We start from the raw sequence: 72,089 nt of genomic DNA on the forward strand, positions 1-72,089 counted from the left end.
GTACAATTCTAAGGTCTTGTCATTTAAGATGGAAGTAGCCAAATACATGTTCTAGAGGAATAAAGGTGTAAAGGAGTTGATATTTTTTTATTTTTGAATTGTTAATTCACTGTAGTATTTTATTTGTTTGCAAATTTATTTAACACTACCTCTTAATTGGGACAGCTGCTTATCTAAGGGACTGTGTGCTCCATAAAAATGGCCCGCTGTCAACAACTGTTGTCAGCATTCTTGGCTGTCCCTCAGCTGCAGTTAAAAATAATTTGCCTGCTAGTGTATGCAGGACAAAACCTTAACCCATCTTGATCCCCATTAGAGGAAGTCTGACTGAGAATGGATGGAATGCGGTGCAATCTGAATACTTCTGGATAGAGTTAGGTTGAGTCAATATTTGCATGGGGAGAAACTTTCTAAAGCAAAACAAAGATTTTCAAGATGTGGCATGGGTGATACAGTAGATGGTACTATAGAATGACCTAGATTGAACCATGCCCAGGATACTGCTAGGGGCCACAGCACTATTTTAGCTATTGTGTTTGGGGATAAGACATAAAATGGATTTTGGGTGTTTAGAGATTGAATAGTTTTTAATTACAAGTGCAGTGGTATTAGCCACAGTGTGCTGGCCTAATTCATCATGGATAATTATATTCTGTCTGCATAATTGTTTTTATTTAATTGCATTAAAAAGAGGTTCCCAAACCGGGGTCCATAGTGGGCAGCGGAGTACCCTACTGGTGGTCTGTGGCGAACTGGCTGCTGGCTCCTCCTCTTCTTAGTGTCCAGATGCTAAATTGCATTAAAGGCAGCTAAAATATATATTTTTCTATTATTTTTCCATGTCAGCATATCACTGATCACAAATGGGAACGAAGGTGGTCCATGAGACAACCTCTTTAGATATGGCCCGGGCTATGAAAAAAGCATGAGACTCTCCAAGATAAGGAAATTTCACTTTATTATTCCTTGCTTCTTGCTTTAAACTATTGTGCAGTGTTGCTGTTGTTATGGCTGCTTCATGTCACCCAGAGACAGCTGTATCTTGAGTATTCAGTGAAATGAATATGATATACATTGCCTCTATATTAGTATGTGATTCTGAAAAACAGTTTGATGCTTGCTGAAGGTAGGAACTGGGAATGCAGACCCGAACTCCACCTCTTCATTTATGTATGTGCTCTGTCTTTCTCCTTTAAATACTCCAGATGACTAGTTATGCTCTGCCTGAGGGGCCTGAACACCCTGGGCAGCACTGGTAACTGGTTTTGTGGGGGAGGAGGGGAAGGTATCTCCTTACTCGTGTAGTTATAGAAGTTCTGCAGACTGAACCATGTGAAGTGAACAATCTTTTTCCTCCTACTTTCTTAAAACAATGAACTATAAAGTGATAATTTTGTTGTTATCCTGGTGTCTGCTAGAGGTATGAGATTGGTGGGGGGGAAGTTGAGCCAAGCCTGCATTTATCCTTCATGCTCTCAAGCCAGTCCTGCCTGGTTCGGGAAGGTGAAAGACAGAGAAGAATCAGTTTGCTCCTTCTAATTTAGTCATGCCATAGGGACTACCATCTCGGCAGTACCTTGCTGCACATATGTGAGCCACCTGGATACTTTTGAAATTCCCACAGGGGCACCCGACAATGTCACAACACCCCAGAACCAGACCTTTGGCTGGGTCATCCTCTGGGCACACAGAGCCATTGCTCTAGACCTCTGACAATGTTCTGTGTAGCCAAATTAGCTTCAAAGTGCCTTTTAGATACACAATTAGCCAAGGTCACACATGCAAGCTTTCGAAAATTCTGCTTTTCATAACCAAGAGTCAGGACCTCAGTTTTATGTCTCATTCGACTAGAGAGGTGTAAGAGCCAAAGGAATTAAAAGAACAGGCTCGTGTTCACCTTTTTCCTTGTTGATAATATTGTTTTTTAACTAAGAAGTGTGAAAGTGACTTACATTTCTGACTGTATTTATAAAGCTACTCAGCATGCAGAAAAGGCCACAGAGATTGGGGCACCATCATGATTATATGACCACATTTTTTCAGTTTAAATGAGCCAAGAGTTTACCAGCTTCCAAGTTGTAATTATAAATATAGACAGAACACTTCAATGATTTAAATACATTATGTACCTGTCTAAAAGAATCTTCAGACAAATAGTTTCACTAGTCATTCATGTCAGCTAAAGAAAAGCTTAATAGTTTATCTCCCATCCATATAGGTAAAATTGGAAAATTTTGTAAATATACATTTAAAATTTTTGGTTCTCCAAGTAATGATTTTTTTTTTAAAATCCTTTAATTAAAAGAGTTTAAAGTGACTTGCTATGCTGTATTATACATAGTTAATAAAAAAAAAGAAAACATTTGCAATAACATCCTGGAAGCGGAAATGTACACAATGACTTTGCAAAACTGGGTGACTAAAGTTAGGCTGCTGAGGTCGATGTTTTAGGCACTTAAATGCTAAGCACTTTAGAAATTCCAGTGTTACCAACTCTTACAATTTTGTCATGAGTCTAATGATGATTATTGTTTTCCTTAAAGCCCCAGCTCCTGGAACCAAGTGAATATGTGATTATTTCAGCCTTCATTCTTAAAGAAAAAGTATATTTCTAGCCCTCATGGCTAGAGGAGAAATGTAACCCCAGTGCACCCAATGGCTCAAAAAGCAGAAGGCAAATAAAAAGAACACCAAATGTATTATCTTTATATAATCTCATGATTTTAAAGCCAATCTAATGATTTTTGGTGAGCCTGACACATGATTTTTGAACATTTGGCATTGGCAATACTGAATTCAGGCCATTTATTAGTGGGTTTAGGAGCCTAATTTTTGAGCTTAGTTGTCAAACTTTGCCACCCCCACTCCACCCATTGGGTTTCTGTGCATCCCAGCCCCAGTCAGTCATGCTTGTGTGGCCCTTGCCCCGATGGATCAAGTTCGTATGTACTTCCGACAATCAGGTTTGTGTGCACAGTGAGTGAACTTTGTTATAGTGTGATTGACGGCTATAAATGTCTAAATATTGTCTGTTGCACAAGTTCTCCTGGGGGTCCACCACTCTAGAAACGTTTTGTACCTAGACAATATTTTTTAAATAGATATCAGTCAATGAAAAGTAGGGCTGCCAAGGAATAAATATAGTCAGATCTTAAATTTAAAGACTCCCGGTCTTTAAAACATTATTAAGAGAAACCAAACAAAAATTACATAGACAATCCAAAGCGTGTAAAAACTGAGGCTATGGGAGTTTTCACAGCAATTGGCCACCTACTTTTTGAGAATAACAGGAATTTATGCCCCATGTTAAATCCATTTTAGAATGCAACCCTAATTATAGAATCAGTACCAGGCATCTCCATAATATAGACCTTAGCTTGCAACAGCTTTGATACTTTTTGATTTCCACAGTCTTTTAATGACAAAGCTAATTCAGCCCTCCTTTGCTCTGTCAAAGTGCTAAACTAGTGGCTTCTTCTAGACCTATAATAAAAATAATAAAGGTATCATTTTTAATTATTTACTTTTTGAAACAATTAAATTCATGGAGAAAGATACTACTCACTATGACTAAGGGTATGAGCATCCGCCCTAAAATATTACTACAAATCACTGTATTTTCTCTTCAAATTTGACAGAAGCCATTGCATAAATTTTCCTCAGTCACAGAGTTCCTGATACCAATGAATCGATAAATTATGATCCAAGGGTAAACATTTGAAGCCTCTTTCTCATCTCATTTACCTGTGAAAATCAGGAATAACTCCAGAGGTGTAAAATTGAGTTCTGCCAGTGTAAGATCAAAATTAGACCCTTCATATTTGTTTCTTTTGAGGGACAAAAATAAATTTCATTCACATTTAGGGCCAAATTCTGCCCTAGATACACATCAGTGAGTAATTCATATTGTTTTGACATTTTGCTACTCTGTGTAAGATGTGGCTGGGAACAAATAGGCCACCTTTAAAATTCTTTCTCCATAGCTATAGCTGAATAAAGTACCATCACAATGGAAGAAAATGAATTAGGGGATTTTGATAGAATTAATTGGGGATTTTATGTAATATCCTGAGGAGTCCACGTGCAGTGTGGACATGGATGTCATTGACAATAATAACATTCCCCTTTTGTTCATCTTGTATTTGTACATATTCATTAGTAACTACGGTAATTCTGAGTGTGTTTAGAATATTATAGCAAGCAATTTTTGAACAGCTTCAGTATTACAGTAAATATTACCTGGTTATCTGTTACTGTGATCGTGCAAGCAAGGTATTGGATTAGATTTTATTGATTTTGATACACAGTTTGCACTGGTTGAGCAGAAGTGCCAACAACATAATTGCAAGGAATAGCAATAAAGAAACCTTTCAATACATCCCCATATATTGTAAGGGAATGCTGGGTCCTGAGCAGCAGAGACATATTAGAAATGCAAACCGTCAGCCTGACTGCACAGTCCTGAGTGAGAATGCTCAGCACTTCTCAGGAGGAATTCAGCACCTCACAGGATCATACTGTCTGGGTTAGACAAGGAAAGCAATATAAAACTTTTTTGAATATAAACCACAGTGCTGGATATCTATGTTTCATCCTCATAATTACAGACAGAGACAGGAATGTGGCAAATAGGAAAATTGCCCATGAACAGGCATAATGAAATTAGTGATTATGAACAAATCTGGTAAACTTTTACTGGCGCTACAGTAGTTACAGATTAAATATTTGGAAATACTTAATTTAGTTTTGGGTTTGGTTTGAGTTCTAGGCAAAAATTCAGGCAATTTAAAAAAAACAATTGGACCTCAGAGGATGATTTTGCACACTTTGTCTAAGAAAGCTTTGTTCCTGAAATGTAAGCACACTGCGGGCACTGCTAAAAAATAAATAATAATATAATAAATGGGGGGGCGCACACTTCATTGCTTGTGTGGGGTGAGCTGTAGACCCAGCCAGCCCCATGTCTTCACTCGACCTGGACCCACTCATCTGGGTCCTTTGCCCCCCACTCCAGCCCGGGCTTTCACGCACCGACTCTGGCCAGCCCCTCAGCCAAGCCCCTCCAGCCCTCTCATGCTGGTTTCCATTTTCACTTAAAACACTGGAAAACACAGAGAGCCCTGCATGAGCAGTGAAGTACGCTACTGAACGTGGCCTGTAATTTGCAATTAACTTTAGGGGTCTGTGTTAATGAAAGTGACTCTACGCTACAGAGCCAGAGCTCCAGGCTGAGCCACACTTCAGAGAGCTGTCTACACAGTTATTATTAGAGCCCTAGCATGAGCTCTGCTAACTCAAGTTTCTCGATCTGGGCTGGAAGGCTTGCTGCCCCGGACTGTGTTGTAGACGTACTCTGAAGAGCACAAATCCCATTGATATACATCAGGAAAAAGTGTGTTCCTAACCTGAGTTAGCTAACATGAGGTAAAATCCTAGTGAAGACAAGGCAGTTCAAAGTTTTCATGTGAGTTTGCTGGTAAAAGTAAACCTGAGGTTCCCTCACAGTCTTTAACTTGACCTGATAACTCATAGGAAAGTTACAAGCTCCCTTGTCTTCACTAGGATTTTCCTCACATTAGCTAACTTGATTTAACTAACTTAAATTAAGAACACCCCCACTTGTTTTTAAATTAACGAAGATAAGGCTTTTGATTGTAGGATCAGCCCCTAGATAACTAAAAATTCTACTACAGTTTGTGAGATTATACTGCCCATATTCCTGTCTCCAGTGGGGTCAGTTGAAAACTGAGTGTCCAAATTGTTAGTAAGCGGTTGAATCAAACATGATTTTGGTGTATTGTGTTATATCAGATACATTAAACAGAAGCACATACACATCATCATTTACACAATCCCTTCATATTTCTTTATAATTTTTCAATGATCTAAAACAGTGTTTCTCAAACTGGGGTCACCGCTTGTTTAGAGAGAGCCCCTGGCGGGCCGGGCCGGTTTGTTTACCTGCCCTGTTCACAGGTCCGCCGATCGCGGCTCCCACTGGCCGCGGTTCGCTGCTCCAGGCCAATGGGAGCTGCTGGAAGAGGTGCGGGCCAAGGGACTTACTGGCCACCGCTTCCAGCAGCTCCCATTGGCCTGCAGCAGTGAACCACAGCCAGTGGGAGCTGCGATCGGCCAGACCTGTGGACGGGGCAGGTAAACAAACTGGCCCAGTCCGCCAGGGGCTTTCCCTACACAAGCGGTGACCCCAGTTTGAGAAACACTGATCTAAAATATATATTTTGAATTATGCAATATTTTAGAGAATTAATTAAAATATCCTGCAGTTATACTTTCCATTATGCTCTTTCTAACTTTATGGTGGGACAATTTGACACTGATTGATCACTCTGGAAGACTTGTTCCTGTGTGGGTTGTTCAGATTTTCTTTTGTTGTGCTAATCTTGTTGAGCTATAGGTGTTCCCAGCGATAGGAGGTGTAAAGTTTTGATGAGTGACTTTTTTTGTGCCACTTCCTTCCTGGGTTTTTCATGATGAATGGTGCTTCTAAAATACATTTTCTTTCTGTCACTGACAGATGTATTGTAACAGTTTTTGATTTCCGTGACTTATTTGCCTATTATTTCCCCCTTATTTGAAGGAGGAGCTTCTGTCTTAACGAGCTAATGTCTCTTTGAAAAAGGTGTTTCCTCTTGTTACGGTTCAGTACTTGGCTTTTCCTTCTCTTATTTCTTGCAGTTCGGCTGACTGCAGTATTTTACAATTACAAATTATTTTATATAGCTTCCTCCATGCAGCATATCACAAAATGTTTTACAATCATTTACACAAAAAGGGATTATTAATTCGGGGAACGGTCACAGTTTTTGCACACCAATTTCATTTTTTTTTCTTTTGGAACAGCACACCAGAATTCTGCAATATGAATGTAACTAGTAGGGAATTTGTCTTTATACTGAAATTCAAAGCACTCACATTTTGGGGAACTACAAATTGGGGATCAAGATGTAAGTTCAAGGGAATGTGCAGAGGATACTGAAGATTAGGGTGGCAGGAGTTGTATGTAATAATAACTTCTGGATTTAAGGTAATAGTTGTTAGAGGAAAGAGAGATTTTTAGCATAACTATGTGAAATATTCAAGTGTAGGACCCTGCTCCCATTGGTCTTTTTCTGTGTCCATCTTGTTCCTGACCAGCTTGGGTTGAAACCATGCTGCTGTCCAGCTGCACTTGGAACCTACACGCCCTCAAAGGGCTTGTCTACGCTTAAAATCCTACAGCAGCACCACTGCAGCGCTTCTATCAACCTAGTGCTGTCTACATGGGAATTTGGGTCAGCTTAACTGCACCACTCAGGGAATTTTCACACCCCTCAACAACATAGTTATGTCAACCCAATTTTCTAGTGTAGGCTAGGTTGATGAGTCCCAGTGTGAAATTGTAGCTCATATCAAGCTCATGCTGAGTCCCTGGAGGTCTTCATATCCAGAGATCAGGTGGTTTTCCTAAACATGAAGCTATCATTGGAAACAGTGGCATCAGCAAGTGGATTGCCCTGGAGGTTGTTGCCTACATGCAGGTGCTCAGATTTGTGGTTCCAGTCGCAGGCAGAGAAGGTGAGAAGTCTAGTGGAATGGAAATGTGAAAGGACAACCCTGGAAAGGTTGGGAAATTTGGTTTGTCTGTACCACAAAAATGTGACACCCCACCCCCACCCCCACCCCCGAAACCTCTTCACTTCCAGTATAATATTCCATGAAATTACTTTCCCCACCTACAGGTGACGTACCTGCTTTTGAACTTTTACCACACATAAAAGATTATTTCTAGAATTACTGCTAGATATTCTATCCACAGTATTCTATCTGGAGCTCCCAGAAAATGTACTTGTAGAGGAAAATTCCAAGGAATCATTCCCACAGGGACTGTAATGTAGCAGTGTAGAAAAATTCCTGCCCTATTTGTGTGCATATGGATACATCCATTTTGAAAGGCAGTGTGTCTTCTTAGAGTCCACTCCTAGAAAGATTTATGTATATGCTTGATTTTATGCCCACGAGTAGTCCCACTGAAGTCAACAGGACTATTAATGGACAAAAAGTTAAGCATGTGTGCAAGTGGCAGGATCCAGGCCTTAGGTTGCTACCAAGTTTCCTTTCTTAAAGCTCTTTTCACCACTCTATCATTAGCTGATAAGTGCAGAGACAGAAATGCAAAATGACAACAGATTTTTCTGAGCATTACTTTTTCTGACGAGAAGATATGAGAGATGTTCTAACAACAATTTAAAAAACCCCTATTGAATGCCTGTGAGATTCTTATCAATTGACTTGATAAAATAAATAAAATAAAATCTAGATGCTCTAATGGCATAAGCATAAATATGTTTTTAAAACATTTTAATATTAACATTTCCAGTGCTTTTCAAATATTGTCCTCCTATAAAACAGTGTTAGGGTTCTTGCTCACTCAAAGGATTTGAGCAATGAGTTGAAGTCATTAACTCCATATCAGACTTTGTTTCAGGCTTAATTGATTGTTAAGGGATATTACAGAGTAGTCATGCTCTAGGAAGTAATGTGCTAGAAATAATCCTCTCTGAAGAACTCTACAGCTTGATGTACGCTGCTGAAGCAGGAAATGGTGACCCTTATTAAACAGATAAAAAGCCTGTAAAAGAAGTTAATCTTGTATAGATTTATTTTAGAAACATGATCAAGTGCAGAGCAGTAAAAAAAGTATCAATAAAGACATTAGGTAATCTGAAAGTTAACTGCTTTTGGGCTTTGTATCTCAAGTACAGAACAACTCCAAGATTAGATTTTAGTTTTTGTTTTTTTTACAGTAGCGCTCAAGAGGAGCTCTGAACAATAGTTCAGTAGTGAAGGGCTTGTGAAGTTTAAGGTGCTAAAGTCCCAATTCAGGAAAGCACTTAAGCATGTGCTTAGCTTTAAGTACATACTTACATTCCATTGACTTTAGTGGAACATACTTAAATTCTTTCCTGAATTGTGGCCTACGAGGATACATGTTAGTGTAGTGTGGATAAAAGAGTTAAGTGGTTTGAGTTTAGCATGGTTGTATTACTTGTGCAAAGCTTCTGGTGTGCTTATGCATGTCATCCCAAATGCATGCCAATACAACCACATCATCATGTATTCTTGACATGCCCCATATTTCATAGAAAAGCTATTTTAGAAACATTTTAAAAATCACTCTTAGTGCTGATTTACATTTCCTTACAGCTGTAAAGCTTGGCTTCTTTAGTGCCTTGTGTCAACCATACAGGGAGAGGAAACTGAAATTTATCACTAAGAAATTTTAGAAATGTCTAGGGATGATCTCACAAAACTTTTGCATATATTATGATACATTTTAAAAATCCTAATATCTTGGGACCTACCATTGGAAAGAAAGGCTCCTTGCCTTCTTGTGGTATATATCTCTCCCATTTCTAGCCCTAATTGGTCAGGAGATATCAGACCTTAAACTATTCACTACTCCAGGATTAAGTATTGCCTCAAAAATCTTTGCTGGGTGACTCCAATTTGCATCTAGCCAATGAATTATCTTTGCTTTTGTCTGCCACAAATTCCATGTGTTTTGAGGCTTTTGGGTCTCTTAAATTTACTATTGAATTCACGACTGAGGTATCGTTATAATCTTCAGTAAACTGTTCTTTGCTAGAGACTCAGTCCTACAAAGTACTGAGCAAATTATACAAATATGCACGTAACTTTAAACATGTAAGTAGCTCCACTGAAGTCAGTGTTACTAACTGTATGCTTCAAGTTAGGTACATCCTTAAGTACCTTCCTGAATCAGGGCCTAAATGCAAAATTATTTGCAGAATTGGGCTCTTAAGCCCTGATCCTGCAAATACATAAGCATGGATTATCTTTAATCTGCGACTTCAATAGGACTACCCATATAAGCAAAATGGACGTGGGTAAATATTTGAAGGATCATGCCTTACACTGTATAAAATAAGGAGCATACAGTGTAGTTTTCAGCTGGTTCTATTAATTTACTGGAAAGAGTCTTTGGATTTGCACATTTATTTTTAGAATTGTGCAATTTGCTTATTTTGGCCATTTCATTCAGTTTTTTCTTTGATTTCTGACTCTTCGTCAAGGATCCAAACCCCACTTCCCATTACATGGAGATAATATAGGGCCTAATCCAAAGCCAATTGAAATTGCTGGAAAGGCATTTATTAACTTTGGATCAGTCCTATAATGTGCACAGAGGCCTAAATCAGAAATTATTGACTTTGCATATTCGAAACAAGAGAGGTGTATAATGCAGCTTGAAAATATGAATGACTTAAAACTCTAAGTACATTGTATAAAACTTTTTGCCTTGTATGTGTATTAAATTAAAAGAATTTTCATTGGTATTATTCCTTCAACTGTTAAAGAAAGAGGTTAACACTCTCTGAAGTTAACAAGATCACTATGCTAATCATTTCTTCCATTATTTCCATTTATAAAGGGCTACATTTTTTTTATTGCTACTGCTATTATAACTGTTTTCTCCAGGGTCATTTTTCAGGAACATATTGAGAGTCAGTCCAAAGATATGAGCTACTGAAGTGCATATGAGATTGGCTTGCTCTGAAGAAAGGAGGAATGTTAGGATGAGCAGAATCTGATCTGAACTAGTTTGGTCCCCAAAGTCCCATTCTATTTTTAATGCTGAATGACATTTGCAGATCATTCTTCTCTCACAGACATGTTAGGGTTGATTTTCAGAGGCACAAATGGAATCTAAGTGCCCGATTCCACTGATTTTCAGTGAGAATCAGATGCCTGAGTTTCTGAGGCTCCTTTGAAAATCCCAGCTGTCATTGTTAAGAGGAGCAGCAGTGTATTGGATTATGCAGTGTTGGGAGCTAGGAACACTTGAGATTTACATGTGCTTATTATTAAAGTGGGTCTAGGTCTGGCATTGTGGAATTCACTTAGGCCAATATTTTCAAACTTGGATGCTTAAAGCTAGACATCTAAATCAATGTTCAGACCCATAAGTAAATGACCTAATTTTCAGAGGTGCTGAAAATTGCAGTTACTACTGATTTCAACGAACAAGACAATGCTTGATGAGCAAGACACATGCAAGGCGATTCTGAAAGGGGGCAACTTAGCCATGCAGCAGGAAAATCGAATTGTCATTGCTAGATGTTTTCAGAATTGAGAAATTTCTCAAGCTGAATATGAGCAGAGCATCTGAAAATGCTGCCTCTGCTTAGGGCATCCATGTGGCCTGGATGCTCTTAGAGAGTTGAGTGCTCAGTCTTAGGAATTAGTCAGAAAGCATCACTCATTTCAGGTTATGGTACCCAGCTACTGCCTCTGCAGATGAGTCCCTGCACCACTCCTGAACCCTAGCAGGAAGCCATGCAGGGTGCATGTGGTGACTGCTGGGCAGTGGAAAGAGCCAACAAAGTCCCAGGGTAAATGGTTCCTTCCTCCTTTCTTTCACTTGTTTTAGCATGTAGCACGCTAACTTGGTCATGTGTGCCTTAGCCAGCATGGTTCCCAGCCAGAAATGTCAACCCAAGTAAGTCTCTTCCTTTGTTCTGTCTCCTGTCCCCCACCAACAGCCTCACTTCAATCTCCGAAACCATTGCATCGAACTGCTTCTCATCTCTAGGCTCGCCTTTGTGTTTGAGAGTAGGGATGTAGTTAATTAGTTGTGCAGACGTTTGTGCTCTTAGTTGGCCAAGTTAGCAAAAGTCCCACACAGCCTTGAAAGAACTGTGATAAGGGGTCTGCAAGGCTTCTGGTAAGTTCTTTGATGACAATGAGTGGAAAGATTCCAGAAAAGGGAGGAAATGTTTATAGTTGAAATCACTGAAAGGTGTTTTCATTGGTTAATGTTAATGGGATGAGATTGCCATCCTTTCTTTGTCATTGTTTAGCTAAGGGGTTACTGAGTGGGAGTGGCGTGGAAATGGGTGGACTGAAAGAAGTGAGCTTTACCTTCCTGACTGCCACCCACACCATCCCCTGGGACTATGGGAGACACTGTGACCCCATTGGGCCTTCATAGTCCTGAGGAAACAGGGCCAAAGAGAGGGAACCAATGACATTGCCACCTCCACCAGCTTAGGCTAAATCTGGAACGCTACCTGGAATGGAACACTTGGGTGCCTGCCTTCACCTCTTGCAAGTCCTTTTTCTTCCCCACCTTATTTCTTCTTTTTCCTGTCTTTCTCTCTTTGCTTTCTGTCAAATAAGAGGGCTGTTGAGCAAGCCAAGACAACTGTATCTTTTGCAATGCTGCTTTGAGCCTGTAACCAAAGAGACAGATGAAAGCAATGTTATATCTTTAATAAAAGGTTAAAAGGCTTTTTAATGGTGATTGGTACAATGGAAGTTGGCAGCAATAACTTGATGCAAACCCCAGACCACACTTAACTGGTTAATATTATAACAGTGATACACTTGCTTTTCAACGCAGCAATGGGGTGGAAAGAAAACAGTGAGGTGATATCCCACTGCCATTGAAGTCAATGGCAAAACTTGCATTGACCTCAAAGGGTATGTCTACACTGCAGTTAAAAACCTATGGCTGGCCCAAACTAACTGACTTCGGCTTGTGGGGATCAGGTTGCGTGGCTGTTTAACTGCAGTGTAGACTTCCGGGTTTGAGTTGCAGCCTGAGCTTTGGGACCCTCCCACCTCACAGGGTCCTAGAGCACAGGATCCAGCCTGAACCCAGAAGGCCAGTGTTTCGCCCAGGGAGTGCAAAGCTTGCCCTGTGCTTACTGACTACATCATACCCTGGACACCACTAAAACAAAAGCACTTGTCTGAGTGGATGGGAGGGTCTGAGTGCTTTGAAAATCCTGTCTGAGCAGCCAGCTCCTTCTCTGGGCCCCAAACCTACTCTCTGAGAGCACTCAAGGGAGTTGTGTATGATTGAGGCTATTCTGAAAAATTGAATACCCAAAAATGACCTGACTCTACTTGGAGCATCCACCAGACTGTTTGTCACAAATCAGTGGTGATGCTAAAGCCTTTCAGTCTACTTTTGGCTATAATATGATTCTTCTACATGGGTTCATCAGATATGAAGCAGCTTTCGCACGAGCCAAGCTCAGGCCAGGTTAGCGTGAGTCTGGCTACCCTGGTTGGGAGGCTCTTTCCCAGCCACAGTGTAGACATACACTGGAACAAAATATTATTTTTTCCTCATAATAAGTACTCAATTTAAAAAGTTAGATAATGTGATTCGTGTTCTCTGCCATGGTCCTATTAGTGAGATTATTAATGAACTTCATGAAGCAGGAACTAAGGTAACCCACTTAATCACAAGGACTTCACAGTTTAAGTGTCAGTTTAATTTACCTTTTCGTCCCTCTAAACTGTGCTGCCTCAGCAATTCTAGTCTGTCTTCCTGTTTCAGAAGTTTTGCTCACACATACCTATCAAGGCAGAAGAGTGGTCTTGTGAGGTGGCCAGGTTTTCAGCTGGTCAACACTTAAACACCTATCAACAGAATTATCTATTGAAGGATTTTTTGTTATTCTTGTCAAGTTATTTCCATCCTACATTCCTTTATTCTTTAAACATAACAAACAAAAGTAGAGTATACTGCAGTGCCTTTTGGTATTTCACCTGTAGAGATTAACTGCCCATTTCACAATTACCCTTGATGCCAGTCATTCGGGACATACTGTAGTTTAGCCCCTGTTTTAGTGAGGTGGTTTTGTATCCACCATTTGGGGGTATGATTATTTTATTCTCTTTCTAATGTTTGCCATATTCTACACATGTCTCTAAATACTCTATCACTGTCGTCTTTATTTTGTTACTCACTTATTGGATTCTGCTATGTTCTTCTGTTGTGGAGTATGCAGTACAGTATATCCTGTCAAAATGACAGTTTACCGATAGACAGACTTTGATCTCACAAAGTTCTGTGGAATTGGTGGCCGCAGTGCTGACTCTTTAATATTACCAAGCATCACAGTTAACCATTCTTGTAGTCAGGATACCTATGTTTGTAAACCATCTACAACTGGTAAATCAAAAATATTTTTGTTTTAATGGGAGTTCAGCCTCCTTCTGTGAGCAGTTGAAATAAATTGCTTTTTTTTTAAAAGTGTGCCATATCACATAAAATGGGGTTATATGCAGTTATCCTGTGGCATGTGAAACAATGCACAGCCTCACAAAACGACAAGGTGGAAGTTTGGAAGCCTTGTGGACAACAATTTAAACCAAATCCTTTGCCCTCAACTTTTTTACAGTAATATGGCACAGATTTCCTCTCTTTTGTTACGATTCAGTGAGTAGTATTTTACTGACTATCTCACCGAATTTTTTGCAAGATTTTTCTTAAATGATACCACCTGAAAACATTTCTTAGTTTATGAAGAAATATTTTGTGATGAAAAATATACTGTGGGAAAAAAACATTAATTTAATCATTTAGCCAAAATCTTGAGTGAACAATAGAATTCATAGAAAGAGTGAGTACATGAGATAATGTCTTTTATTGGACCAACTTCTGTTGGTGAGAGAGACCAGCTTTCGATCTTACAGAGAGCTCTGTGTAATCTCAAAAGCTTGTCTCACCCACAGAAGCAGGTCCAACAAAGATATTGCCTCACCCAGCTTGTCTGTCTATCCTAGAGACTGACGTGGCTGCAACAACACTGCATACAATAGAATTCATGTTATTCATCAGACTTATTTTATGAAGACATGAAGCTATTACAGTAGGTCTCATTTTTTACTGAGTGTCATTAGACATTCTTTTATAATTGTCATCTTCAAATTTCAACACTATATTTTTGTTCTGTGTCTGACAACAAGTTCTTGGTCTGTGACAGGGGCTCCTAGGTGTTCTGGTGTAATACAAATAATAATAATTCAGTAGAATATTAAGTGTGAGGAGTCGCATATCCGTATGAGTGCCCATCTTTAAAAAAGGGAAGAAGGAGAATCCAAGGAACTACAGACCAGTCAGCCTCACCTCAGTCCCTGGGAAAATCATGGAGCAGGTCCTCAAATCCATTTTGAAGCATTTGGAGGAGAGGAAGGTGATCAGGAACAGTCAGCATGGATTCACCAATGACAAGTCATGCCTGACCAACCCAATTGCCTTCTATGATGAGATAATTGGCTCTATGAATATGGGGAAAGCGGTGGACATGATATACCTTGACTTTAACAAAGCTTTTGATATAGTATTATTGCCAGCAAGTTAAAAAAATATGGATTGGATGAATGGACTATAAGGTGGATAGAAAGCTGGGTAGATTGTCAGGTTCAACAGGTAGTGAACGATGTCTTGATATCTAGTTGGCGGCCGGTATCAAGCAGAGTTCCCCAGGCGTCTGTCCTGGGGCCAGTTTTGTTCAACATCTTCATTAATGATCTGGATGATGGGTTGGATTGCATCCTCAGCAAGTTTGCAGATAACACTAAGCTGGGAGGAGAGGTAGATATGCTGGAGGGTATAGATAGGGTCCAATGACCTAGACAAATTGGAGAATTGGGCTAAAAGAAATCTGGTGAGGTTCAACAAGGACAAGTGCACTGCTACAGCCTGAGGACCGACTGGCTAAGCGGCAGTTCTGCAGTAAAGGACCCGGGGATTACAGTGGACAAGAAGCTGGATATGAGTCAACAGTGTGCCCTTGTTGCCAAGAAGGCTAATGGCAAATTGTGCTGCATTAGTAGGAGCATTACCAGCAGATTGAGGGAAGTGATTATTCCCCTCTATTCAACACTGGTGAGGCCACATCTGGAAAACTGCGTTCAGTTTCTGGCACCCCCACTACAGAAAGGATGTGGACAAATTGGAGGGAGTCCAGCAGAAGGCAATGAAAATGATTGGGGGCTAGAGTATGTGACTTACGAGGAGATGCTGAGGGAACTGGGTTTATTTAGTCTGCAGAAGAGAAGAGTGTGTGTCTGTGGTGAGGGGGGAGGAGAGGATTTGATAGCAGCCTTCAACTACCTGAAGGGGAGTTCCAAAGAGGATGGAGGTAGGCTATTCTCAGTGGTGACAGATGACAGAAAAAGGAGCGATGGTCTCAAGTTGCAATGGGGGAGGTCTAAGTTGGATATTAGGAAAAACTATTTCACTAGGAGGGTGGTGAAGCACTGCAATGGGTTACCTAAGGAGGTCGTGGAATCTCCATCCTTAGAGGTTTTTAAGGCCAGGCCTGACAAAGCCCTGTCTGGGATGATTTAGTTGGAGTTGATCCTGCTTTGAGCAGGGGGTTGGACTAGATGACCTCCAGAAGTCTCTTCCAACCTTAATCTTCTATGATTCTATGAGCTACAAAAAGAAACACGAAGCATGAAAAATGGGCATCAAATGAGAATATTTCTCAGCAATCTCAGAATCAGAAAGCATGCATAAATGAGGTGTGCATCCTCCCACCCACCCCACAGGTCTTGCATACATTTTTGAAACTTGAGGGCTCAAAGTTTTGAGGGACAGCTGATTTTGACTTTTATTTTATTCCAAACCACTAGCTGGCTGTTCTGTTTTAAAGATGTCATATTTTGTCTATTCATGTTAATAAAATTAGATGACTGATATATGATGTATTTATTGTCTATTTTTTTATTGGAAGAGTATAAAAGTTTGGAATTCAGCATGACTATGAATAAGTATATGATTGTGTCATGCTGATTCCATGACATAATCTACAGCTGACTTGTTGCTAATGAAAAATGAAGCTATTCCTGTGATGGAATTCATCAAAAATGTTGACTGTATAAACTGGAGTTGCCCAGAGTCATCTCTAAATAACACACTTGATTATTTTTTCCATTTGTTGGAAGAAGGATATATGTATAAGTTGTGTGGCTTGGTCAGTTTAGCCCTTTTTTCATGACCCATACCCTAGGGTTGCCAGGCATCCAGTTTTCAACCAGCATGCCCGGTCGAAAAGGGAACCTGGCGGCTCCAGTCAGCACCACCAACCGGGCCGTTAAAAGTCCAGTCTGTGGTGCAGCGGGGACCCAGGGCTAAGGGAGGCTCCTTGCAGCTCCCGGCAGTGGCCGCCAGGTCCCTACAGCCCCTAGATGCATGGGTGGCCACGGAGGCTCCGCGTGCTGCCCCTTCCCTGAGGGTCGGCTCGGCAGCTCCAATTCGCTAGGAAATGTAGCCAATGGGAGCTTGCAGGGGTGGCACCTGTGGGCGCAAGGGCAGTGCACAGAGCCTCCCTGGCTGCCCATGCACCTAGGGGCTGCAGATACCTGGTGGCCACTTTCCGGGAGCTGCCGTAAGCGCCGCTGGGACCCTGAACCCTCTCCTTCAGGGCCGCACCTCAACCCCCTACCCCAGCGCGGAGTCCCCTCCTGCACCCAAACTCCCTCCCGGAGCCAACACCCCCCCCAACACTCCAACCCCCTGCCCCAGCCCCCTCCTGTACCCCAAATTCCTCATCCCTGGCCCCAGCCCAGAGCCCACACCCCCAGCTGGAGCCCACACCCGCTCCTGCACTCCTAACCCCTCGGCCCCAGCCCAGAACCCTCTTCCGCATCCCCTTCTAGAGCCCTCACCCTCCCACACACAAACCCCAAACCCCTGCCCCAGCAGTGAATGAGGGTGCGGGAGAGCAAGCAATGGAGGGAGGGCAGGTGGAGTGAGTGGGGGAGGGACCTTTGAGAAGGGGTGGGGCAGGGCCTTGGAGAAGGGACGGGGCAGGAGGTAGGACAGGGGTGTTTGGTTTTGTGAGATTAGAAAGTTGGCAACCCTACCATACCTTTGTCTGTTTTTTTAGAATTGCATTTCTTCTTTCACACCTACCCGAGGCCCTGTCTAAATTTCAGTGGCCTACTCAGACTGTTCTGTGGACCAAAGCGCTTTCTGAAATCTCCACAGTATTGCAGTCATAGCCCTTCTGCCTCAGCCCCATCCCCTACAGTAGGACTTGCCACGGGGTCTTTGAAAGGCAGCTTTATGGTCATCATCCACAATGCCTGCAAAGAGGAAATTCTCCTGCAGCTGAATACAGGACATGTAGGATCTCTTTGTGCTGCTCTGGCTTTTTACATTAAGTAAAAGGGCCAGAGTAGAGGTGAAGATCTCATCCCTGATTTATTTCAGTTATGGAACACAATCTTGTTGGTTTCCTATCCTGTGAAATACATGGAAAAATGGGAATTCTACAGAAAGCATACAGATAGTACATGATAGAATATGGGCTGTATTAGATTTGGTCAGAAGTTGTGTTTTTTCTCTTTAAGAAAAGTGCTGAATTTGCTTTACTGTTGTTTGGGAGGTCAGAAATTCTGAATGTGCAGGCAACATCAGAAACCATCAAATTGGCACAAATGAATATATGTCCAGAAATAGGAGCTTGAATGTTTGTCCAGAAATAGGAGCTTGAAGTGTATTGTATGCTCTTCCACATTCTCTGATTTGAAGTTTCAGTCAGAAAGGAGGAACAATACTAAGTGACTTAGGTGATGAATCACACACCATAAATAGCAAGTGGGTCAAAATGAACACAGTTCACAAACAACCAACAGGCTGAAACTTATTCCCACTAAACTACTTTGCAAGTACTTAAGAATACAATCCAGAAATCACTTAAAATAGCCAATACAAATGTATTCCTTTTTACTATTCCAAATAGCTCTCTGTGTAAAATTTTTTGAAAGGGTTCACTTTGGCTAAGCAATCAGGGGTTATCTGAAGTATTTCTCTGGAGTGGGCAAAATTTTGTCGGGAATCCTGCAAGAAGAGGCTCTCTCTCCTAACGTTTCTGGTTCTTTTGCAAATGATCAGGCTGGAATTACCATGAGAACAATCAGGAAGTGTAGGGGCATACAAAAATGAACATATATAATGGTTAAAAAAAAAAACATTTTCAAACCTCAAAGTTTCAGTCTGGGTTGTCTTAAAGTTTGATTGAATCTTCAGCAAGTTCTGGTCCAAACAGGTTCACGCATTAGCCTTAGTGTTGATGATCAAATGCATCAAACAAAAACCTGGATTACGAGGTTGTGGAGAGGATAATGTAAAAAACTCTGTGATTCTCATAAAACACAGGATGAAGAAAATGTTCTAGGGTCTGGACACACTTAACTGTTTTATGAAAACATAGCCATTACATACACCATTTCAGATCAATCTTTAAATTGAGAGTAAACCAGTCTGAATTTTCGTGGCTTAATATAATATCCATCATTTTGATTTTATCAATGTTTGACATATACCATCATTAATTAACCACCCAGACAGTTCTATCTCATTTGCTAGGACATTAATCCTGCAGGAAGCCATGCAGCATTCTGTGGAAAATGTGCAGGTGTCCAATCAATACTGTCACTTTATATCTTCACAAAACATTAAAAATGTCATTATTCAGGAGAAGAATGTTAAAATAGCACAGTGCAAAATATAAAAAGATATTTATCATTGCAGGGTTTTTTGGGGGAGTATTAATTATTTCATCTGTAATGCTTTTAAGATGATGTACCTTGCTGCATCAACAACGGATTCGCAATCACAAAAACAGTCTGTCCTTCAGACATTGGAGGTCCGTTTCAGTAGCATTTTGCATTGCCATTTCACCAGCAGCAATTACTGAAGGACGCAAATCTATCTACTTTCCCCTGTACACAGAAAAAGCCTCCCAGGCAGAGGTTTCAGTTCAGCACATTCATTACCTTTTAATTGCTTCTAAATTGCATTGTGACCTGTCGCGTCAATAGCCGAATCTATCTAACAGAAACTAGCACAATTTGAGCATATGTGTTGTTAAAAGCTTTACTGGCAGTTGTTGTTTTGTTACTAGATCACATAAAGGACACTGCATGAAGGACAATGTCATTTAGGGATTTTTTTTCAATAATATATCATTAACTTTGTGTGGAGGTGTCTATATATATATATATATATGTGTGTATATATATCAGCTCAGTTAGATGTGAAACAAACGTTTAGTTCAGACACTGAATAACATAGAGCAGTGTTAAGTCATTACATTTTTTTTTTGTTTTTGTTAAATGTATCTCTCTCAGACTAAATATAAAAGTTTTCAATGTCAGATGTGGCATGCAAGAGTTTCCATAGAAAATGCACTTGCATGCAAAATCACAGCTGAATAACACATTTTATTTAAGATTCTAAGCCATGGTATAAAAATCACCCTTGGAGAAAAGATAAGCTTGAATACTCTTTAGGCAGAGCTACAGCAAGCAAAATGCCATATAAGGTAAGCTATCATACCAACCACTGTGAAAGCCAAGGTATAAAAATCATTGCTCCCCTGGAAGACTTATTCAAAGCTATTTCGCAATCACTTATGGAATGTACCCACACCATCCCACCTTTTAATTTCAGCCAGCTAGCATATGTTTTTTATTTTGTTCCTTTGTTTCACTCCCATCCCATCACAAAAAATATAATTCTTTGAGTCTGAAGTAGCTTGTTCAGTCTGCCTTGCAAGTACAAATTTCCTTTCCATCTCTCTTTATGTTTAGTAATGAATTTATATAGAGTGAATTCAGTAGGTTGCTCCCTCCCATATTTTTTAGGAAGCTTCTTGTATCCAAGTGACCTTCTCGCTGGAAAGTCTTTTGGCTAGCAGTAGGGAAGAGAAGTGCTCATTCGAAAATAAATATACAAGGCAACCTGTGTCAAAGTTTCTCTGTTTAAAGACTGTATTAGATATCATGACTTAACACCCCAATAGTGTTTTCTTTCTATTGTGGCTCCTTTCCACACTGCATTTTCTAATTCTAAGATGGATGGCATTGGACTGGGTCTGCGAGTTGTATCAGGCTCTCATAGTGAGAGTAACCAGAAGACAATTTGACTGTTTATCTGAGGTTGCTCTGCATGAGCTATTGAAAACAAGTTATAATGCCAGTGCTGCTTTTCCAAATTTCTGGCACATGTAGGACCAGTGTATACATTCCATCTGTGAGCCAGGACATTGGCCAATGCAGAATATCTGGGGGGGAGGGCATGAACATGTATCCTGCAGCACAATGGAGGTCTCTATGCCGTTTGCAACAATGGAATTGATTGGTTCAGCCACATGCTGAAATGTAAGAAAGGCTCTGAGCCTAAAAAGAAAATAAAAATCTTCACTTCAATGGTACTTGGAGCACTGCTGCACCCATTGGAGACTGCTAGAAGGCTTGATGTTACATGTCTTATCTCAGGATAGGTGGCATAGTCATAAGCCCATTTTGTGAAGAGCAGGTTCCTTTCCAGTTTGGCCACATCACTTTTGGGTTTTGCACTCATCCTTGCATGCTCTCAGCATCTATTTAGACACAGATGCCTTTTTAGATGGTTGGAGAATTGCTACTAGATGATCTGATGGTGCAAGTGGTCTTTCTACCTATTGGGCTAAAATTTACGAGAGAGGTTGCTACCTCCTTTGTTTTGTGTGTAGTTAGGCATGCTCTGCAACTGTTCTTACAAGAAATGACTTAGGAGAGGATTCCTTTACTGTGAGTCCCAAGAAGAGATAGGCATCTCCCTCCAGCTCAGACTTAAGCTCCAGAGGGGGCGGAGCTTAGGGGACACATCTCCTTGACATTTGCTATTGGCTAGCATATGCAGCTCCCTGTGTAGAGAGCTGGTTTGTGGATCCCATTCTCAGGCGTCTGTCTCTCCTTATGCATTGTAAAAGGAGCCTAGATGCCCGACTCAGGATTTGTGGATTCCACTGGGTGGTGAGGTGCCTAAAAAATAGGCATTGCAATGCCTAAGTCACTTTGTGGATCTGTGCCTAAGTGTTCATTAATGACACATAGACTCCTAAAAACCTAAGTCTCTTTTGAAAATGGAATTTAGGCTCCAAAGTCACTTGGGCCCTTTTGAAAATTGTACTTTTGGATTTGATGGACCAAACTCATACACCAGGGATGAATTCATATACCAGTTGCAGGTTATTTTTTCACTGAGAGAGAAATTAGTAATGTTACTATGTCCTAGGCTAGTATACCTATTAGAACAATCATGAACACTGTTAAATAGTCATATTAGCTGGCAAAAGCAAAGTGCACTTTATAATCCACAGATATGGCACAAAAGAGCTCCAGCAAAGAGCTATGTTCAAACCTTCCTTCAGCCACAAGTTTCTCCTACACAAAAGTCTGCCAAACTCCTGTGTGATCATTTGTGTCTTAACTCATCTACAAATACATACAATCCTTTCCAAACATGGAAATGGGCTGTCCCCCAGTCACCCGTCCTAGCCTCCTGGGGTCCCAAGGGTCTGAGTTTGTCTGACAGTTGGACACGTGTCAATAGCTGCCAAGCTCTGAGTAGCTCATTGGGTGACCTATTTGCAGATGTGATGAGTGAGCAAGTGACTGAGCCTCTTTCTCTAATAATGGGCCAATGTCACAAGCTGGGTTCCAACTGCTTTGCACCACTCAGGGCACACAAAGAAGCTGAAAATAACCTGCAAATGCTCAGCAGAGAATTCCCATTGGAGGGGACCTCCATGCTGGTGAAGCTGCATTGCAGCCAATCCACAGTCCTTTGCCACCCTTCTTCCCTGTGTAGCGTGCAAGGAGGAGGCATGAATGATATTCATGCAAAGGGGCAGAACTGGTGTCAACGACCCTAAAGCAGTGGCAGTACTGAAAGTTGCCTGGTAGCAGCTTGAAGTTGTATCAAGTCCAGAGCTGGCCTTGAGAATCAGGAAATTGGAGCCAGCCCCCTGATACCCAGAATGCTCTGCATTGAGTTTTGTGCAGCACGAGATAGAACCTAGACAAATACATTTATGATAATATTTCCACTCCAGGCTAGTAAGGTGGAAGACAGTCTTGTTTTTCATTCCTATTTTACAGATAGCTAAACTGAGGTCCATAGAGGTGGCATGACTTTCCCCAGGTCACACAGCAAGACAGAGGCAGAGCTGGGAATGGAATGTTCTGATGCTCAGTCCTGTGCATTAGTCACAAGATGCTCTTTGTGTCTGAATATTTACCAGTTTTGCTTCCATAGTACTGGTGTATGTTATGGCAAGAGCTAAACTGCCTTGAGAGCCTAGCCTTGAAGGTAGGGAACATTGTACATCTTTGTGAACATACTGTATACACCGTATAACCACATTAACTCTGATACGATAGCTTTTATGAGTGGCAAATAAATTTTGAAGACCAGCTCCTAAGTAAAGTTACTATCTGCCATATTAATTTTAAATCGGGGGAATAAACTGCTCTAGTTAAAGAGCTTTTGGTCTGTGTTGATCTGTGAATATTTAATTTACCATAGACTCCATCATCAGGTAGAATATTTACTGAAATACTTGAGATATTAAAACAGGTTATAGTTTTATACATTTCTCTACCTGATTCAAATCTTGAAATCAAACTATTTTGATTTCTTGATTAAAATTTAAAACAGACTATGCTAGTCAAGTTTTATGTATTAAAATAAGCTATAGAGCCATAAAAAATCTTTACTGAGGAATCCTTCCATTCCCCATAGATTTCTCTGAAGTGATTTTGTTTATAGCTGCAGCTGCAAAGCAATTTAATGAAGATATCCTACAGTTTGAGGACTAAGTTGTGTGTGTGTCAGTGGGATTTAGTGTAGGAAGAATGAGGAATTATTACACATTAATTAAACACAAAAATGATGCCCAAGTAATATAAAACAAAAAGAAATTTCTGAATTAGGGCTGCCACTGAGCCTGCAACTCTGCTTCTTCAGATTTATACATTACAGAAGGTTATAAATATTACAAACTGTTCTGAGGTTGTGAGAGAGAAGACTAGTTTCTAGTCCTACTGGGTTGTGTTCAGTGCAGGGGCAGACTAGTTGGGGCCCAGGGTGTCACCTTTACATTCTCCAAGCTATGCTTTGGACTGGTCCCAGGTGTAAATTAGAACAGCCTCTGGGTTGCTCTAGTTTATGTTTAGCTGACTATGGTCTTTAGGGCCTACTCCAGCAGTTGGGGTTGCTGAGGTATAGGGATGCATAGCTTTTCCCCACACAGTGAGCTGAGGTGACATATGGAGCAGGACTGCGTCATCCAGGAATTATCCTCTGGGCTCTGGATCTGCTGGTTTTCCAGCTGTTTAAGAGCTGGTCTAGGGACCAAGATTTGGCCTCTGTTGTTTACTTGTGAGCATACCTGTCTAGTATCCTATGAACATCCCATCCATAATCCTGCCCTGGATTTTGGAATAGCCCAATAAGAGACCATCCATCCTGAGACCCATTGCATGCTGGTGCTGTTTTAGTTTGTGATGTGTAGGTGCCCATTGGATATGGGGATGTTCAAGAAAGCTGATCCTCTGTTACTAATAATTCTTCATTGGTTAATTCACTAAGGGTGAAATACACCTGTTGTGAAAAAGGCTGACACTGATCCATCTGCACCACATAACCATGTAAAATCTGCAGAGGGGTGTTGGAAGAAAGCTTCAGGTGAGTTACTGTGCTCCATGTGGAGGGAGTGCACTGGAAAGCCAGTGCACTGGACGGCTGAAAATAGCTCAGTATGTAGGGACAGTTTTGGGCAGGCCATGGAAAGGGCCGTGGGATCCCTACCTCCCCCTCCCCTGAATACACCTCGCCCACATAGGTGGTTCAGAGAAACTAAATGTCGTTCTAAGGCTAGGCAGTGGGTTATGTATCAAGTTAGCCTGTCCCTTTAAATGCAAGCCCAGCTCCAGCCAGCCCTATTTCAAGGCTTGGCTGCTTTAAGGCCAAGATTCTGGGAGTTGTAGTTCCTACAGGGAGCACATGACTGAGGGGAATCATGTAACTTCAGGCTGAACGTAGGGCCTGCTGTAAAAGAAGCAGCCTTCTCTCAGTAGGAGAGAAACAAGGACTGAGGCATGATCTAGGGGTCAGCTGTTCATTGTAGTCTAGGAACAAAAGCTGGAAAAGAGCAACAGTCTGGTGTAGGACTTCTGGGAAGAGGCCAGGGAAAAAGTGTAAAGGTGGGGAAAGAACCCAGAAGAGTTCAGTGGAGCAGTAGAGAGAAGAGGGTAGGCAGAAGATTGAATACAGATTGCTATTGTAGGAAGTGGCCCTGGGCAGCATTAAAGGGAGGAGGCTTTGGGTAAAAGCAGACAAAATCTGCATGGTTAAGGTTCTAGGTCTGGGAGCCCCTCACCTAGAAGAGTGGTATGGAAACCCCTGTGAGCCAGGGGAGAACTCATAAGCCAGGTGCTGTTTGCCAATTGGACTCTGATTTCCCTCTGCAAGGAAAAGACTCCCTTATTGATTTGGATGGAGGTTCAAATCTTCAAATACTTGCCCATGAAAGACCATTGTCAAGGGGGAAGCTGAGGGAGTGGCCACACCATTGTGTCAAGGAATGACAGGTAAGCTGGTTTCACAGTAATTGTAGCAAATATTTGACAAGGATAGTGATTGCAGAGGAGTTGTATTGTAATTCAGAGGCCTGCACGCCGGAAAGCCTAGTTACTTGCTATTAATTAATAAGTAATTGGGCCTTGGGAAGGGCATAAAGCAGGGATTGGTAGATGAGGGTGAATTAAATCACACAGCCTTGTACCCCCACTTGTCCATCCCATAGTCTGGAAGTGCAGCCATTGTTGCTTTGTCTTTAATATTATCCTCAACTGCTAAAAATCTGGAACACGATTAAAACAAACAGATTTTGTTTTCAAAAGTATTTACAAACTTGATCAAAGGCAAAACTTTGTTTCTGTCTCTAGACCTAGATGTTCATGGTAAAATACCATCTGAGAACCAAATCACCAATTTCTACAGGGATAAATCTAATGTGTTCACAGAGAAATGTTAGTTCTATAGCTAAAGGGCGTTTTCAAGACAAAATGGCATCTCTCTTTTAACTAACAATTTGAGGGGTTTTTGTTGTTTGCATGTACATAAAAATGTTTTTTCCAAAATTGAGGATTTTTGGGGTGTTTTTCTTTTCCTCAGAGAGAGAGCACCTTAGATTATGCATGGGGCCCTACCAAATTCACAGCCATGAAAAACGCATCACGGACCATGAAATCTGTTTCCCCCCCCGCCATAAAATCTGGTCTTGTGTGCTTTTACCCTATACTATACAGATTTCACGGGGGAAACCAGTATTTCTCAAATTGGGGGTACTGACCCAAAAGGGAGTTGCAGGGGTCACAAGATTATTTTTGGGGTGTTCGCATTATTGCCACACTTATTTCTGCGCTGCCTTCAGAGCTGGGCAGTCAGAGAGCGGCAACTGTTGCCCAGGCGCCCAGAGCCACCACCAGCAGCAGTGCAAAAGTAAGGGTGGCAATACCCTATCATGCCACCCTTACTTCTGCATTTCTGCCTTCAGAGCTCGGGCTGGAGAGTGGCAGCTGCTGACTGAGGGCCCTGCTCTGCAAGGAACAGTGCAGAAGGGCGGCAATACCATACCATGCCATCCTTACTTCTGCGCTGCTGCTGGCGGTCGCTCTGCCTTCAGTGCCGGGCTCCCAGCCAGCAGCCACCACTCTCCAGCTGCCCACCACTGAAGGCAGCGCAACCACCAGCAACAGCACAGAAGTAAGGGTTGCCGTACCACCCCCCCCCCCCCCGAATAACCTTGCAACCATCCCCCCACAACTCCTTTTTGGGTCAGGACCCTACAATTACAACACTGTGAAATTTCAGATTTAAATAGCTGAAATCATTAAATTTACAATTTTTAAAATCCTATGACTGTGAAATTGACCAAAATGGTCCATGAATTTGGTAGGGCTCTGTTATGCAGAATGTAGGCACCATGATGTTAGGATGTGGAAGTGGGCTAAGGTCTTAATTTACAACTTCCTGGCTTTCGTGTGTATATGAACCTTAATGCTGTACTAAAATGTTTTAAAGTTTTTAGTTTGTTCTAAGTGTAATGCAGTTTGTAATTGGGCACAATATTTGATTTACACAGTTTGTTAGCTTTTCACTGAAATTGTAATATTATGGGCTTCTTAAATCAAAATGGTATGAAATTAGTTTTCCAAGATTTTCTCACTTATAGGCTAGCCAGAGGAAGCCCCTGGGTTTTAATTAAAAACAGTTTGCCTTTTGTAGTATTGAATAATAAATAAATAGCTGCACATTTAATGGGATTTCCATAGTTGCATTGACAACAAAGAGTCTGGTGGCACCTTAAAGACTAACAGATTTATTTGGGCATAAGCTTTCGTGAGTAAAAACCTCACTTCTTCGGATGCATCACGTGAGGTTTTTACTCACGAAAGCTTATGCCCAAATAAATCTGTTAGTCTTTAAGGTGCCACCAGACTCTTTGTTGTTTTTGTAGATACAGACTAACACGGCTACCCCCTGATACCTGATAGTTGCATTGAGTTTGTCATGAAAGTGTTCTTATATTCACAAACGAGCATCTTTGTTACAGAAGAGTTAAGGCTGAAAGCATGTATGAATGGAGTCTAGCTACCACCCCAAACCCGTATTTACTCTTTATAAATATTCTACAGCTGCTATGGAGCTGTGCTATCTAGGAAAGGTAGGGATGTCAGGAGCCAGTTATTGGCCTCCCATTTGTCACTGGGGATATGTACACTTCTGGGAGGAGTCCTGTGTCCTAGTCTGCTGGATACAAACGTTGTTCCTCCAGAAGAATGACTAGGGAGGAGCTCTGCAAGACAGTCCTCAGATTTTTCCCCCTCCCTCCTATGGGTTGTCAGTGTACCTTTAAATAAATTGGTGTAGCTTGAAGTATCTGGAGGGATGTACTGTATGTGTCAGATTGGAATATGCTACCAAGTAACTGAAGGTTGTAATCTGGAAAGAGGAGTTATTTGCGGTGGTGCAAAAGCTGTTAAGTAAGGTAAATTGTAAGTGGACTATTAGGAAAACTTCTTGGAAGTGAGATGTATAGGTTATTAGATAATCTCCCAAGTTAAGTGGTGGAAGTCCTATTGCTTGGGTCTCAAAATTAGACAAGACAAAGCACTAGTAAATGGTCTGGGGTGGTAGGGAAGCCTGCATTGGAAGGAGACTGCCAAGATGACCTGGTAGGGCTTATCTAGCTCTAATTCTGTAATTCTTTATATATGAATCAATGCAAAACACGTGTATATCTTACTGCATCTGTCAAGTGTTATATTTATAAAACATTTATACACTTATTGACATGTTCTGAATCTAGATAATGAAGCTCAATTTCACTCAATGTTCCTGAGATTCTTTTTTTAGCCAGTCAGATCTTGTTCTCCTGCTTATCTTGCTAACTGAGGCTCATAAATTCCAAGCCTCCATGAATTATGCTGATTGCAGTCACAGTTCTTGGATTCCTTGTTAATGAAGTGATGAGACTCATAAATTCCAACCTGTGAATTGGGCTGAAGTCACAGCTCAGAATATTTATTGGCCAATCAGATCACTCTTTCTCTTGCATATTTTAAGTCTCATAACATCAAATAGTATTCTTGTGTATGTGAGGGAAGGACAAAAAGTATGTATCTGTGGTTTCACATGTTGTTTTATTAATATTTTACTTATTAAACTTTTACACAGACAAGACACTGCTTTATGGTTTAGGCAGTCCAATTTTTAATTCTAGAACTGGTTAGGAATTTTATTGTGTAATAAAACTTTGTCTAGCTCCATATTTGCTGAAAGCTTGTATCCTAATAAGAAAAGGTAATCAAAACTTAAGTAATTCAAGCCGATCATCCTGCTCTTCTAACTACATAACATTCTCAGAAAGGAAACTCAATATTGATTACCCCTAAGGCTTCTAAGATCAAGTATGCTTCTGTATAGTTAATTGTACCCCATAGTACTGCATCATTTCTGCAGTGGCAAGCTCAAATTAGTTTTGTGAAAGTATTGCATTGTAAGATTTGCAGATGGGTCTATTAGACGTCCATTAATTAGGTGACCATTGGAAATGGGGAGCTGCCCAGTTGGGAGACAGTATATTGTAATGAATAATGTTTATGTATGCTAACATTAATGATATCTCAGCATTCCTTGATACATTCAGGGTAAACAAATCAAAGAACTCTTTAAGTAAAAATAGACTGTGCTGAATCTGTGTTTTGCATTGCAGATGGGTAAAGGTGCCTCACTCTGGGCCTGATCCTAGTCCAATGAGAACAGGATTAGGCCCAGAAGAAGCTTTTAACAGATAACTACACTACATATGGGTCCTTTAATATGGCTCCTTGACTTTAAACCGAGGCATTTTCTGGGAGGGTGTAGTGGGGCTGCACTGCAGCAGGAGCTTCCTGGAAGAATTCTGACTATCATGACATAAGGAACAGAAACACAGGGTTTGCATGGAGGCAGATAGCCCTCACCTGTCATGGATTTTCAGAGATCCCAAGGTTCTTTGTGGTTTGAGGACCAGTTTAGGAAGAAATCTGCGCTAGTTTTCTGCCCTTTAGTCTAACTTTCTGGTTCTGAAGTGCCACAGATCTGATCCAGGTGCAGTCACACAGACTTTTTTGAAGAGGTACCAGCTGCAGGCTGCTGCAGAGGTTTTTAGGGGCTTGGGGCAAAATCTGAAATTAGGGTTACCATATTTTGTGCCTCCAAAAGGAGGACACTCCACGGGGCCCTGGCCCCGCCCCCAGCCCCGCCCCCTCCCCCGCCCCAACTCCGCCCCCTCCCCAAAGTCTCCGCCCCCTCCCCTGCTTCCCGCGAACATTTAATTCGCGGGAAGCCTGGGCAGGTAAGGGGCGGTGTGGGGGGAGGAGGTGCGGCCCAGGCTGGCCCCCCGGCGGCACCAGCCTGGGTCGGCTGCGGCCCTGGGGTGCCGGCCCCGGCCCCCGGCCGACCACCCCCGGCCCGCCCAGCACTGCCAGCCGGCCCCCGGCGGCCCAGCACACCCCCCGGCTCCCGGCCCCGGCGGCCCAGCGCACCCCCCGGCTCCCGGCCCCGGCGGCCCAGCGCACCCCCCGGATCCCGGCCCCGACGGCCCAGCGCACCCCCCGGCTCCCGGCCCCGGCGGCCCAGCGCACCCCCCGGCTCCCGGCCCCGGCGGTCCAGCGCACCCCCCGGATCCCGGCCCCGCGGCCCAGCGCACCCCCCCCCCGGCGGCCCAGCTCCCGGCCCGACCCCCCGGCTCCCGGCCCCGCGGCCCAACGCACCCCCCCCCCCCCCGGCGGCCCGGCTCCCGGCCCGACCCCCCGGCTCCCGGCCCCGCAGCCCAACGCACCCCCCCGGCGGCCCGGCTCCCGGCCCGACTCCCCGGCTCCCGGCCCCGCGGCCCAACGCACCCCCTGGCGGCCCGGCTCCCGGCCCGACCTCCCGGCCCCGCTGCCCAGCGCACCCCCCCGGCGGCCCGGCTCCCGGCCCCGTGCACCCCCCCGGCGGCCCGGCTCCCGGCCCGACCCCCCGGCTCCCGGCCCCGCGGCCCAGCGCACCCCCCCGGCGGCCCGGCTCCCGGCCCCGCGCACCCCCTCGGCGGCCCGACCCCGCGGCCCCAGCCCGGCTCCCGGCCCGGCACCGCGCGCCCGGCCCCGCGACCCCGGCCCAGCCCTCCCTCCCGATTTTCCCGGACATGCCCGGCTTTTGGGGGATTTCCCCCCGGACGGGGATTTGAGCCCCCAAAAGCCGGACATGTCCGGGAAAATCCGGACGTATGGTAACCCTATCTGAAATGGAGGCTATCTACCCTACCAAAAAAAACCCCAACATTGAGAGGAGGCCCAGGTTGGCGAGTAAGCCTGCAGCAGCAGCTCCTGTTTCATGGGGTTGGGCCTAGCTCCCTGCTCCAGGCATTGCAATCTGGCTCACTGGGTTGCAGTGCATATCAGGTTTCCACCAGGTCACAACACAACTCACTTAGATTTGCGTCAAACGTCCCTCAGTTTGAGGGCCCTTTCAAATGGAGGGTCTGAGGCTAACTGCTTCTTTTGCCACACCCCTCCCCCCGCAACATCCCCAGGTGGCCCCAGCCAACATTTTCTTGCTCTTTGACATGATGCCTTAGCATATGCATTCCAAACTATACTGGACACTGACTGCATTGTCACCATATCTCTTGGCAACCTTGAATCTAATTTGATTATGTCCATCCAAACAGGTCTCTCTCAGCCTAGCTATCTTTCATATCTCTCTCTTCCACTGGACAACTATATTTTGGATTAGTTTTCCTCTTATGGGTTAGCTTACATGACCAAAAAACCATATCAAACCTAAAATAATGCAAATAAATTATAACCTTTCCGTTTTTAGTATCACACATTGTCCTTGATCTATGGCAGGACTGTCATAAACATTTCTGACCAAAGGTCACTAGAACAATTATTGTTTACAGTAGAGCCTAGGAACAAACCAAGAATGGGCCCCATTCAAACATGAAGTAGTAAATGCTGCCTGCCCTGAAGAACCCACAATCTAAATAAGACATTACTGATCTATTAGCTAGCAGCCTCACATGATTAAAGTTTCTCTTTGTAATATGGCTGTAGAAATGGGTATCAGCTTAAATGTGTTGTGCTTTTTTTTTCAGATTTTGTTTCCTTAAGATAAAAATATTATTAGAATAAACAAAACTGATTCACAGTATGGTTCTATAACAAGATTCCAAAATACCCTTAAAGCTAAGTAAGCTGCCGTCTTGTTGTGGCACTGGTGTTCTAGACACAGTCACATTTAAAATTCATATTAAGAAACTGGATGTATCTCATATACTTTGAAATCTACAAAAATGTATTCATCCTTTCATATTTTTCAAAACAATCCAGCAGAATTGTAAGTTATCTGAATTCTCCTGTTTTGCACAAAACAAGTTTAAAAAACTGAAATCAAAACAAATAGTTCGAAGAAAATACTCGGTTGTGCTCAGAATTCAGCAAATATTTCTTGAGGCGCAACCAGTGTCCTTGAGCATATGAACAACTTATTATTTTTTATCCTGGTCTTTCTGCTCTGGACTGAAACTAATTAGAGCTATATCAAATGGTCTGGACTAAATCTAAACTGTGATGAATTTACAGGTTGCACTTGTGCTCAATGGAGAGTTTCCATGGAGAGTCCCTACTATATCATAAGATGCACTACTTCTTTTTCTAAGGAAACATCATTTTAAAAAAATGGAAACACTATGAGCATACAAGCTCTCAGGTTTATATATCAAAAATCAAAAGCACAACATGGCTGCAAGCTTCACTTTAATCTTACCCAGTTCTGATTCTAATTCACATAAATAAAACACACATAGGTGGCAAATAAAATCCTCTAGGCACATGCAAGTATCATCTTTGTCAGAACAATATTTATAGCATGCATCCCATTCCACAGAAACAGTAAGTTATGATATTTGGTGTATTAGCCTCCAGGATGACTAAGCGATGAGACAAGAACACAAAATAACACAGAAATGATGTTTCTTGGCAAAAATATTTGTATCTACCGTAGAGAGCAATTGGTTATGATGTAACATTTGAATGGAAATATGAGGAAACAAAGTAAGAAGAAAAAGATAGTTCAGTACTTTGGCTTGCTCATTCTATGTGCACTAAATCTTAGGTTTCTGCATTGATCATCTGGTTGAAATATCTATGATACGGAACACTAATTTCTATCCAGTCAAATATTAAAATGAAAATTTCAAAAGCTCTAATGAAAATCTAATTGAATTATGCTCTTATTAAAGCAATGTATTCGTTTTAGTGCACTTGGTCTAGTGAGTCTCCTACTACTCATTTAGTCTTTATCATCTTTCACTTTAGAAGTTCAGTATTACTAATTTTTCTCTAATTCTGCATCTAAACAAATTTAGCTATGCTTGTGGAGACCATAGTGTAGCTTACATTGGAAACATATTTTCTCTATGAAACAAGAACTTCTTTAAATCAGATGAGAGAAAATGAATAATTGATGTTTAAGTACTGTGTTTATTGCAAGTGTGAATTACAATACTTCAAAAAGAAACCTCTGTTCGTTTTTATATAGAAGATACTTTTTTTCAGCTATCTATTCTGAGAAGCTAGAGAAATAAAAATGCAAATGCACTAAAAAGGTTAACAGTTGATTATGTAGTGCATAAAACAGAAACTTCAGCATACAGCTTGCAAAACTTAATGAGGGAGCAAACATGCTCTCACCTTATCTGTTCATCTTTCTGCCTGTTGTCTGGAGATCTCCAAGTGTCTGAAGATGATTATATTGCCTCATGGATTGGGTGACATATTCCTGGAACTGACTAAATGGTTCAACATTAATGCTCATGGGTGTTGCTATCGTGTGGTATACAATGAGCAGTCACAGTAATCATTGGGGAGGACAAAAGCATTTCTGCTTCCTGTGGTCTCATAAGAACAAACATCCATTTACAGCTCCATACATTACTTTAATCCTTTAAAGCATGCCTCTATATGCTATAGATTCTGTAGCATGCATGCAGAATCTAACAGCAGCTTGTCATCCAACTAACCAGCAAAGTTACAAACAACAATAGATGCTGGGTCAGTGCAAGAAAACTTTCTTTTATATAATAGGAGAAGTTTATAGATGGAATATGTCGTTCTATTTTGTACTTAAATTATTTTACCTAAATTAATAGGCTTTGACACAGAACAGAGTTCACATAAGTAAAAACTGAACTGAAGAGCAGACGATTTGAAATAGGGTTACCATATTTAAAAAATAAAAAAAGAGGACACTCCACAGGGCCCTGGCCCCGCCCCTTTCCCACCCCCGGCCCCACCCCAACTCTGCCCGTTTCCCGCCCATTCCCCAAAGTCCCCGCCCTAACTCCCCCTCCTCCCTCCCAGCCACGCGAAAAGGGCTGCCCAAGCGCTACCGGCTTCACGGTTTGCCGGGCAGCCTCCAGACCCTGCGCCCCCGGCCGGCGCTTCCCCAGCACAGCTGGAGCCCGGGAGGGGAAGCGCCCAGCCAGGGGTGCAGACTCTGGAGGCTGCCCGGCAAACCCGTGAAGCCGGTAGCGCTCGGGCTTTGGGCAGCCCCTATGCCTCCGGACCCTGCGCCCCCGGCGGGGCACTTTTCCTCCCGGGCTCCAGCTGCTCTGCTCCTCCCCTGACTCTTCGGCTCTGTTTAAGAGCCAAGCTGCCCGAGCCAGCGCTACCGGCTTCGGGCAGCCCCCATGCCTCCGGACCCCAGCCGCCGGAGCAGAGCAGCTGGAGTCCAGGAAGGGAAGTGCCCGGCCGGCGGCTGGGGTCCGGAGGCAAGGGGGCTGCCTGAAGCCGGTAGCGCTGGCTTGGGCAGCTTGGCTCTTAAACAGAGCCGAAGTCTGAGTCAGGGAAGGAGCAGAGCAGCTGCGGGAGAGGAAGTGCCCGTCCAGTATTTTTCCCGGACATGTTCGGCTTTTTGGCAATTCCCCCCGGACGGGGGTTTGATTGCCGAAAAAATGGACGTATGGTAACCCTACATGACTGGTGCCCGGGGCCGGGGGCGCAGCTCCAGCCCCAGGGGGATGCAAATCCGGACAGTGCCGGCTCCCCGCAATGCGCTGGCGTCCACAACCCCCCCGAGGGCGCCCCCCAGCCCTGCGATGGCTGCCGAGCGATGCCCAGAAACACCCTCCACCCAAAGGACAGGGGCCCGTGCCCCCCCCTCCCCCGACGGCTTGCTGCCTCACAGGGGCAGGTTGGTCGCGTTGCAGGGGCCACTGGGAGTTGTAGTTCTCGGCCGCTCCCCTCTCCCTGCTCTCCCTGGAGCATGAGGCCCGGGCGAACTACAGCCCCCAGCATGCCCTGGGCAGGAGTAGAGTGTTGCACCGAGATGATGTCACAGCGGGCGACCCATACACACACAAATTCGGAGATCCTAGCCTCCCTATTTCCCCGGACATGTCCGGCTTTTTGGCTATTCCACCCGGACGGGGATTTGGGGACTAAAAAGCCGGACATGTCAGGGGAAAGCCGGACGTATGGTAACCCTATTTGAAATAAAGCACACAAACAACTTGAGAAGTTCTTTGTGCTAAGAACAGGGCCACCCAGAAGATTCAGGGGGCCTGGAGCAAAATAATTTGGGGGGCCCATTCCATAAAAAAAAGTTGCAATAGTTTATAGAATACTATATTCTCGTGGGGGCCCCTGGGGTAAATTGCCCCATGGTCATGTGAAGGTCACCTTGGTCCTGCCAATATGAAAGAAGGTCTGTGGAAAGTTGACTCCTTCAACCCCACTATCTTTAACAGAGTTGAGGGAGTAAGGTTTTTTGAACTCTAATTTGCTGAAGTCATCTTGAATTGCTGCCAGAACAAGATCTATGTAGACTTTGACATCTTTTTTTTCCTAAAGCTTTTTCTTCTGTTGGGGCTCTAGATAGCATCTGCTACTATGATTGCTTTCCTTGGTATGTGTTCATTTTTTAAAGAAAATTGCATGAGACCCACTAGAAATCATTGAACTCTAAGGGGAAGGTTGTTCAGTGGTTTTGAACCCAGTAAAGGCACTAAGAACTGGTGGACTGTTTCTGTGTTAAAATCTGAGAGCCACAGGAGTTGCTAATGGAACCAGTTTTATTTTGTATTCTCCTGACAGCTTTCCTAGCCCTGAGAAGACACGTAGATACAGCTCTTGTGTCATTTGCTTTTTACCATTTCTCTACTAGGTGGATTGCCTGCAATACAAGGACTACTAGTAGCAGAGTTGTTAGTCCTTGTATTACATATATTATTTGTAGAAGAAATGCCTGTCCTTTTTCCAGTTTCCCAAGGGATTCCCCACAAACATTCAATATATTGTTACTAGCCCCACATAAAATCTTATTTGCAGATCTACATCTTGGGATCTCTCTCTCTCTCTCTGAGTCATTTGGGCCAGAAAAAGCACAAGAGTGAGTGACTCTAGCCTGGAGGTGGGCAATAATTTTTGCAGGGGGCCACTCCATTAATTTTGGTAAGTAGTCATGGGCTGCACATTTCTACTATATTAATGGAGCGGGTGCAGGGTCTGGGAGGGAGTTTGGGTGCAGGAGGGAGCTCTGGGCTGGTGCAGAGTGTTGGGGTGCAGGCTCTGGGAGGGAGTTTGGTGCAGGAGGGGGCTCCAGGCTGGGACAGAGGATTGGGATGCAGGAGAGGGTGAGGGGTGTGGGCTCTGGGAGGGAGTTTGGGTGCAGGAGGGGGTTCTGACCTGGGATGGGGTTGGGGTGCAGGAAGGGGTCCAGGCTCTGGCCAGGAGGTGCTTACCACAGGTGCAGGAGCGGCACCAGGATTTTTGGCGCCCTAGGCGGGGGTCCTTCCGCGCTCTCGGTCGTCATCGGCAATTCTGCGGCGGGGGTAGGGGGGTCCTTCTGCGCTCCCGGTCTTCGGGGCACTTCGGTGGCTGGTCCCGGAGCGAGTGAAGGACCCGCCGCAGAATTGCCGCAAAGACCCGGAGCGTGAAAGGACACCCCCCCACACCGAATTGCCAAATGCCGCCCCCCACCAAATCCTGGTGCCCTAGGCGACCACCTAGGTCGCCTAAATGGAAGCGCCGGCCCTGCACAGGTGTCTCCCAGCTGGCGGCGCAGCAGAGCTCAAGCAGCCTGCCTTCCTGGAAGTGGCTGTGGCTGGCTGCTGCTGGCACGTCACTGCGCTCCCCTTGTGGGGAGGGGGACAGCGAGTCTCTGTGCGCTACTCGCGCCCACAAGCACCACCCCTTCACCAGCCAATGGGAGCTGTGAGGACAGTGCTGTGGGTGGGGGCAGCATGCTGAGCCACCTCTCCCCCCCTCAGAGGGGAGCGCAGAGACAAGTGGCAGTCGGCCACTTCTGGGAGCAGAGTGGGGCCACGGCAGGCAGTCAGCCTTCCTGAGCGCCCTGTTGCACTGAGGGATGTTTAGCGGCCTGGAGATCGCGAGGGGGCAGCCAAAGAGCCTGGCAGGCCTGTCAGAAATGTTAGATGGTCCGGATCTGGCCTTGAGGTCGTATTTTGCCAACCCTGCTCTAACCTGATGATTAGAGCACACAGACAGGATCTGGAGCACACAGACAGGTTAGAGCACACAGACAGGATCCAGTCCTCCTGTTCTAATGATCATTTATCCATAGTGCAACAGCTTCAACAGAATATCCTATTGCCCAGTGTTTAGAGCACTCACCTGGAAGATGGCAGATACGTGTTCAAATTCCTTCTCCACCTTCGGTGGAGCCGGGACTTGAACTGGGGGTTTCCCACCTCCCAGGTGAGTACCCTAAGCACTACACTAAAAGTTATGAGGGAGGTCTTACACCTCCTGCCCCCCACCCTGGCTGTTTTGTGTAAGCTTGCCTATAGGGGCCTGATCCAGTAGGCAGCCTCTGAGTACACCTACTGGATCAGGCCTCTCAAACAGCAGAATGCCTGTCTTCTCCTGGTCCATGATTTGCTCTTAAGTGGGAGATAAGCATCTTCATACCCACAGGGAAGCAGCAGTGCTCATGAGAGAAACATAGGTGCCTAAGGAATTTTTAATGTAAAAACATAGGTGCCAAGCAAGTTTAGGCACCTACAGGATTTCAGTGGGAGTTTTGTGTATCACAGTGGTCCCAAAATGGGGAGATAAGTGCCTAGGTCCCTTTGAGCGTAGTTCCTAGAAGTATGGACTCATTGTCGTTTGATTATAACACTCCCTCTTGGATTGTTTACGCTACTCTTAGTACTCATTTTGGGGCATCTCCTGCATTCTGTCTCTTTAGATGGACATTGTTGCTCACTATGGCTTGGTGTCTTACCACATTTTCCACAGCTCTCCTTCTGTTAAGGTATTTTGGTCTCCCACTCTTTAGTTGTTGTTCTGCTTTAAAGTTGGCCTGACATCTCAGTTGTTTTTTCTTGTTCCTGGCACCTACTATTAAATTTGGCCCTTTCATAGATATAATATTCTGACTATGAAAAGCCTCTTTCACTTTGGTGTAATCTTTTTCCTCATCATTGAGGGGTAGGGCACACAGGAGATCATCAGCAGCATCACCCCTGTCAAATATCAAAGCATTTATCTAGTATACTTATGCTTTTTCTCTTAAACCAGAAGCCATCCAGAACCACTCACATCTTTAGATCCAGCAAGGCCAGGTGCCTGAGTTGGCAAAATCAGACCTCTCTAACAGAGCCATTTGCACTACGGGCTCCATTGTTATGCCAAGACACGGCTCTACCTCCTTCAAACTGTAGCTTTCACAGGTCTTCTCCCTGATTTTCCACTTCCCCACTCATTACTCTGGGGGCCTCCTTTCCTTTCCCTTATTCCTTTTCTAAAGAGAGGTTTTGCATTCGAAGAAGTGGGCTGTAGTCCACGAAAGCTTATGCTCTAATAAATTGGTTAGTCTCTAAGGTGCCACAAGTACTCCTGTTCTTTTCTCTAAAGAGAGGGATTCACTCACTTCTGATACCATGTAGTATGAAGACAAACACAAAGAGCCATGCTTCAACTACAGCAACTAGAGAACACCTTAACCAGGAAGGTCCCATGTTTATTCAGGCCCCGACTGCAACACATCCTGGTCCTCTAGTGGAGGACCAGGAAATCTATAACCATTCCACGGTGCTGGTCCTCTGTGCAAATACATAAAGTTCAGTAGTGGCTGTACATCAAAGGCCGGGTTTTGATGTGTTTCTTTGCATGGATAGCACCTTATTCTGCAAGAATTCTCATCTATCCATAGGACTTCTTATAAAGTAAGGAAGCACTTTCTAGTTCTTTCAAGGTAACAGATCAACAGGTTGGCCTTTCTGCTCTCATGGTCTAGAAGTCTGACATGCATAAATCAGAGTCTGTGATAAAAAAACTTGACTAGAAACTTTTACTAGGGATAATAGTCCCTGGCAAAGTTGAATTCATGAGCAAAAAGAGTTGTATTTTACTGGAGAGAGGTAGATTGTGTTGAAGATCTCATCCAGTTCTTCAGCAAATAAAAAGGAGCAGTGAAGGATGATTGAATTAATTATTGCTATTAGTCATCAGAAATCAAAATGCCTTCTTAGTTGGTGGCAATAGACCCTTTGGTTTCCTTTTTTATTGCCATGCTTTCAGAAATGCGTACTCTACACATTTGGAAAAAAAGTAGTTTTGCTAATATAACTAACTTCTAGCCTATACCAAGTGTATTTTTAGTTGTAAACTGTAGAGCCGAAACTGTTTACTATTCAAAGAGTTACTTTACTTCAGCTATGTTGGTAGTTGCTGTTATTTTTTTTTAAAGCAGATTAAGTATGGTGTAACTTTCTATTAAATGAAAAATATCTATCTTTTACTTCAGAAAACATGACTTCACACAGTAAAAGTGCATTGTACTCAACAGGGATTCTGAATTTAGAAAAACTTATTCATGTATTCATTCTTGCACTTCTTATCCCAATTGTATGTCAATTTCTTTGCATATTAAAGTGGCATTTGCAACTGACAAGCTGACTGGCAAGTTTGAATATAAATGCATTGATAAAAAGGAGACAACTGTATTGTGCAGATCAATATGAAGTGCACAGCACGAGGAAGTCAAAAGTGACAACCATGCTCATGTTTACTACCAGTTTACTGAATGTCTCTGAAATGAGATTATAATTTCAGATGCTGCTGCATATATTTAAATCTACCATACTTTGCATTCCCATAGGAATACTAAACTGCATACTATTAAGTTTGAACAGGCCATTTCATATCTAGGGCTACCATATGTCTGGACTTCCCCGGACATGTCCGGCTTTTCGGTCTATAAATAGCCGTCCAGGGGGGATTTTTAAAAATCTACAAATGTCCGGGATTTCCCCCTGGTCGGCTATTTATAGACAGAAAAGCCAGCGGCCAAGTGCCGCTGGGCACCCAAAGCCCCTTCCCGACTCCCCCCATCCCCTGCAGCCTTACCAAGCTGTCCTGCCCCGCAGCTGTCTTCCCCCTCCTCCACTCCCCTGAATGCTCCGCCCACCTGCTCCTCCTCCTCCCCTCCTTCCCGCGAATCAGATCTTCGCGGGAAGTCTGAAAAGAAGCAGGGGCAAGTGGGAGGCAGCAGCAGGTAAGCTGGGGCGAGGGTGGGGGGAGAAGAGCTCTGGGGAGGCGCGGTCCTGGCCGAGCGGCTCCCTCTGGCCCTGGCCGAGCAGCGCCCGGCGGCCCCAGCGGCTCCGGTCCAGCTCGGGACCCAGCGGCTCTGGCCCCGGTTCCGGACGAGCGCGCCGGCCCAGCCCCGGCCGAGCACCCCCAGCCCAGCCCAGCTCGGGCCCCAGCAGCACCGGCCCGGCCCGGCTCGGGCCCCAGCCCGGCTCGGGCTCCAGCAGTGCCGGCCCAGGCCTGGCCCTGTCCCAGCTCGGGCTCCAGCAGCGCCGGCCCTGGTTCCAGCCGAGCGCGCTGGCCGAGCACCTCCGGCCCGGCCCCAAGCCCCGCAACTCCGGCCGGAGTGCAGCCCAATTCCTGGGCTCTTTAAAGCCAGCCCTGGTCAGGGGACAGGGAGGGGGGGTTGGATGGGTCGGGAGTTTGGGAGGGGCTATCGGGTGCAGGGCTGTGGAGAGGTGTTGGGACAGTCAGGGACAGGGAGCAGGGAGCGTTAGATGGGTCTGGGGTTCTGGGGGGTCTGTCAGGGGGCAGGGGTGTGGAGAGGGGTCGAGGCAGGCAGGTAGCAGAGGGGGTTGGATGGGTCAGGAGTTCTGGGGGTCCTGTCAGGGGGCAGTTAGTGGCAGGGGTCCCAGGAGGGGGCAGTTAGGGGACAAGGAGTGGGGGGGGCTTTTGAGGGGGGGCAATCAGGGGGTGGGGAGTGGATGGGGGCGGGGCAGGGGCGGGGCAGGGGCGGGGCTAGAGCGGGGCTCCTCCCTCCCCCCCGTGTCCTCTTTTTTGCTTGTGGAAATATGGTAACCCTATATGTAACCCACAAACCTCCTGGGTGTGGTGCTCTGTCTCCTCTAGTGGCACCGAGACCACTCAGAGAGAGATTAATGAATCTGCTCTACTGCCTTAGCTAAGGGCCAGTTGGCTTTTAGTTCATGCAGTAGAGGCTCATGCATTCAGCTCCAGAGGCCCCAGGTTCGATCCCACCCACCAACAACCAGGGTCTGTTGGCGTTACAAGCATCCATGACTCTGGTACAAGAGATTACCCTGTGTGCACCTGTAGTGAGGCCCGCCCACTAACAGCTGAGATCACTGAGAGCTGAAATCACTGAGAACTGTGTTAAGTGGTGGGCCCTGAAGACATCTTGGTGAGCGGCCATCCGGGTGGTTGGTGGCGAGGCGTGGCTGGCAGAGAGGCGTGGTAAGCGGCCAGCAGGACGGCTGGCGGGGCGGCTTGGTCAGCAGGGTAGCTGTTGGAGAGGCGCAGCAAGCGGCTAGCAGGGCAGCTGGCAGAGAGGCATGGCCAGCAAGGCGGCTGATGGAGAGGCGTGGCAAGTGGCCAGCAGGGCCGCTGTCAGAGAGGGACAGAGCACAGTCCTGCAGAGAGGTGTGGCAAGCTGCCGGTGAGACGGTGAGCGAGTGCCCAAACAGTGGAGCATGTAAGGTGCTTCTTTACCTCCCACTTCCACCCAGGGTGGGAGGTGAACTCTGCAGATAATCCTCTGGACTCTGGGGCTGCACTGACTATGGACAGTAACTGTGAGTGGGGTGCAGAGAAGGGATGGGCACGTTGAAAGGACTTTGGGGTTGCTGGACTTAACCTGAGGGGAAAAGGAAACTGCCCAACTTACTTGAGGGGTGGGTCTTTTGCTTAGGGTTTATGTTTGTGAACCTAGTTGCTGTGTTTACCCAAATTAATACTGAGTTACTGCCCTCCTTTTAATAAAAGCTTTTGCTACACTCAGACTCTGTGTTTGCGAAAGGGGAAGTATTGCATCTTAGAGGCATCCCGGGGTGGTGTGTAATTGTCCCAGGTCACTGGTTGGGGGCTCGAGCTAGTCTTGCATTGTATTATTGAAAAGAAATCCCTAGATATTGAACCCAGCCCTTGTTGCTGCCAGCTCTGACTAGCAAAAGGGTTACACATATAATGAGTCTAGTTTATTATTTCTCTCCTTGCTATTATTATTTTAGAACATTTCTTTTAATCAGCATTTCTCCAGTGAAAAAAATTCCCTATGTTCCTTCTATACATGTGTGTTAACTTTTCTATTCCCTTTCAATATCTTTCCATTCTTGTTACTTCATTCTGGAGTTTCTAGGGGTCAGACTGCATTGATTTGCAAGTCAGGTAGAAAGAATGAAGGAGAGAAACAAAAGGGTATTGCCTGCTTAGGGGTCAGGCACACTTGAAGTTCCTGTTAGTAACCTGCTTTCAGTCCTAACCATCTCTAAGAGGGAGAGCAGGAAAGAAGTTACCAGCCAGAGGATAGTAGCATATGCTGTACACTCCTAAGAGGTTGGTAAAGCAAACATGCTACCTCTTCATGTCAGGTGGTTCTGAGTAGCTCTATGCTACACTTAACATAGGTTTGTGCTTTAATGGCATAACATGGCTTTCACTGATCCTACTAAAGCATGCTGCTAGGCATGACGGCCTCAACAAGGGTAAGTTCTAGAATAACTTCTTTCATTTTGTTTTTATAAATTTCAACTTGTCCCACAAGTCCCAAACATTCCAATCACCATTTTGGCCACATTCACAGTTCCACATACTCTTTCTAAAGTCTTGCTCATTTCCAACATTTTGCAGAATGTAATAGCCACTGTAGCTTCTCTGACAGCATCTGGCCACAGCCCTAAGTCTTAGATATAGTTTCTGAAATTCACAAATGACTTCTGCTCCTCACTAGCTTAAATTGTCTCATTTTTTTCAGCCCTCAGTATGCTATACTTACACTAAGTAAAAGGTGTTTGAAGAGCCACAATTATGATATCGTAAATGATGAGTACATTTATGGAAAAGCAAAAGTATGATGAGGCTTCTCAGACTCTAGATAGATGAGTGGCAAGAAGCACAAATAGGGTCTCCATATACTGTACCTCTCTTTCTGGGAATCTCCTGGGGCCTGTCTCAGTATTCTGGTAATGTTGACAAAAACTGGAAGTTTTCCATTTTTTTCTTGTCTTTGGCAGGCCTGGGAGGATATGGAAACGTTTTTGACTAGCTGCTGGGTCCCTCCGTTTCCTCTGATAATCTTGCTGTGAAAGTCTGTTTCATAGCAGTGCCCCAAGTGGCTGTCTCAGGCAGTTTCCCCTAACCAGCCCTAGTCCTGGCTCCTCAAGGCTCTGGGACTCAGCCTTGACCCATCACACAACAAGTTCCTCTTAACCTCCTTGAATCTTAATCTCTAGCTCTGTGGCTGTGCCAATTTTTGCATCTCTAATGCCTACTGGTTGTAGTCCCACAACTATCTTATTCTTTCCCTTCCTCCACCAGCCCTCCTGAGAAAACCCTAGCCCTTTTTTCACTTTGCTTGGCTCCACAACACCTCCCTTGACTCCTGCTTGTCCTGGATTTCAGTCCTCAGCTGTCCCAACTTCCCCGTTGCCTGTATGTCCTGACTTGGCTACCCTTAAACTTGATACCCTAAACCCTAGCCCCACAAATTCTTGACCTTGGATGCCCCAGCTATCCCCAGTATTAATCCTCTTGATTGACTCCAGCTTCTCCCCTTAGCCTTACTAACTCAGTTTTTGTGCATCCTATTTGTCTGGTTAACCCCCATCTCTGCTACCACACTCCATCATTGCTTGATTACCCCAATTTCAGTTCTGTCTTGGTACTCCTGTTACAAAAGGCCAGTCATAACTCTGTAGACCTGCCCACGTTTTCCTTTAAAATAGTGTGAATTTGAATGTTTTGGAAACTAGTGCTGCGAGCATCACACACGTGTTCTAGAGCAGTGGTTCTCAAACTAGGGCCACTGCTTGTTCAGGGAAAGCCTGAAGCGGTGAACCGCAGCCAGTGGGAGCCGCAATCAGCTGGACCTGCGGACTCAGCAGATAAACAAACCGGCCTGGCCCGCCAGGGGCTTTCCCTGAACAAGCGGTGGCCCTAGTTTGAGAACCACTGTTCTAGAGCAGCTATTAACCATAGGCAAAGGTAAAAGTCACAGGGGCGACACTGCAAGTGACTAAATAATAATAAAATGGCCACTTGTGCCCATTACTACAAATCTTGTTAAGATCAGTGTCTAGAAAATCTAATTTTTCCACATGCACAAATGTGTACATTAAGCAATACTGTCAAACAAAAAAGGAGCACACGTACTATGCATGCTAAGAAATAAAGTAATTAAATTAATAAATTACCATGTTTGGTCTGAGTCACATCCCTTTCTCCAGTCAGATGGCATAACAAAACTTTCTGATGTGTATGTACGCTTTTTCCTGAAACCTTACACAAACAGGTTTTTAAAAGTGAGTTTCCTACAGTCTTTCAGTCTCTGTCAAAAATGATTCTTTAATAGTACATACTGTAGTTGATTCCAAATATTTGTGCACTTCAAAGTGATTTCTCTCATTCAGCTGTGTGTTAGAATGTCAATTTGCTCTTGTGTTCAGTTTTAATTGAACAGCTAGAGTAACGTGCCAAAGAATAAACCCAGATCTGAGGTACACCATTGCATGTACGGGCCTAAAATGTGAAGAATTTTAGAGATGTGGCATGGAGTGATGAGCAAGAGAGATAAACATAAGAGCCTATGGTGAGATTTTTTTTTTTAAAGTGAATGTAACACATTCTTTAATATCCCCCCTTTTTTGTTTTGCTCCCCTCCCCTGTTGTCATGGAGCATTTTATTAATTTTCTTGTAATAATAACCTGGGACACCCAGAAGTAGCAATAAGAATATAGAGTAACCATGGGAGAACAATCATTGTTACAATGTTCACTTTGCCCCATAGGAAAAATGAAGCTGTTCCCATCTGTCCAAGTCGTTTTTTTTTTTAATTTGATTTGATTAACAGCTGGGTATATATTAAATTGAACAAAATCCATACATGTCTTTGGCATCCATCATTCTTAGTACTATATTTAATTTCTTTTTCTGCTCAATTAAAACTCTAATTAGAAATTTATATTCACCAGAGTAGATGATGGTGCCTACTCGTTTTCTTTTTTGGTGGGGTAGGATGGAAAGAGGGACAGCTTACAATTGTATTTTATAGCTTGATAGTAAAGTTGTCAGTCACTGTAGGTACTAGCATTTCATTTGTTTGTTTTTTGGCAACAGACACATTCCTGGGTTGCGAAATCAGATCCACATCTGAAATCTCTGCAAGCTCAAGTTGTGTGTATATATAGATCCAGAATTTCATCTCTCCTCATTATATAAAGAAGGGCTAGTTATAAAATTTGGAGTTTGGATTCTGTATTCTTTGCAACTGTCACCAAAATTCAGAAGATTTTTAAAGCTGGGGGTTGGTTCACTTCATTTTATAGAAAGGAGCCATCTGAGAACCAAAATCTGGATCAGTTATTCTGAAATATTCCACTTTCTCCAAAAGGAGTCTGGATCCTATGCTTTAACTCATGTCTTTCTCTACCAGTTATGTATGGGTCCATTCATCTACAAGAACAGTATCCGTTTGTCCATTCAGTACACTCTGGTTCACCTTTACATTTACTGCTTAGATCATAAGAACATGGCGGTGCATAGCAAAGGGTTGTAATCATACTGTCCTAAGAATGGACTGACAATACTTCGGGGGAAAAGTTAAAGTTTATATAACTCTTTTACTGTTGATTAATAGCTAGGTTGTTGGTGACTTCCACACTTCATTGGAACTTTCAGAAATATGAACAAGGTCTAATGTTTTGGGTGCCCTACATAAATGAGTCCCTGAATACATATTATTATTTGGAGGTTGCACCATTTTCTGAGCATGTATTGCTCCCATAATTGCTGTCAGCTGCATTATAGTAATAGCCATTAGTATAGCATTATGACAAGTCAGGTATGGTATATTAACATACAGCCCTCCCCCTCTGTGAGATGGAGTGACAGATTCCACCTTGCCCTCTTATCCACAGAGCTGGTTCTATCATAAGAGCAATTTCATACAACAGAAAAATATTGGTGAAAGCTAAATGTCAGTAACTGATTATGTGGGAAACTGAAGTCTAGTAGAGGGGAAATGTTTTCCTGGAAGGACAATAGGACTCCTTGACGTTCACTCAGGCTCATGGAGGATATCCCCAGAGATGCAATATCCTTGCTAATATCCAGTGGAAGTGAAGCTTTCCTGGCAGAATGTCTCTTATATTTCTGATCTGTATTAAAACCAAAAAGCACTACCTCCTATTCTGATATTATGCAGTTATGAGGAGCACTAGCAGGAAATGACTAAGCAGTTTCCTCAACAAATCTTTCCTTTGCAATGCTGTTTTTTGACAGGTGCTTTTTTATCATTGTACAGAAATTTGAATAAGTACACTGCCTCATTTATCCATCAGTATCTTTGTCTTCCATCTTACACCAGAAATAGCCAAATTCTGCATTTGGCCGTAAACTGATAGAACTAAGAGGCAGACCTGGGACCCAAGTGGGAGAAGACTGGAAAAAGTACAGGTTTTCTAACTGCATGAAGACTTGCATATATAGAATGCAGATCTCTGTAAATGTGACTGTAGCCAGCATGAAGGCAGCAATAGACTTTAAGACTAATATTGGAATAGAACATCAATAGAAGGTTTGCCAATGTGCTTCATAGGGAGCATAATGAAAAGTGTGTTCCATTTGTAAACAATGAATTACATCCAACACCTCTTCCAGAATGGACTTCTATGTTAATGAAATTGGCATGGTCTCAATGCTAGAGATTATGGACCAAATTCTGTTCTGTTGCAGTAGTACCTATGTAACTGGACTGTTATTAGCATTAATGCCTGCTGACTTTAAAACTTAATGGGTGGGTATTCTGCATCTCCTCACTTGTCACAATTTACTGTGGACATACAGTAAATAGGAGAAAATACTTATTTCCATGGAAATTGGAGCACATCTTAACTTTATTAAACCATTGTTCATAACAGTTTGGTCTAATTCTGCTCTGTTACATGGATGTGACTCCTGGAGTCTATATATCTTGGAGCCAATTCTCTCCACGTGTCTTTTTTTATCTTCTTACTGAAGTGAATCATTATTGGTACATTTTGTTGTAACTCACTTTTTTTTTAAATCCTTGATCATAGTTGTATCAGCCAGTGTGAAGTAATACACTTTTGGGACATACCAATGTTTAGATGGATCCCCAAGCAAAAGCAAAAATCCTATTGTAGAAAATAGAAAGGTGCATAATCTCTGCCAAGTCAAGTGTAAAAATATAATTAGGCAGGCCAAAAAAAAAACCCCAAACAATTTGAAGAGCAATTAGCAAAACACACACGAACTAACAGCAAACATTTAAGAACATCTGAAGCAGGAAGCCTGTCAAACGATCAGTATGGCCACTGGATGATCAGAGTATTAAAGGAGCACTCAAGGAAGACAAAGCCATTGCGGAAAAGTGAAATGAATTATCTGCATTCATCTTCACTGAGGAACTGTCCTGGATTAAGGTGTCAGTAGAGGAGGTTCTGGAACAAACTGATTAATTAAACAGTAATAAGTCACCAGGACCAGATGGTGTTCACCCAAGAGTTCTGAAGAAACTCAAATATGAAATTTCAGAACTACTAACTGTACTATGCAACCTATCACTTAAGTCAGCATCTGTACCAAATGACTGGTGGATAGTTATGGTAATACTGATTTAAAAAAAAAAAACTTCAGAGGCAATACTGGCAATTAGAGGCTGGTAAGCTTAACTTCAGTACCAGGCAAATTAGTTATAACTATAGTAAAGAACAGAATGATTAGACACATAGATGAACATGATATATTGGGGAAGAGTCAATATGGCTTTTATAAAGGGAAATCATGCCTAGCTAATCTATTAGAATTCGTTAAGGGTGTCAACAAGCATGTGTGGACAAGGGTGATTCAGTGGATACAGTGCACTTGGACTTTCAGAAAACCTTTGACAAGGTCCCTCACCAAAGGCTCTTAAGCAAAGTAAGGATTTATGGAACAAGAGGGAAGGTCCTCTCATGGCTTAGTAACTGATTTAAAGATAGAAAACAAAGAGTAGGACTAAATAGTCAGTTTTCATAACGGAGAGAGGTAAATCGTGGTACCCCAAGGATCAGTACTGGGACCAGTGCTGTTCAACCTATTCGTAAATGATCTGGAAAACAGGGTGAACAGTGAGGTGGCAAAATTTGCAGATGATTCAGAATGACAAGATAGTTAAGTCCGAAGTTGACTGTAAAGAATTACAAAGGGATCTCACAAAACTGGGTGACTGGGCAAAAAAATGGCAGATGAAAGTCAGTGTTGATAAGTACATGGTAATAAACATTGGACAACATAATTCCAACTACACATACAAAATAATTATTTAAATTATCTTTTACCACTCAAAAAAGAGATCTTGGTGTCATTGTGAGTAGTTTTCTCAAAATATCTGCTCAGTGTGCAGCAGCAGCAGTCATTAAAAAGCTAACAACATTAGGACCTATTTGGAAAGAGATTGATAATGAAAACAGAAAATATCATGCTACTATATGCCCACACCTTGAATACTGCATGTAGTTCTGGTTGTACCATTGCAAAAAAAAAAAAAAAAGGTATGTATTAGATTAGAATTAGAAAAGAAACAGAGAACAAATATGATTAGGGGTATGGAACGGCTTACATATTAGGAGAGATTAAAAAGATTAGAACTGTCACCTTAGAAAACAGATAACCTAAGGGGTTGTGATAGAGGTCTATAAAATCATGAATGGTGTGGAGAAAGTGAATAGGGAAATGTTGTTTACCCTGTCACATAACACAAGATCCTGGGTCACCCAATGAAATTTAATAGGCAGCAGGTTAAAAAAAATAACATAAGGAAGTACCTCACAGAATGCACAATCAGCCTGTGGAACTCCTTGCCAAGGATGTTGTAAAGGTCAAAAGTATAACTGGATACAAAAGAGAATTAGATAGGTTCATGGAGGATAGGTCCATTAATGGCTATTAGCCAAGAGGATCAGGGACACAACCCTATGCTCTGGGTGTTCCTAAAAATCTGACTGGCAGAAGCTGGGAGTGCATGATGGGATAGATTACTCAATAATTTCCTTGTTCTGGTCATTCCCTCTGAAGCATCTGACCCTGACCTCTGTCAGAAAACAGGATATTGGGATAGATGGACCATTGGTCTGACACAGTATGGCTGTTCTTATCTCTGAGGACCTCTGTATGAAATTACCAAACCAATAATAATCTTAATAAAACATTTAGTTTTAAAATGAAATTCAAACAAAATTAACGGCTTATCCTACCTAACTAACAACTATAAGATAAACTAGATGACGCTCTCAGCTGGGGGAGAGTTGTGGGGTGGATGGAAAGTAGATGGCTTACATCTTCTGAAAGCAATTCTTTCCCTGACCATTCAGACTGGCAGCTCCTCTTGGTGTGCAGAGTCCAACTCCCGCTTGATGTTTCTAGGATAAAGAAAGTCATGCATCTGGGTCAGCTTGTAAATTCAGATGTGCCTTCCCTACATTAAAGGGTTGTTGAGAGGATAAATACACTGGTGATTCTGAGACGCTCGGATACTAGTGATGAGCACCATAGAAGTACCATCCTTGCTCTCTCTTTTCTTTCTTACCTCAACTGTTCTTTCTTTTATGTGTCTTTCTCTTTCCACACCCTCTTTCGATGTCTGTTTCTTGTTTACTTTACTCTTGTTGTCTCTCCCAATTATCTCCTTCATTTAACCTTTTCCTCTTTCTCTCCATTCTTTCTGCTCCTATTTCTCCCCCCTCCCCCGCCTGTTCACTCCAGTGTACACACTCCCACTGAATGCCAGGGAGATCCAAGAAGGCAGCTCCAACTATCTCCAGAACAAGCTTCTTTCTAAAGTATGAGATTTGACCTTAAATGTCTGAATCATTAAGCTTTCCAGTGTGTAAAAGTAGAAGATTTCTTTCTAAATCATTCTCCTGTTAAATTTATGGAAGTAAAGTTACTCACTTTAATGTATTAGCTAAACATAATCACATCAGAACAGCGCACAGTCTGAAAAGATCTTAAAATAATTATGATTTGTATGAGATGGCTATTAAAGGAAAACCTAAGTAGTTTATTCTATATTACTCACAGTCAGATAAACAACCCACACTCTATTAAAGGTGTAATTGAAATAGAAGTTGTGGCTGAATATAGTGACGAAAAGAGCCTTGGTAATCTTACTGATGCATGTACAGCTAATTCTGTGCTAGTGGATAGTTTCAATTATTTTGGTGAGTTATTTTAAATTCAAGGCTACTTGAGGAACATAAGGGGATTTGTAATAAATGTGAGAGAGAGTTTTTCTGACCCTCTCATGAAATACCAAATCAGGGGCTAACCATAGTCTAGTCCAACATGCAAGTTGGAGAACAATGGGGAGTGAAGAGGACTGTTATGAGTTATCAGGATTGCCAGTCTTAACTTGTAATAAAAATAAGAGGTATGTGTGTTTGTTTTTTAAGAGGGCAGATTCTTCTAAACCATGGTTATAAACAGAGAGATAATTGGGGCAGATAATTTCCTTGTATGAGTGAAAGAGCTTAGAAAAAAATTAGGTGATTTCCAGGACAGACTGATTTGAGAGTCTACTGGTGGATTACAGCTGGCTGACCCTACTCCATCTATAGATAAATCCAGGTATGGGTTTCTGGAGTCATCCTGTAACTTGAAACCCTCTTTGATTTACAACACATACCTATCCTCTACATAACTGAAACTCATAAAAGCTTTTCTACTTAACTTTTTATCCTAATTTGGAAAAATATTTTCTTTGATTTGACTGAACCATATGTATTTATTTTAACTTATCCTTGCATTTACATATAGTAGCTTAGTATAAGTTGCGCTGTAATAGTTTCTCTTTGTTGCCCCAGTGTTTAACTTGTTGCCTAACTATGAAAAAGTGCTTTTAAAGTGATAACTTTGATCATATGAAGCTACTTACTTAAGGGAGACATTGCTTTTTAAAAAATATACTAGTTGTGGGTATGTTACACTGTAATGAAAAACTTGTAACTGGCCCATGTCACCTGACTGGGGCTCCTGGGGCTCAGGCTGCGAGGCTGTAAAATTACAGTGTAGGCGATTGCATGTCCAAACATATACAGCTGACATGGGCCGGTTGTGTGTGTCTATTGCAGTGTAGACCTAGCCAGTTTCTGTGTTTGTAATATTGCACCCTAACTACAGTTACAGGCAAGGTTCAGGAGGGTCAACCAAGACATTTATAAATTCATGTCCATTTTGGCCAGTTGTTTTGGTTGAAACAAAAAGAAAAACATTTTGGAAATGTCATTGTGTTTCAAATGTTTGGGCTAGGTTCACAAGAGGATTTATGAGCCATTCACAAAATAGATGAGGATGCACTTCCTTCCCCCAACCTGCCTCCCAGTCGGCACTCACATGGGATGTGGGAGGTCCAAGTTCCAGTCCCTGCTCCAGATGGAGGAGGGAGGAATCTAACTACCCTGCCATAGGGTGTTCTGGGTTGCGTTTCATTCACTTGTATTGAAGCTGTTCCTTTTTTATGAAATGCTTAAATAGTCATATAGCCAATGACAGAGAGAAACACATAATGATTTGGGCAATCATCACAGAGGGTGTGGGGAGAGAAGAGATTTATGCTTCACAGCATACAAGCAGAGAAGTGATAGTATTTTTTTTTTTTAATTTTTCTGGAAGGTTGCAAGAACGCCAAAACAGAGAGATACAAAGCAAGCTGCTCCAAAATAAGAGGCTCCACTCACCCTCCCACCATACTCTACACTGTGTCTATCTCATGATCATCTTTCATATTCTGATGTTTTTGTATGAATTGCTTGCAGTTTTCCATTACAACCTGTGGTTTCATTATTATCTTTTTAATATAGAAAACCAACTTTCATCAAGTGTAATAAAAAAGGACCTATTTCCTAACACTATTCATTATTGTGAAGAAAAGTTATTTTAAAGTAAAAAGTAAACTACAGTGGTGCTGTAGATGTAGACTGATGGAAATACTGAGTCAGACTTATTCCTGGTGTAACTCTACTGAAATTACAGTTATACCAGATGTGAACTTGGTTTGGCTATTTGTACTCGTTATTAAGGTTCAAATTCTGACACCCTTGCTCATCTTGATTAATACATTACTGTGGGAGTAGCTCTACTGAAACATGAGTTATGTTTAGTTGCCAGAGTTCCTCAGCCATACCCACTTCCCCAGAACAAGGAAAGGTGAAGGCCAGGAGACTATCAAGATCTGCAAGTATCTTCTTCTCCTCACTAGTCACTGACTATCAAGTTGAACCATCTATCGCCAGATTTTGGCCACGTTACTTCACAAGATAGCCTCACTGATTTCAATGGGAGTACCTGAGAACTGAGTATTACTCAGTGTAAGGGGTTCTGAATCTGGTCCTAAACATAGATTCATAGAATATCTGGGTTGGAAGGGACCTCAGAAGGTCATCTAGTCCAACCCCCTGCTCAAAGCAGGACCAATCTGACAGATTTTTACCCCAGTTCCCTCAATGGCCCCCTTAAGGATTGAACTCACAACCCTAGGTTTAGTAGGCCAATGCTCAAGCCACTGAGCTATCCCTCTCAGACAGCTGTTTCCCTGTGATTGATTATAAACACAGCGGCTCAGACATTGACTGGATGGAGCTCTGTGTGTCAGAAGAGAAAGCAACTAGAAGGCCAAGAAATACCTGATTTATTAGTTTCTCCTAATGAAAGCAACCCAGCCAGGCCCCAAACTGGCTAACCACTCAGACATTCCATACTGCCCCAATACTATTCCTCATGTAAGCAACTGTTATAATTGCCCTTATGTGATTGTGTGTAAGATTGAGGTGGTCCCATGGAGTCACATATGGGAGAAGAAATAGTCCACAGAACAGTCAACCAAGATGTGAGCAATGCTATATAAAAGTCTCTGATCCTCTCTATTACTGTCTTTACTGTGACAGGCCTGCCAGAAAGGGTACAAGAGCTGGCTCTGTGCAGAGTTGTGTACCGCTGAACACAAATACATTAATATTAGGTGAGTATATTTTTAAGTAACTGTTTAATGTCATTGGTAAGTATGTATCTGTGGGAAAAAATGTCTTACGAGGCAGAGTTTTCAGAGGCCTGGCCTTATCTGTTGTTTTTTTGTTTAATTTCTTTTAACTGAAAAACTTCACCTACCTCTGCCTTTATGGTCTTATGTCAGCAGAACTCTTCAATATGTTTATTATGCTATTATTACTGAATATACATTTCCTAAAGAAAATCTGGCACACCTCACTTGATTTTAAATGGCCACATTTTTCTGAGTCACAGCATAATGAAGCTGTAGTTAAATGTAATGAAACTTGTACAAAACTTCAATGACAATTCTGAGATCACGCAAGTTCTCAGTCTAGGAATCAATAATGGAAAGAAAACAAGAATAGCAACCTGTCTCCTCTTCCTGCCATCCCATGCATATTGAAACTGACACATCACCTTAAAATCTGCCTACCTGACACTGGTGCATGCATTGAGGGATTGGAGATATAAATATATTGCGTTTATATTAGGAAGTTTACTCACACCAGCATTGTCTTTACATAGATAGATATGCAGAGTATATTTTTCTAGGTAAACAATATGTGGGGGCAGACATTAAGGCATTGCTTTCAGAAAGGATACTGCCAAAGTTCTCTCTACATATTCAGTGCAGAGTAAATGGCTTAGTTAATTCAAAACAAATCATTAAATCCTTACTGGTTTGCATGGCATGGTTATTTTTGTTCCCTTCCTTCCTTTTCTGCCATCTGTCTACATATCTATTGATTTCCCCACTATTCTCCCTCATTTGCTGTTAACGCAGTATATCGGCTTACCTTTTATTACAGTTTTTCTGATATCTTTGGAGGACATTTATGTAAACTGAAACGAACATTAGACATAATGATGATGTAAGCTTGTGGGATAAAACCACATTGATCCAGCATTGATTACTGCAAGGAGGTATAAATCACTCCCACAAAGAAAAAGAGAGGGTCAATAGTTTTGAACCTTTTGCTAATTTGATATATTAAAGTCAGACTTCACCCACATTAGTACTTTAGTCACTGAAAATGATCTGATAAGAAGGACAGAATGTTGTCAAGTCATGACACTTCTAGGGACATCTTGAGAGAAGTTGTGTTTTATAATATAAATTCAAAAGATAAGCCAGACAGTCTTCTGACGAATCAGTGCAGCTTTATCAAACTGCTTCAATAGCACTCATGTTCCAAATTCATTCTCATTACAGAAATCATTGTATAATGGTAAAACTATAATTGAATAGATAAGGCCAAATCCTGCTTGCAAAACTTGCATGCATATTGTTGTTGATGTCACCTAAAAGGGTTGTGAGTAAGATAAGTAGGGTTTTGTGCTAAATTCCAAACTTCTAGTTAGTAGTGGATTCAATAAAATCTTCATCATCTTTCTTAGGTATAAATCTGGTCAGAAATTGTATTCAACTTATTAGTTAGTTGTCTTTCTGAAGATCACTTAATGATTATATCAAGCACTGTAACTCCAAAAAAATAAAATAAATAATATTAGTAGGTAGAATTTCTTAGGCTTATTGAGAACTCTCTAGTTTGAGGGAAAAATGTAACTTTGTATTATCCTTCAATTCTTCAGTACCCATGTGACTAAAAACATTGTCAAATTTTACCATGATAGCAGTCTGACATGCTTATTTCTATTATCTTGCAAAGATTTTTTTTTTATAAAATAAACCAAGTGTTCTTGAATTGCAAGTTCAAAACTTTAGAGTATTCACTTCAAATTACGTTTTGTCCTGAAAAGCTGTGCACTGGTAGCCTTCTTGTATTGAAGGCTCATCAGCAGTGCTTTAAGTGAGTTCAGGTTCTACCTACATCTTATTGGGAAAATATTTTATGATCTTGAAGTTAGAGGAATCACTGGTGTAAATCCTATTGCATCATAAGAGTATACTAAAATTCATAGGATATCCCCAGACATGTGACGGTATACAACAAGTATCAAGGCACACTGGAGGAAAAATGTCACTGAAACTTTTTAAAATTAACTTCTGGAAAACAGTCTTGACAATCACTGATGAATAAACCAGAAGGTAATGGTCATTTGAAGATGGTGTTTTCATGTTCACATTTTGCTGTGTCAGTTTTACACCGCAGAATAAGAGGAAGACAGAAGATAACTTCTTCCTTTGCCCTCCTCCCATAAGTGTACATGTTTCACCAAGCAACAAATATGATAATCTAACTCAGGAAACACAAATATTCAGACTATCCAGCTATGGTAACGGGGACATGGAAAGGCCAGTTGGGTATTTCCAAACAACTGATTCTCTAGAAAAGAGTTTTGAGTAATTGTACATGCCTGGGGAGAAATATATTCATGCTATTGCCCCATCAAGTTTATTTTTGGGAAGTTGCTTTAGACAGTCATGTGGAAAGTGCTATATTGAGGCTCTCAAAGTTTCAGGGGTAAAGGAGTGTGTAGTTTTGCTGCCTTAAGCCCCAATTTAGAAAAAGCACTTAATCATATCAATGGGATGATTCATGTACTTAGGACTGGGATTTTCCAAAGGAGTTTAGGAACTGAAGGCACCCAATTCCTATTGAACAATCAGTGGAAGTTGAATACCCAACTCTGTCACACTCCTGAAAATCTTAACAAGTGTTTTGTTGAGTTGTGGACTTTCAGCAGTGTGAAAATTAACAGCCACAGAAAACAATCCATTGTAATGGATAATTCTGTTCCCCTATCACACCTATAGGGGAAACTGTCAAAGGCACAAAGGGGAGGTAATCAGTAGGAGTTGGGCACCTCCTCCCCATTGTGTCTTAGAGTCCGGGGGAAGGACTTTCAAAGTCATTCTAGTAACAGACTCAAGCTCCCATCACATTTCTGCATCACAGAGTCCTAGTTTGGTAACACACTGATATAGCAAACATGGATATTACACTGCACTGGGACAAATTCTACTCTGTTACACTGGTGCATCTGCACTGAAGCTAAAGAGGTTGTATCAGAGTAACTCAGCTGAACTTGGTTCAGTTATTTTAAAAACAACCAAACAATAGGCTCCCAGCTGATCACTTACTAAAACACCACATCTTCAAACATTGTAATAGTTGATATTTAGGTAGACTATTCTATAGATAACAAGGATATTAAGTTCTTTACTGAAGCTGACTGGGAGCTCCATGGAACCAATTCAATATTATAAATGAATAAAGAATCCCTAGTGTTTCATGTGGAAAGAGTTCAGGGGCCTGTAACTCCAGGAATTGCTCTTCAGAGTTTTGAGACTCAAGTCTCCCAGGCATACGTGGGTGCACAGCTGACAAGCTTTGCTAAATGAATCTGAGGTTTGCCACTTTTCAAATCTCTGGTGAACCTTACTATGCAGCTAGACTTCAGGATCAAAGATGGGCAGCTGTTTCCCTCTGTGCAGGAGTGAGGAAGAGAGATGCATAGAATGTATGACTGAGTGAAAACTAAGTTTAACTTGGTGCTTGTACTTCCCTTTGTAACTAATTAGGGAGCCTTTTGGTATAATTACTCTATTTATTTGTTTATCTGTTAGAAATTGAGACACTCAACAGCTCCAGTTCTAAAATTTTCTCTCCAGTTGTGTGATCAATCTAACATTAGAAAGTTTCCAGAACAACTCATCTTTCTTCATATTTGTAGTACTGTAGCAGTTAGAGACTCCAACTAAGATTGAGGACCTCTATGCTAGGTACTGTATACATGAGAGTCACTGTCTGAAAGAGGTTGAATCTAAATAAATAACCCTGGCAAAGTGCCGTAGAAAGGAAGTATGTTTCCTTTTAGGGGGAAACTGAGGCACAGAGGAGGTAAGTGACTTGACTAAGGTCAAATAGGAAGTGTATAACAAACCCACTAATTGAACCTGGGTAGTCTTAGGTCTGGTCTATACTACCCGCCTGAATTGGCGGGTAGAAATCGACCTCTCGGGGATCGATTTATCGCGTCCCGTTGGGACGCGACAATCGATCCCTGAATCGGCGCTCTAACTCCACCAGCGGAGGTGGTAGTAAGCGCCGCCGACAAAAAGCCGCAGAAGTCGATTTTGCCGCCGTCCTCACAACGGGGTAAGTCGGCTGCAATACGTCGAATTCAGCTACGCTATTCACGTAGCTGAATTTGCGTATCTTAAATCGACTCCCCGCTGTAGTGTAAATGTACCTTTAGTCTTAGTCTAATGCCTTTACTACAAGACTATGCTTCCTTTTTGTTATTTTGTACTAAACAAATCCTCAAAAAATAATTGTGTGCAAACCCATACTTAAAATGTCATTGCTACAATGATGACATATTTCAGTAATAAGCTTTCCAGTACACAAAACCATCCTTTTCTTGGTTAAGGATGCATTTAATTTAAATCTAAAGTTGTCTGGGAATACTTTGACAGTGTTTTCTTTTCCCCCATTGGAAAATGGCAATTTGTCAAATCAAAAATTCTCTGAGGAAAGTTTTGTTGAGAAGGTTTCTAAGGTCCAGGACTGAATTTCTGCTCAAAACAAATGAGAAAGATCCCAGAACAGCCAGTAGTCCAGGGGTAAGGGTACTCAGCAGCCATGTAGGAGACCCCAGTTAACTGACTGCTCTATCAAATTCAGAGCCGGGTCTTAAACATGAGTCTCCCATATCCGTGGTGAGTTGTCCTAACCACCAGGCTATTGGCTGTTTTGGGATGAGCGTGGGATGGGTCTGTCTCTGTTTTTTCATGAAAAATGTCAAAAGATCTCAGTTTTGTTCTGATGTGAGATGAAAACAAATTGTGAAACCTCAAAATCTTTTTGCAACATGAAATTCTTGTTTTCTGGACAGCCCTATTTCTATCTGAAATGGTGCATCGTAGTCTAACAGAGTTTTTTTTCCGCTAGAGATAATGAGGGAGGGGAAATAAGCAAGAGTCATAATATCAGTGTTTCATTTAAAAAATTAGGTCCTTCATTGTGGGCTGTCCTCCCTATGATTTTAGTTGCATAGTCAGCCATCTCTCAGATTCTCTTGGGGAAGTGAGGACATGGAATAGCTGTTGTACAAAAATGTAATGCATATATAAACATTGATTATTATGTCAAAACTGAGCAAATGAAATATGTGGATCTTTAATTTAAAATAATACTGGTGCACTGGTGGACCCTGCCAAAAATGCCTTAAACAAACTGATAAAATTTGCTGCTTGCCTTTCTTAGATTAAATAGGATAATGTGCTTCTATATAAAAACAGTGTATCCCATAAGTAAAAAAGCAGTTTTCGTGGCAAACCCCTGACGTGGTTTCTTTCATTAAGGATATGAAAAATGATAATATTCTGATGATGATGTGGAGATGGTCAAAAATGAAAAGGGCTTGCCTCAGTGTGCTGTCCTGACCTCAATTTCTACCTGATTACAAGATCTCTTTCTCAGAACAAAGAAACCTAGGAGGGATGGTTGTTTTTGAAGTTAATTGTTTTGCAACTTGATTATCCTCTTGGAATGTTTATCATATAGAGAAATTCATGAAGATACCAGAATTCTCCTCTTTTTTTGCTTTTGCTCAGAAAATCAGCGATGTTTTGTGGTTTTCCACTGTCTAGTCTTTTCTTGTCTCTGTGCTCTGTAATAGTGAATTCACATCTCCTGATACATTAGAACTTAGTAATCATTTCTGACTGGGAACTTGACATTCAGCCTTGGGTTAAGTTTTTGAAAATTGAATATAAGTCTAGAATAAGGCAGTATCTAGAAAGACAAACAGACTGAAAGGGACATAGATAAGTTCTCCTTCCCCTACTCTCTCTGTAGATGATCTAGTTGTCAACAGAGCCTATAGGGCCAGGGTCTCAAACTCAATTTACCTTAGGGCCAGTGCCAGTCCTCAAATCCTCCCAGTGGGCCAATAATGTCACTGAAGATGGTGTTCAGAAAAAAAAATGTTTATATTGTATTTTTTATTTCGAATTTCTTAGAAATAATAAAACTGTCATACAACTTTATACAATTCTTCACCTGCCAGAGAGTTTTTAGTGTTTGCTAGACACCTGGCAATGCTTCAGTTCTGTCAGTTTGTTGATGTTTGGCTTCAGTGACTGAGCAGTTGAAACCTTCAGGATTGCAGCAAAGTGTGCATCAGATAGTTGTGTTTGGTATTTAGACTTGTTTATATTCATTGTGAGGAAAAAAGTGATGCTGCCTCAATGGCTGACTCTGCCCGACAACTAATGACCCTGCCTCCCTGGCTGACTCTGCCCAGTGACTAGTAATGCTGACTCTCCCCCAGCCAATGGGTACTGTGGGGAGCGGCGTCCACAACAGACATTGCCGGCAGCATGGCTGCATGCGTGTCTAATCCATGGGCCACAGTGGAGAGGTTCTCGAGCCGCAGATGGCCCGCAGACTGGGACTTTGAGACCCCTGCTGTAGGGGAAAATAGGAGATGAGGAGTTCACCAATGTTGGTGGTGATTGTGCCAGATCTCAATACGCTGTGGTGATGCAGTATTGCATCATCTTATGGGTGATAAGATGCACCATGGGGAAGAGAATGAGGACAAGAAGAGAACTGTGTCTGAAAGAAGTAGTGTCCCCAAGGAAGTCCCCAGCCAAACAAGAAAAAGTATGTATGCATGTGCAATGTGTGGAGCTTTGGGGAAGGGGGATCCATCTTTGATGATCTCCATTCTTGAATGATTGTGATGGATTGTATAGATGCTGACCAGAGAAGGGTTAATGATATGGGATCAATGAGCCCCAGCCTCCTTCACCTGCAAAAGCTTTAAGACTTGGTGGTTAAAAAGAGAGAATCAATTTAGTTGAGAAGTTCATGGATGAGAAAGCAAACACCTTCTTTTGTGCTCCCTGAAGGTAGGCTACAGAGACTAGTAGATGAGAATCTCCCTGGTTGAAGGTAGAGCTAGCATGGGACTGTTTGTGTGTGTGTTGTTACCAGGACTATTGGATTCCCTTTTTTGACCAGGGGTATTGTGTTTACTCTTCTACTCAGGACATGAGTAGTGTCCAGACAGTGAGTCTTAGTCTGGTCCCTCTGGCAGACTTCTGGGGAACAGATCACCTCTTTAGTATGCCCAAGGCCAATGCTGACCCTCCAAGTTTCCCCACTAGCTAAAGCATGACCTCCCCAGAGCTCCACTCTTGTGGATACTCTGGTTTACAGTTCAATGTTTTGGGGACTATATGACAATTAAAGTGAGCTGACACCGATTCTGCAAAGGCACTTGTAAACCATACACCTTTTACTTACAGACAAAGCACAAGAGATGTACAGCTCTGTGCAAGAATAGCAAACACCTTCCAGCAAAAGCTTTCCTCAGTTCTCTCTCTCTCTCTCTCACACACACACACACACACACACACACACACACACACACACACACACACACACACACACACGCACCCCCCGAGGGCCCTTTGGGTCTTAGCTGGTGTCCTTCAGAGTCAAAGGTCCTTCTGTATACCCGCTGTTTCTGGACTCTGCTTGCTAGAAAGATTATTTTTAACAGCCATTTCTTGTCTGTTCCGTGGGATTTTTCACTCTCCAGGACTCTAGGCTGCTGCCTTCAACCTTGTATCCATTACAGGAGATACATTACTAGCAAGTCTTTGGCTGCTAGTCTCCATTGCTCTGTTAGGACAAGGTTATTCAATTGTTGATGGTCCTTAATAGTGTGCTCATTCAGGAATAGATCCTGAGGTGTCAGACCTCCCCCTCTTACCACAGACGGGATGATGCAATCTAACATGACACTATACAGTGACAAACATCATTAAGGATATAATTTTAGCATTCAAAAGATCAAACTAATTCATCAGTTCATAGAAATAGATTCCCAAAACTGTCACAACTATCACATGGGACAATGAATCTGTACTGATTTTAAAAACAACAAATATAAATTTAGAGGCTAAGGAGGTTTTAACCCCAGAACACACTAAAATTCTCTTAAGTGTAGAAACTGCACTGGATATTTCAAACTAGCCCTAATTAAGACTTTTTCCTATGATCTCTTCTGGTTTTCTTCTGCCACTTAAGTTTTCTCTTTTTCCTCATTTCCCTGCCTATTCTCTCCATTTTGCCCCATCCCCTGTGGAAGAAAAGGGAAGCTGCTGAAGGAGCAGATTGGCAACTCTTCTCCTTCCATCAGATACTACTACAGCTTCACCTTCTGGAAGGAAGGCTGGGAGCACAAACTCTCCTGTTTTTCTCTCTTGAGTTTTCCCTGACTGAGTCTTGTTAGCTAGTAGGGGTAAAAAAGAGAGGCATAGAGTAGCTCTGCCTCCCAAGCTGAGGAAGGAAAGAGCTTCCTATGATTTTTATCAGAGGAGTACCTACTCCTCTACAGGTCTCTTATTTTAACCCCTGGGGAAGAAGAAATACCATCTGCTACCATCTTCCTGTTTGTTCCTGCACAGGGGCAGTGAGGGCACTAGGGGAGTTTGAATAGAGTTGTTCCCAGTTCCACCAGTTCCTATCCTCCACACAGAGACACCAGTTAATGAAGAAGCACTAAGAAGCTAGTGTGAAAACATGCTTCAGTGGGAGCCTATGTGTGGCTCCCTTAACAAGGAGTATGGGTATGGGGAAGGGGTTGAAATCTGCCTGAGTCTGCATTTTGGGGAGCACATGGGGGGCAAGAACTTGCATGTTTGTGTTTTTGTGTGGGCTGCATATGGAGAGTGGAGAGAGTGAGTATTTAATAGAAAAAGTAAATACCAAAATGTTGCAATAAAAGACCATAAAAACATTACCCTTTTATTTAAAGAAAAGAGATGAGATAGAATACACTGTTCGGGGCGTGTGGAAAATTCGCCTCAGGAAGCAAAATGACTTGGAGCCAGCCCTGGCAAGCCTTTTTACATCTCTTCCTGGAATTAAAGGGTTTTTGTTTTGAATTTAATTGAAAAATACTCTACTCCTGGTGTCCACCCCCTTCTCAGTATTATTTTTGTGTGATTGCACTTCTGAAATAAGTCCTAAATTACATCTTAGACTCCCCTAGATTCACTAAGACTTACCCTGAATTTGGCCCTATGGTTAATGTCTAGGGGACCAGGAAAAGGTATGGAAGTCTGTAGAGACTATCATCCTGTTAATGCTGAGACTACTTGCTTATATTCTCTGTTTATGTTTTGGATTGCACTAAACAAAGTTGCAGTGTACTCTTTCATCATAACATATTATGTCTCTCCTTATTCATACCATTTCCTCAATAAGAGTTTGTATGTTGAGCACATAATGTGAAATCACATACTGTTTTCAGTGGATGAAAACTCTTTCACACGCTGGCTTTGTATCCCTCTTGTAAACATAGATTTAATGTAGACTATTCTTTGCAGCTCTGGTAATTACCTGAAACCAAGGTTTCAGGTACATTATGTTCCTTCCAAAAGGTCAAGATTCTGAATTACTAGCCTGTTTCTATGTTCCTTTTGAGTTAGCACTGTTTAATTTTTTCTTTCTTTTTTTTTTTTAATTCTAACTTTCTGAGGCAGTAGCGCATGAGGTAATAAGGCAAAGCTGCCTCTGATAACTCACCAAGAAACATATTCCTAAAATACAGGATTTTGGGTATATGTAAAAGCAAAATGTATCCAATCAGTCTCATTAGACATCATTTTGATGAAGATGTGATGAAGATAATCTTGGCTTTGCTCTGTGTGTGTGTGTATATATAATACTAAAAATATTTTGTTACCACAAGAAGCTGATTTTTGCAGCTAAGGATTTATTCATAATACTCCATATAAACTTTTTCAAATTAGTGGTGAACAGAAAACAGAAGGTACTGCAGCAGTTTTAGCTCTGAAAGCCTGACTGGCAATTACAAGCATTAAGGCTTTCAAAACATAGGAAGCCAAGCTCAGTTTACTCATGTTACTTAATTTTTTTCCTAGAATATTATGCAGCAAAGTATAAACCATAGCACAATAAAGATCTGTTCCATGGACCTGGAAGCCTAAATCCCTGGGCTCAGATGTGAAAAAGTAATCATATTCCATAACCAATTAAAAGCTAAGAATTATGTTGGGGAGAAGCAGGAGATAAGAATTGCTAGAAAACAATATTACAAACAGTTTTGCACTACTACCCTTCAGTGGATTTTGATTTGGTAAACAACACAATACTATCAAATTGAACTGCTTAGTTGTTAAATCAAAAATGTGAACAACTACGTAAGGTAACTGTAATTAAAATCTAGAGTCCTGTGCACTAAAGTTTTATGCATCCTTTCCAATCTCTTTGCTCCTGGAAATAATGAGTGCACTGAAATTTATATGAAGTGAGAATGTTCAGAGTCCAGGGTCTCCATATTCATAAATTTCCATGAACAAATACTTCTGCCATCCTCAATCCTTGGCTCACTTCTCACAGTGTAGCTCTTACAACCATCTGCTCTCTCTCTCTTCTCCTCCTCCTAACTGTACACCACAACTGCTCTATCCTCACCTTCACCCCATACACCACAGTTCTGCTCTCTCCAGACCCACTGCTTGTGTCCTGCGTCACTGTCATTTCCCTCCTGCAGGCACCTCAGGCTCCAGCACCTAGCCGAAGCTCAAAAAACAACAACAGTGAGGAACCTGAGTTAGACGGAGGGATGGTGAGAGGGTTTGGCGGCAAGGCAAGGTCCTTAAAGAGCACTGAGAACCACTTCTTCATAGCCAGAAGTCTCTGGGATGTGAAGCAAGCCATGAGATGACCTCAGACAACAGAAATGAATAAGTAGGGTTCTTGCATGAAGTATCTTTTGCCAAGTCTGTTGAGCAGAGGGAGATTGGGAACTGAGGGTGGGGTTTCTATACACTGGAGTAAACGTGTCTGTGGTATATGCTTGCCCAACAAATACACTGTAATGGGAAATGTACTGAGCTGGTAACCAGGAGACCATGAGTTCAAATATCTCCTCTGACTGTTGTTTATATTTCCATGTGTTTTACATCCCTCATACCCACACCTTAGGAGGCAGTAAAGTATTCCATGCACAAGTAAATTAACATAGAGATTTCAGGCAGAGTTCAGAATAGAATCCAGATAAACTGAAATAATTTACCACTAAGTGCCTGGGGTTAGGAAGAAGTTTCTCCTAAAATTAGTCTCTATTTGTCCATCAGGAATGTTTTGCATCTTCTGAAGTATCTGCTACTGGTCCCAGTTTGAGATAAAGTACTGGATTAGATGGATTATTGGTCTGACCTGCTATGACAATTCCTGTTTTGTTGTGTTCCTAACTCTAATGAAGACATGGGGTTGGCCAGATATAATTGAGAACAGAATTTGGCTGGTGCGTAACATAATCTGGATAGCAAGTTCTACTAGCATTTAGATCAGTAGGAAATGGAATTTGAAACAATCTTTAATATTAAATTTGAACAATTAATTGGAAACCCTCAGTTTTTCAGTTGTAGCTTTCAGTGAACTGTTTCTTTTACCCTGCTATCTTGATACATTTTTAGTATGATGATGTACCCAATGCAGCATGTTACATAAAATCAGAATTTTTAAAACGTCTAGCTTATTGGACACTCCTAACTTCTTTAAAGTCAGCTACAATTCATCTATGGAGGCAGTTGGCAGTCTCCCAGGTTGAAATTTGGCATTACTACTCTTTAATCAAATGGTGAATTTCAAATACTTTCTGTAGCTGTGTCACGGAGTATTGGGGGACTCAGGGCCCTGCACCCCCGGCTTCCTGCGATTCACCATGACTCTCAGCCAGCCAGTAAAGCAGAAGGTTTATTTGGATGACAGGAATACAGTCCAAGACAGGTCTTGCAGGCACAGACAACAGGGCCCCCCTCAGTTAGGTCCAGCTTGGGGTCCCAGGGCATCCCAACCCACCCCCATTTTGGGGGGTCAGAGCCATCTCTGCCTCCCAGCCATCTCTCCAGCCCGCTTCCAGCACTCTGCCTTCAGCGACCCCTCCCACTGCCTTTGTTCAGTTTCCCGGGCCAAGGTGTCACCTGGCCTCCAACCCCTTCCTGGGTTCTCATGTTACATGCTCAGGCATTCGCCTTCGGGCAGACTCCCATCCCCCAATGCAGACTATCCTAGCCACACTCCCCTGTCAGCATTCACAGACCACAGTAAGAACAGGCCCAGATTGTCACATCTCCCCCCTTCGAGACCGAACTGAGCAGGGTCACTTTAGCCAGTGACCCGGGGAAGTTTGAACCTACCCCCGTTCCCATGGATGCCCCCGCATCCCTCCCATTCCTTGGTGAGAATTACACCAGGCCCCTCCAGTTTCACGCCCCCCCTTAGGTCGGGGGTGCTTGATGGCCCTCGCAGTTCGCATGTGGGAAGGTTTATGCAGCCTGTGCCCTTTTCCCACCCCCATACCTCTGGGGTTCCAACTGGGCTGTGGTCTTCTCCCAGCGCTCCAGTCTGGCGGTCTGTGCTTTGGGCTCTCTTGGTTTAAAGCCGCCCTTTTAACCTTGGCCACCCTCCGGAAAGGATCCTTTATGCTGGGCAAGGGTCCTAAATCTGTTTTCCCTTTGTCCCAGGCCTTCCTCCCCCTCTGACAGGGGTCACAGGACCCGCAGTACTGTCGGACAGTAACAAAGACCCCAGGCCAGTAAAAGCTCCGTAGCAGCCTCTGCTGGGTACGCCAGGTTCCCTGGTGCCCTGAGAGGGGAATGTCATGGGCCCGGCACAGCAGCTGGCGGCGATACTTCTGGGGTACCACCAGCTGCCTCCTGATCCCCCCTGACTCCATTTTCCCTGGGGGAGCCCATTCTCGGTACAGGAACCCCTTCTCCCACAGGAACCTTTTCCTGGCACCTCGTCCCATGGTCTGTACCGCATTGAGGTCGGCCAGGTCCCTTATCTTCCGCAAAGAGGGATCTCTATGTAACTCGGCCTGGAACTCAGCAGCTGGGACAGGGATGGCCACCTGCTCTTTCTCGCCCGCTGGGTCTGAAGCTGCAGCCTCCCTGAGCCGTGTCCCTGGGCGTTCCCTCCCCACCAGGTTAGGGTCCTGCGCCTCAGGCAAGGCACCCCCCCCAAGGCCAGGGCTCAGTGCCCCTCGCCGGCTCTGACTGTGGGTCACAACCAGTGCCCTTTGGGGGTTGCTTGGCCAGTTCTCCAGGTCCCCCCCCATCAATACCTCAGTGGGCAAATACGGGTGTACCCCCACATCCTTGGGGCCCTCCTTGGCCCCCCACTTCAGGTGTACCCTTGCCACGGGCACTTTGACTGGTGTTCCGCCCACCCCCCGTCAGGGTCAGGTAGGTGTTGGGCACCACCTGATCTGGGGCCACCACCTCGGGCTGGGCCAGCGTCACCTCTGCACCCGTATCCCAGTATCCATTGACCTTCCTCCCATCCACCTCCAGGGGAACAAGGTACTCTCTCCAGAGGGACAGCCCCGCGCCCACCGTATAAACCAAAAACCCTGAGTCTGGAGCATCCAGCCCCCTAGAGGAGCTGGCCTGGAGCTCTCCTCCCTCCTTAGCAGGTGGTACTCTGCCAGCCCCCCTTCCCTGGGAATGCTGCCTCTCGCCGGGCTGGGTCTCTACCCAGTCAACCCTCTGTGGGTTCGGCCTGCTCAGTCTGTCCCTGAGCCTGGGGCACTGGGCCCGTATGTGGCCTTTTTGGCCACAGTGGTAGCAGCCCATGTCCCATGGGTCCCCCCGAGTGGGTCGGATGGTCCTGACGCCGGATGTTCCCCTTTGATGGGGTTTTTCTGTATTTTCCCACGGGGAGGTCCCATGGTGACTCTCTCTCTGCGTTGTGGTGGGACTGTTCCTTTGAGACTCCTCCCTGTTATCTCCTGACCGGCTCTTTACAAACTCATCGGCCAGCCGGCCTGCATGTCGCGGGTTCTCTGGCTTTCTGTCCACCAACCACAGCCTCAGGTCGGATGGGCACCGCTCATACAGTTGCTCCAGTACCAGCAGTTTGACCAGGTCCTCCTTCGTCTGGGCCCCATCAGCCCACTTGCTGGCGTATCCTTCCATGCGGACGGCTAGTTGCAGATATGAGATCTCAGGGGTTTTATCCTGACTCCGGAACCTTTCCCGGTACATCTCAGGAGTCAGCCCAAACTCTCGTAGCAGGGCCTTTTTGAATAGTTCGTAGTCCCCTTTCTCTGCCTCTTCCAGTTGGCGGTACAATGCCACGGCTTTGGGGTCCAGTAAGGGGGTAAGGACCTGGAGTCTGTCCGCGGGATCAACCCGGTGCAGCTCGCAGGCCGTCTCAAAGGCCTCCAGGAAGTCAGCCATGTCCTCCCCCTCCTTGCGTGGGGCCAGGATGCACTTATCAAAGCTCCGTGCAGTCCTGGGTCCCCCCTCACTCACCGCAGCCGGGGGTTCGCTGCCCTTCAATCTCGCCAGTTCCAGTTCATGCTGTCTCTGTCTGTCTTTCTCCTCCCGTTCATGCTGATGCTGTCTCTCTTCATGCTGTCTCTGTCTCTCTTTCTCCTCCCGTTCATGCTGACGCTGTCTCTGTTGTTCACGATCCTCCAGCTCTCTCAGTTCTAGCTCTTTCTCCCATTCCAGCCAATTCCGCTCCACGGATGCCGAACGTCGCCGGGAGGATCCTCTGCTGGCCGGCGAGCTTCGCCGGGAGGATCCCCTGCTGGCCGGGGGGGTCACGGCGCCTTCGGTATTTGCTGGGCTCCTCCCCACCCTTCCCCTAGGCGTCTCGGGAAGCCCTCAGCAGCCGGCTGACCACTCCCAGCTGGGACAGACTCTGGTGCCTGCGCTGCATTTGCCATGCTGCTTCCCTGAGACACAGGGAGCAGTTCATTCGCGCGATCTTCCGCCTCCAGCCGGGCAATGAGCTGTTCTTTGGTGAGCCTCCCAATGCGCAGCCCCCTCTGCTTGCACAGCTCCACCAGGTCACTCTTAAGCCGCTTGGCATACATCTTCCTGCTGGCCACTCACCGGCCTGTGTGCTCACAGCTCCCCACAGTTCCCAGGGGGACCCCTAGTGTGCCAGCCCTTCTCGAGGTCACCACCTCTCTGCCAGGGTCGAGCTGCAGACTCCTCCGCCCCTGGGACCACTCGCTGCGATGCCGCCGGGGGACCCTGTTACTGCAAAAGTCCTTCTCGCTGGTCACATACTCCCAGGGGTAATAACCGTCTCTCTCTCACTCTTCAGCACGCCTGGTCCCCGTCAATCCCCCTTCGTTTTACTGCTCCCCAGTCACTTACTGCAGGATGCGCCGTCCACGGGGTGCAGTAGATCCCACCGCTGCCACCAGTTGTCACGGAGTATTGGGGGACTCAGGGCCCTGCACCCCCGGCTTCCTGCGATTCACCATGACTCTCAGCCAGCCAGTAAAGCAGAAGGTTTATTTGGATGACAGGAATACAGTCCAAGACAGGTCTTGCAGGCACAGACAACAGGGCCCCCCTCAGTTAGGTCCAGCTTGGGGTCCCAGGGCATCCCAGCCCATCCCCCTTTTGGGGGGTCAGAGCCATCTCTGCCTCCCAGCCATCTCTCCAGCCCGCTTCCAGCACTCTGCCTTCAGCGACCCCTCCCACTGCCTTTGTTCAGTTTCCCGGGCCAAGGTGTCACCTGGCCTCCAACCCCTTCCTGGGTTCTCATGTTACACGCTCAGGCATTCGCCTTCGGGCAGACTCCCATCCCCCAATGCAGACTATCCTAGCCACACTCCCCTGTCAGCATTCACAGACCACAGTAAGAACAGGCCCAGTTCGTCACAAGCTGATCATAGCTGGGGCACAATTTTGTGACTTGAACTATGTGACTATGTGGACAAAGCAGACCTTAGAGCTATGTGTGTGTTTGTGTTACTGAATACAGTAACTGTAATATATATCCACCCAGGGCACATCTACATCTTCCAAACAATATAATGGCTTGCAATTAGTAGATCACACAATGGGATAGAGGGATGGCATAGCAAAACCCACAACAGTTTGAAGAACTTTGACAAAGGGTTTTCTCACCTATCTACCTCTAGTGCAATACATCTTAAAAATAACTGGCCCATTTCCAAGTCACTTAGAGTTTTCAGAGGTGTGGGAGACCCTTGGGAGATGTTATTGCAGGAGTGAGGAAGGATTTTTAGCCTAGAGTACATTCTAACACCCAGCTCTAGAAACTCTTCTTTGATCCTAGCCTATACTAATCGAATGCATCTTCCCCCATAACTGGTGCTTATCCTGCTCGTTGAGCCAGGAAATCATTATGGAGAAGTAAGCATATCAGAAGTGCAGCCTGGGAGATCAGAGAGGGATCTGGTATGACTCCAAAGGAGACAGAGCAGGCAGTCTGTGTTATAGAGTGGGAATCTACTGGGACTAACCATTGATGGGTTGTGAAAAGTTAAGTGAGACTTTCTCCTTCTTTGTTAGGAGTGATGGGATCAAGAGTTAGAGAGGTGTCTGTTAGGGAGAGGGATGAAGGTGAAGCAGAAAAGGAGATTCTTGTCTTCAGGAATGGAAGATGGGTGTTTTCTAAGGATTAATTACCAATTTGAAGATTTGGGTATCATAATCCTAGAACTAATTGCTCTCTGACTGCCAGAGAATGTAGGCCCACAAAGATGTCTGAACCAAGGCCAAATCCCACCTTTAATATTTTAGTGCACCTTGGCTTTTTCCCCTTTTAATATTTTCTCACAAATTAAGTACATAAGATCTGATCTAAAAAAACAAGAGGCTGGGATGCATGCCAATTTTTAAACATCTTTTAAGTTAATTTCCTGACATATAGTTTCCAGTTCTTGGGTGGAATTTTCAGAAGTTCCTAAGTCAATAGAACTTATGCTCGTCAATTTTGTGGTTTTGAAAATCCTACCCTTTGTTTCAGTATAAGTAATAAAGATCACTGTAAATGGTCTGGCCACCTTCCAAGCGCTTACTCATGACCTGAGGTTGTGCTATAGAAACTCTGCGTCAGTTTTCCCCCTTCAAGAGACTTCTCAAATTCCACACATCTTCCTTTTTTCTTCAATAATGCCCCTTCTTCCATTGTCTAATGTATTGACATAAGACAAAATAAAACTCAGTCCTGGGGCTTCTCTTCTCCCCCTGAATCTGTTCTCTACAGTTCTTCCCTGCCTTGGCAGGCCACTCTCAGCCCTACCTGACTGGAATCTTTTCTTACTCCCAAAGAGTTTGCTGCCCTTGGCCCTGAGCCAGCTCCATACTCTAGCCCCTGGTCCAAGGGTTTCCTGAAAATTCCTCCTTCTTATTGCTGCTCTTCCACAGCTTCCTTTTTCTTGTTTCTCTCTGAGTTTCTAGCCCTTTCTTCAGCTTCCTACTACTCTTTTATAGGGGAATTGCCTGATGCCTGCTGAAGCCTGCCTACTTAGTAGCTAGGGTTGGCTGGTCCCAAACCTCTAGCCCTTAAAGGCCCAGTTACAATCACCCAGGTACCTTGGGTAAAATCCTGGCCTCACTGAAGTTTTGCCATTGACTTAATGGGCCCAGGATTTCATCCCTATTAATCGATGAAGAGTATTGGAGGAAGTGAGGATAAAAATTGGCAAAGTTATGAGGCTAAAGGATAACAGAACCCCTCTAAATAGATTTCAGATCTGTATAGATTATGGGGTGCCTGAAAAGGCACTTCATTGAGAAACACAGATATATATTTAGTGTTGTTTCGTTACAACTCAAGAATTAACACTTGTATTTAATGTGCCGTATTAAAGAAGACATATTTGAGGATCTTGTCTTCTCAAGAAGTATGAGAAATACGTAAGTCACTGAAGGTTCTTTTAAATCTTAGCAAACCTATTAAAAGAAGCATAAAATGTCAGCAATGAAATGAAACTTGAACTTTGGCTAGGAAGGTAAATTTGACACTCTTGATGAACAGCCATCCTGATTGACTAGAGATGATTTTTGGCTCCAATTTCTTGTCAAACATGTTAGTTTCTTGCTGCCTGAAAGTGCTGTTCAATTTCTGATATTTCAGCATCACTCTTTTGCTATCACAAAGCTGGTGCCGTTGGCTGTCAGGCCTTTACAGTTTCAATTGGCAGACTTATCTGTCTTCAGCAGGATTAGACAGAAATGTGTCTCATTCAGATGATTCTCCAGCCTACGGCTGCACCAGCCCCAGGAAATTTGAGTACATTAGCTTCAAAGAAACTGTCTGCAACCCCTTCTGACAACATACTCTGCAAACGCAAAGTATCCTCCAATCTACTCCTCAAGCTGTATTCTCTGTTTTAAATATTTACTCTTTACATGAATAGCTTTGAAATTTGTCTTGGTTCTATCAAGTTTTATAGAAGCAAGCACTAAACTATTCTTTTTAGTGCAATTAAAATTGCACTAATTCATTGAAAGGAATAATGGGGAAATAGACAATTAGCCCAGGATCGAATTGTCTCAAATTTGGAGACAACGCACATGTACAGTATGACAAGGTATTGCTCATTTAATGTCAATTTGGGTAATCGTCTCATTACAGTCTAGCAATTATTTTCCTCAAAGCAATATGTTCTATAGCCTTATTTGGTAGGAAAAATGTGTGTGTGTGGGGGGGAGGAGATTGGGTTTTTTGTGTTTTATTTTTCCTGTTGAATAAGTTGGTTTTAAGAGCTTGACTTTAGTTACCTCTGCCATTATTATAGCCCTCTTATGTTAATATACCAAATGATAACTTAATGTATTCAAGTCAATAAAGACAACTTGAGTTATGTTTCTGTACATATAAATACACAAGCATTCACACTTCATACACATGAACACTTTATGGTCTAGAAAATAGTATCTCACAAAACAAAACTAGTGTATGCAAATTTAACCATAAATTGTATTTTTTCTTTGTGCTAAACTGTCATTCTTCAAATAATCTAGTGTTACATGCTGTAACATTTAGTGCCTCTGTAAACTACTTATTACCAGTAATTGCATTGCCCGAAATCCCCGTTTTCCTAAGAGTAAAATGGTCTGCCTTACACTTTGTCATTTCCAATTATGCATGCCTCAACAGCAGATCCCACTTGAGTCCTACCAATGTAAAATAAAAATGCAAATAAATGAAGTTACTATCAAAAAAATCGGTATTTAGGGTGTAGTAGTAGGATTCGCACTGCACAGATGTTCAGCAGAAATGAATCTGCACTCAGTGTGTGTGTAAGAGTATTAACTATTTTATTATTCTGACTGTATACAGCAGCCAAGCATACAGGGTATATGACCTTGACTGGTGCTTTAAAATCCCAGTCCTAACTGCAGGTATAAGAGTGAAGAACTGTTAGACAAACAAACATGGCTGGCCATGGTATGCCTGTCTCTTTTTTACTGTAAGTACTTCTCTTGAGAAGAGAAATAAAGGGAATGCATTCAAAATGCAAACCAACCACACAC

This window comes from Malaclemys terrapin, chromosome 8 (genome assembly GCF_027887155.1).
Source record: "Malaclemys terrapin pileata isolate rMalTer1 chromosome 8, rMalTer1.hap1, whole genome shotgun sequence".
Classification (NCBI taxonomy): domain Eukaryota; kingdom Metazoa; phylum Chordata; order Testudines; family Emydidae; genus Malaclemys; species Malaclemys terrapin.